Source organism: Candoia aspera, chromosome 4 (genome assembly GCF_035149785.1).
Source record: "Candoia aspera isolate rCanAsp1 chromosome 4, rCanAsp1.hap2, whole genome shotgun sequence".
Classification (NCBI taxonomy): Eukaryota; Metazoa; Chordata; class Lepidosauria; order Squamata; family Boidae; genus Candoia; species Candoia aspera.
Window position 1 is genome coordinate 99,880,993 of NC_086156.1, and position 71,285 is coordinate 99,952,277.

General features: G+C 42.0%; 4 protein-coding genes across 8 annotated transcripts in view; 2 read left to right on the forward strand and 2 right to left on the reverse strand.

Moving 5' to 3' along the window:
- EMP3 (epithelial membrane protein 3 (MAM blood group)) overlaps positions 1-6,070 on the forward strand; it is a 10,325-nt gene extending 4,255 nt beyond the window's left edge. The window contains exons 2-5 of the mRNA XM_063301211.1: positions 1-38; positions 1,703-1,805; positions 2,183-2,323; positions 3,433-6,070. The exon at positions 1-38 is cut by the window's left edge and continues 48 nt beyond it. Of these exons, the coding sequence (XP_063157281.1) occupies positions 1-38; positions 1,703-1,805; positions 2,183-2,323; positions 3,433-3,602 (452 nt within the window). The 3' untranslated portion in view covers positions 3,603-6,070. The remainder of the gene's footprint in view (positions 39-1,702; positions 1,806-2,182; positions 2,324-3,432) is intronic.
- Positions 6,071-10,305: 4,235 nt separating this feature from the next.
- Positions 10,306-32,449, reverse strand: TMEM143 (transmembrane protein 143). Of its 3 annotated transcripts, XM_063301214.1 has the most exons (8): positions 32,334-32,445; positions 31,632-31,827; positions 29,334-29,441; positions 27,865-28,059; positions 25,522-25,658; positions 13,603-13,882; positions 12,263-12,473; positions 10,306-12,143 (listed from the first exon to the last, which is right to left on the reverse strand). In XM_063301214.1, exons 2-8 carry the CDS (start codon positions 31,824-31,826, stop codon positions 11,995-11,997), a joined length of 1,275 nt encoding a protein of 424 aa, XP_063157284.1. In that variant the 5' UTR covers position 31,827; positions 32,334-32,445; the 3' UTR covers positions 10,306-11,994. The 3 variants fall into 3 exon arrangements, with proteins under 3 accessions (XP_063157284.1, XP_063157283.1, XP_063157285.1); XM_063301213.1 differs by having other exon boundaries at positions 31,632-32,445; XM_063301215.1 differs by lacking the exon at positions 27,865-28,059 and having other exon boundaries at positions 31,632-32,449.
- A 2,097-nt stretch (positions 32,450-34,546) lies between these two features.
- SYNGR4 (synaptogyrin 4) lies at positions 34,547-51,562 on the forward strand. The gene is made up of 4 exons (XM_063301216.1): positions 34,547-34,686; positions 36,326-36,563; positions 44,733-44,869; positions 51,315-51,562. Exons 1-4 carry the CDS (start codon positions 34,591-34,593, stop codon positions 51,531-51,533), a joined length of 690 nt encoding a protein of 229 aa, XP_063157286.1. The 5' UTR covers positions 34,547-34,590; the 3' UTR covers positions 51,534-51,562.
- Positions 51,563-53,216: 1,654 nt separating this feature from the next.
- KDELR1 (KDEL endoplasmic reticulum protein retention receptor 1) lies at positions 53,217-60,331 on the reverse strand. 3 transcript variants are annotated; one of them, XM_063301219.1, is made up of 6 exons: positions 60,255-60,331; positions 59,543-59,687; positions 58,357-58,457; positions 57,178-57,336; positions 55,779-56,031; positions 53,217-54,009 (listed from the first exon to the last, which is right to left on the reverse strand). In XM_063301219.1, the coding sequence occupies exons 2-6, from the start codon at positions 59,631-59,633 to the stop codon at positions 53,975-53,977; spliced, it is 639 nt and encodes a 212-aa protein (XP_063157289.1). In that variant the 5' UTR covers positions 59,634-59,687; positions 60,255-60,331; the 3' UTR covers positions 53,217-53,974. The 3 variants fall into 3 exon arrangements, with proteins under 3 accessions (XP_063157289.1, XP_063157288.1, XP_063157287.1); XM_063301218.1 differs by lacking the exon at positions 60,255-60,331 and adding an exon at positions 59,756-59,846; XM_063301217.1 differs by lacking the exon at positions 60,255-60,331 and having other exon boundaries at positions 59,543-59,836.
- Positions 60,332-71,285: the final 10,954 nt, after the last annotated feature.

Here is a 71,285-nt window from a genome sequence, read left to right on the forward strand (position 1 = left end):
TCATCCTCATTTTACTCTTTGTAGCCACATTGGACAAGGTAAGAAAGAACTTAAATTTTCTAGTGTTTGATCTGCAGGTTAAATCCTTTGTTTCAGGGTTGCTCAGCTAGTTCAATGTTCCCTACCCTTGTGTGCCCAGTTCTATAACACTACCCAGAACCCTCCAGCCATCTGGAGTTCACAAGGGTATGCCATGTGATCTAGTAAGCTAGACTCTAGAGCGGTGTTTCTCAACCTTAGCCATTTTAAGATGTGTGGACTTCAACTCCCAGAACTGCTGGCTGGGGAATTCTGGGAGTTGAAGTCTACACATCTTAAAATGACTAAGATTGAGAAACACTGCTCTAGAGACAACTTTCTCTGACTCTTTGATGAGGGACCAAGTTTTAATCAAGGATACTAAATCATTTTGCTCAGCATTTCACTTGGAAGAAAACAATGAAACATGCCACTCTGACCTCCTCATATATTTTATTATGTTGTCATCACCTGTTTATCCAGGGAGTTTATGAAAATTATAGAGTTTTCTATTTGAGATAATTTCTCCTCAGATGTCAAGAGTAGGGCCTAGGAGGAGGCCATAGACACTTCAGAAAATCCCCAATGGCATTAAATTTCTGACTGAAGTTCTCCTTGCTTCTTGCATTTCTAATTGGTGTTTGTTTCTCCCCAAAAGGAGAATATATGTACACATCCACAAGTACACTTATACACACGTTTTATATTTTGGGAGAGCCCACTTAAAAGATAAAGGAAAATGCATTGCTGAGGTTGCTGAGGTTGACAAACACTGCCTTAAAATAGTAGTGTGTATTTGAGACATTTGCTGAGTACATTGCATTGTGTCTACTGTTGCATCACTTGGGGTAAAAGTAATTTGCAGATTTATTTTATCTCCTGCCCCTTCTACCCTGCAACTCTTACCTTTCACTGTTCCCCAACTTGGTTCTTCAGTAGTATATTAGGGCTGCCACCAGTTACAAGTTCAGGAGGCCCAAATACATGACATCTTTAAAAAAATAGATCAGCAGAAGTTCCACTGTCCACTAAGAGAGGAGAATGAAGGAATAGAGAAAGGGCAGGGAGACAGAGTGGCCACACACCAGGATGGAGGAATTGAGGACAGAGGAATTTGGAGAAGTTGCAGGGAGAGAGAGATTCAGGAATGTGTGGCGGTCTCCACAGCTTGACAGCATCACTACCAGACTGCACATAAAACCAGTTAGAGAAGAAAAGCTTGAGGCAGAAAAAGCTGTGGAAAAATATTTTGGAAAGCCAGAATGTTTTTCAAATGCTTCTTGTTCCATTCAGTGAATTTTCCCTCCCTGATTCTCCACGACAGGGGAACAGATTTTACAATTACAGTAGAATGTGCAGTTCAGATCAGTTCAGTGTGTGTGTGTGTGTGTATAAATCACTATTACCAAGCTGCAGTTATTACAGCTGTTGTTGGTTGGTGGCTATTGTTTTCGAAGTCGCACACTCAACCCTCTGCAAAATAAGGACTCATCCGCTGTAAAATTACTGGTGTGCATGGGGGTCTGTGGCTTCAAAGGGAGTGGAGAGAACAGGATTTTATATGGATTCCCCAACCAGTTGGTTGGAGGCAGTTTATTAACCCTCATTCACTCACTTGGAAAGGTGATCTCTTTGGCTTCATCTTTTCTGTCCTAATTTCACGTCTTTGTCTCTCTTGTTCTAGTCATGGTGGGTTCTGCCTGATAAAGAAACAGTGAACATCTGGTATGAATGTTTGATGGACAACCACTACCAGAATTGGACTTGCCACCCAGTGTCTGATAGTAGTGAGTATAGAGGGTACTGTCTGTTTTGTGGAAATGGCCCTTTTGTTCATGGCTGCCCAGGAGCGTCTGCAGGGGAGGGTCAAAATTGGCGAGATGGAGAGAACGTTGCATGCGCTGATGACGCATGCCCGTTGGGAAGGGTCATTCCATCTGCCGTGTGGCTGGTTTTGACCATCCTGCTCCAAGGTGTGGATGCACCTACGGAGCTTTCCCAAGCCAGGTCCTCCTCATATGTGTTTGGACTGCAGCTCCTGGAATGTCCCAGCAAACATGACTGAGACACTTTAGCCATTTGGGCTGCGGGAAGATTGACCGGAGAAGGCATTGATCAGCTCTGCGCTTGATGATCTTTTCTCTTCATTGGTTTCTCTCCCCAGGATGGCTTCACGCAGTCCAGGCTTTCATGGTTTTAAGCCTTCTCTTCTCTAGCATGGCCTTCATTATTTTCATGTGGCAGCTCTACACGATGAAGCGGGGAAGCCTCTTTTATGCCACGGGAATCTTCCAGATATTGACTGGTAAAGGTCCAATTTGATCACCTCCTGGGTGCTATGAAATAGCAGAGAAAGAGAGATGAGGTGGCAATTAGAGGGAAGAAAGATTGGAGCTGAGGCTGAGAAGGAAGGGAGGGGAGGTTTGAATGTGCACGATGTAAAATGGAAGGGGGCATTGCATAGATCTCAACTGTAGCAGCTTGAAGTCCACCTATCTTTAAGTTGCTATGGTTGAAAAATACAGATAGTCCTTGTTTAGCAACTACAACTGGGACCAGCAACTCAGTCGTTAAGCAAAGTGGTCGCTAAGTGAAACCACAACTGTGCTTATGATTTTCTTCTGCTTTCCTTTGCTTTACAGACCTGTGAAGGTCATAAATGTGAGAATCGGTCACAAAGTTACTTTTTCATCTTTGTCGTAACTGCAAACAGTCACTAAATGAGGCAGTTGCTAAATGAGGACTATGTGTACTGGCATAGATGATTGCTTTGGAAGAAAGAAACGTTAGAAGGGAAACACAGGAGGGAGCCATGTAGGTGTAACATAACAGGGACAATTTTCGCGGCATTTAGCCACTTCCCTGGAACCCTGGATGAATCTGGGAAGCGGTTACGTTCCATTTGCCCAAATTGTTTTTTTAATATAAGGACCTTGCAAGCTGCAGTTAAGAAGTGGAGATCAGGGGTGGGAAACCCTGGCCCTTCAAATATCCTCTAGATCAGTGTTTCTCAACCTTGGCAACTTTAGGAAGTATGGACTTCAACTCCCAGAATTCCCCAGCCAGCATGGCTCACTGGGGAATTCTGGGAGTTGAAGTCCATTGCCAAGGTTGGGAAACATTGCTCTAGATGCTCCAGTCAGAATCGCCAATGAGAAGGGTGCTGTAGTCCAGGAACATCCAAAGCACCACGGGTTCCCCACCAAGCTGCCCACTTAGCTAGTGCTACTAATTCTTTGATCCTGGGATGCCTATTGCAGATCTGCATGGGTGGCTGGTGGGATTTTGCACTGCAGGAACTGTCATTACAGGTGGGAAGGATGTAGTTATCTTTCAGACTGCATGCTGAAGAAGATGGGGCAGCAAGATGGAGCTGTGACTTGGTACTAATTTCCTTTGTGGGTTTCTTCCCAGCTGTCTCCGTGTTCACAGCTGCCTTGATCTACACTATCCATGTGGACACGTTCCAGCGTGGCCGAATGCCGGGCGGCTCCTACGGTCACTGTTTCGTGCTAGCCTGGTTTTCCTTTCCCTTGGCTCTTATCAGTGGGATCGTTTATATCCACCTTCGGAAAAAAGAGTGACTGACAATAGGGAAATTTCCCCATTTGCCTTGGAAGGAGACGTGTTCTCTAAATTTAGCTATGCATTCATTCTTTGCAGTTTTTGAAAGCACTCATGGCACAAAATTCTATGCAATGTGTAGCTTGATCCGTAGGGGTTATTGGCCTATGAATGCATGACTTCTGTTTGCATATTTTTGTGTACGTCCCATGATGTGGGAAGTTAAAGATGTGCCATCACACTGGGCATTTGTTTAGTCTCTGAGAGGTTACCATGAATTAAGTACAGGTAGGCTGTGACTTACAACCACAATTGGGACTGGAACTTACATTGCTAAGCAATGTGGTCATTAAGTGAGTTGCATCTGATTTTACGACCTTTTTTTGCCGCGCTCGTTAAGCAAATCACTTGGTTGTTAAGTGAATCATGTGGCTTCCCCCATTGACTACGCTTGTTGAAAGCCCCCTGGGAAGGTCATAAATGGCAACCATGTGACCCCGGGACACTGCAACCGTTGTAAATACATGCTGGTTGCCAAACAGCCAAATTTTGATCATGTGACCATGGGGATGCTGTGATGGTTGTAAGTGTGAGGACCGGTCACAAATAACTTTTTTCAGTGCCATCGTAACTTTGAACGGTTGTTAAACAAATGGTCATAAGTCGAGGACTACCTGTATGTGAATATTTTCCTGGCAAAATGGTATGTCATGATGCCATCATATCAGCCTATTCAGGGTTCACTTCTGGAGAAATGTTTGCTTCTTCTTTTTTTAATTATGTACATGTAGATTATACCCACCTTTTACTTTTCCAAAAGAGGGAACAATATATTCACTCTGTAGTGTTTTTTTAGAAATAAATCATCTCCTTTTTTGATAATCTGCAGTGTGGCAAACAATTCCCCCTCCCTTTTTTTTTATAGAAATCCATTTTTATTTGAAATACATATTTTAATGGAAAAAAACATGCAGATACATTGGTAGTATAGATATAAAATATATTTCTTTTTCACGGTTGGCAAATGGAAGGCAAACTGAAATACAATGTAGAAGTATTTTCATGGGCTTTTTAAAAGACTCATTTTAAAAATGGAGGTTAAATAAGAACCTGATTCTTAACATTTTGGTTTTCTTACAGATATTTCTGTCTTTTCACATTTGCCACTTGGGAGCTAAAGCACTGTGTGGATAAAATTCCTATTAAATTGCAGTTGAAAATCATTGAACCTTTTAAAGTTTTAAGAACAGGCAGTAGAATCTGTTTATTGCTTGTTCAGAAAAGTTTCTACTAATCCTAAAAACCTGCACTGGTTTCTCAACTCTTGAGGGATTGTGCTAGAACAGCTAGACGACGTGAAGAGACTGCAGCTCACATTTGGTTGCTGAAATGATGTATAAAAATCAAATTCATCCCCTGAACTTTTAACCTTATAATGTGAGAGCATGTGCCATTATTCTTCAAAAAGTGCCCTCTTATTATAAGTAGGAACATCTGTGGGGAGGTCAAAAAAGTCAAGATGGTGGCCATAACCATGCTGACCCTGCCTTTTGTATGCAGCACATATACAAAATTAGTGGGCTTCAATTACACAGGTGCTACTGTTCTGCCATTTCCACTTTTTTCCCTCTATTCCCAGAAATTAGTTTCATTCTACCTTTGGCATGTCCCCCCCCCCCCCCCAAAAAAAAATTAGCTTCAGAAACTTCTACTTAGGGACAGTTGGTAGGGAAAAGAGCTACTTATATATATATTTGTGAGTTTGGTTGGTGGGATATTGACTACCCCGTATCTAAGATCTTTGTTGCTGTTTCTTAAAACACCAGATGCCTTTCTAGTACAGATAGTCCTCTTTAGTGACCACAGTTGGGACTGGCAACTTGGTCATTAAATGAAGCAGTCGCTAACTGAAATTGTGACTGTGCTTGCGATCTTACTTCAGCTATCCTTTGCTTTACCGACTTGTGAAGGTCATAAATGCGAGGATTGGTCACAAAATTACTTTTTCATCATGGTCTTAACTTGGTCACTAAATGAGGCAGTCACTAAACAAGGACTACCTGTAACTCTCAGTAACTATTCAGTGAGTTACCACCAGTTGTGACTCCCTTTTCAGCGGATGTACATTTGCAAAAGTATTTATTTGTCCCACTCATACTAAAATATTTCAGGTTGCCTAACTAATCCTAGATCTTGTTTGCCTTCTTTCCAGCTTTTTCCAAATGTATCTCCTTTTATTCCTAACTACCTGGCTGAGAATTACAGGGACTGTAGGCTGCCGAATCAAAAAATCTGCAGTTTAAGGAATGTTCACATAATTATGCCTGTATACCACCTTTCTTCAACTGCCCTGCTCCTCCAGTAATTTCTGCTTGGCAACTTGGTTGCAAGTCCCCAAATTGATGGTTTCTGCAATGTCCCCTTTCATTTTCTTCCAATGGCTTTTATATTCTATACGTATTTTAGGAATTAAAAAGCAATGAAAAGACTTGAGAGAGCTGTATCTTCTTCTTTAGGATGGCAAATGCTTTACACTCCAATTCTCCTAGCATTCACAGGGGAAGCTCATATCTGGAGAAGAGAGCATGAAAGTCTATGTTTCAGGTAGTCCTCATTTAGCAACCACAATTGGGACTGCAACTCTGTCGCTAAGTGTTGTGGTTGCTAAGCAGAAAATCATCTGACTGCAACGGTTTATGACGTCACTTCCCATTTGGTTGTTAAGCGAATCACTGCAGTTGTAAAGTGAGATGTCACATGATCGCAACTTCTGTGTTCTCCGTTAACTCTGCTTGTTGGAAGTTGGTTGTGAAGCACATGAATGGTGATCATGTGACGGGGATGCTGCAGTGGTTGGAAATACGCACCGGTTGCGAAGTGCCCAAATGGTGATCACGTGACCGTAGGATGCTGCATCGATCGTAAATGAGAGGATTGATCACAAAGCTGTTTTTTTTCTACTGTTGTACCTTTGAACGGTCGCTGCATGAGGCAGTCAGTAAGCGAGGACTACCTGTAGCATCCTGCAGCTTAAATATAATCCACACAGCTAACATCAAGGTTACTGCTGTTTTTCATTTACTGCCTTGAATTCTAACTGGACAAACTACTTTTTATTTATTGCGGCATTTGAATATTAAGTTGCTTACAAACTTCACCCCACCCCTCTTATTTTCATAGATAAGAACTGAGTGGTGGTGACTGATTGGTCCTAGGCCACCCTTGTTTATTTTGCACGTGTGGGGTATAAAACTGGGAGGAGTTGCCTGTGGCCTGCCTGGAGACCCATCCCACCGGTCTGCCTCTCTGACAAAGCCTACTCCCATCCATATTAGGCAAAAGTGCAGCTTCAAGTCTACAGAGGATGCTAATTTACCATCTGGCAAAAGCACAGATCTGTGCCTGGGAATGAATAAATATTTGATCTAGTTGAGATCTGAAGAATCTATCCACCACCAAACGCGCAAAAGAGTTGTCTTTTTTATAAGAATACAAGCAACTGTAGGAATAAGAGAGCTCAGACATGCAAAGAGATGGCACTGAACACAGGAGACACTGGACAGGCAGCTTCTGCAGAGAACCACTTGTTGCTGACTTGCGTTCATCTACGGCAGACTATTAGCCCTTTGGAAGGCATGCTTAGAGTCTTCAATGCAATTGCTAAAGTTTTCTGTTTAAACCAGTGTTTTTCAAACTGAGCAAGGTGTGCAGGCTTCGGCTCCTAGAATTCCCAAGCTGGCTGGGGAATTCTGGGAGTTGAAGTCCACACCTTAAAGTTGCTGAGTTTGAGAAACACTGACTTAAACAAGCAGGCAGTAATACAGTGCAGTTAGGGTTTATTCTGTAGGATTCTACATCCTAGCCTTCTGATCCTTGATGTGAAAAGATGTTATCATCATGATTCACAGTTTGGAAAAGATCAGATAAAAAGATTGCCTTACCAATGTGGCCAAGTTGCCTCCATTTTAGTTCTACTGTAAAGAAAGCTGGGATTGGATGTCTGTCATGAGATTAAGTTGCAGCAGTTTCAATTTAGGCTGGGGTAGATCTGGTAGCAGATAGTGCTTGTAGTTCCCCTCACGTTGTATGCTATGGTGACTTTGTAGTTTCTTGGCAACTATATGGCTATCCAGTCTATTCTATAGCACTGGGATCTTCTTGTGGTCTCCCATCCAAATATTAATCAGGAATCACCCTGCTTACAATGAGCAATATATTCATAAACACAAACATGCTATATGTTCAAAGTGCTAAGTTTTCCTGTTCTACTGGCTTGGGAGAGAATAGTTCAATAAAAGGCTAGGTGAAGCTTGATGTGGAAAAGTGGGGGAAGTTATCAGTCATGGGCAGATAGAAGAGCAGAAATTACTTAAGTATTCTACAAGAAACAGTAGGAATTGACAAAGGATTAAAAATATGTTGTGCTTGGGCATATTTTTTGGGATGCTCGCATGTATACTGCAACAGAGGAAGTTGGAGAAAGCCAATCTTGGCTGTGGTGGCATCCAAGCACAATGTAAGGTGCATGTGTCTTAAGAAATCTGGAGGCAGCTCATCTCAATCCATCCCTTTATTAAACTTGTACAAGTTCATTCATCTCCCCTTTAAAAAAATGACATCTATTGAACAAATGTTAAGCAGGGTGTGGAAATAATGTGGCCCTCCAGATGTACTACAGCTGGTTACTGCTGGCTAAGATGAATGGAAGGAAGAGAGCCAGAAGCTTCCCACGCTTGATATTTTAACTGAATGGAAGGTTCAAATATGCTTCAGATTCTCCCTTACTGGATCATGTTCTACGGTGAAACAAGCAAGATGTCCTTGAATTGATCCTTTTGACAACAATTCTCCTGACAATAGTACAAATGTAATTTGCCACTGCCTTCTTCCTGATCCTGATTTCTCCCCTAGGTAGCTTTTGAGACCAGAGGCCAGCCAGATGTTGTCAGCTGCTTAGACTGTAATCCTCTGAGGGGCTTATGTCAGCTACTTACATGTGTGTCGTTTGAGTTGCCAAGAATCCACATCTTCAGTCTCCCCTAATTATTGCCTTGCACATGTGCTGGAGTGCAGGTCCTATCACCTGCTGCCAGCATGGCCAATGGAGGAAGCCAAGTGGCATGTGCCAGCCATTCTATTTGTTGGCCCAGGCAAGAATAAGGATTGTTTAGCAACAAAGCAATGTTTCTACCATTCACCATCACAAAAACAAGCAGGAATCCTGCCTAAGGACTGTACTGCAACTTGTTTGCTGCAGGAAAACAGACCATCTTTTCCTGAGACCTGCTGTTTCCTTGCAGAGCTGCTGTGACCTGGCCTGGGCCAATGCAAAACAAGCTTTTAAAAAAACAACTTGGAGTTACTGGCAGAAATAAAATTCAAGACATGTTATTTCAAGAAAGCTGTGCAGGTGGTTCCTGTTTAACCACAATTGGAACTGGAAACTCAGTTGTTAAGTGAAGCGGTTGCTAAGTGAAACCGCAACTGTGCTTATTATCTTACTTCAGCTTTCCTTTCTTGTACAGACATGTGAAGGTTGTAAACGCAAGGATTGGTTGTAAAGTTACTTTTTCATCACCACAACTGCAAAGAGTTGCTAAATGAGGACTACCAGTAGTGAGGAAAAGGCAGAGTTGTTACTGTTTTGAAAACAATCACTGTTTGCCCAATGTCGAATTCTAGTATAACATCTAATAAATAAGGATTTGGGGGCTGAGTGCCTGCCGACTCACAGAAATCAAAAAGAAGCTGCACCGACTATGACAGTTACAGCATATTGACCCCTAGGAGACACTATGTGATCAGTTTCATCTTTATTGAGACTCTTCAGAGCCAGATGTTATTCTGAGGTTCAAACCCTCTACCAGGAATTGAACTCAGACCGTCACACTTTAGATGACTACATACAATCCATTACCTTTGGAAGCAATCCAGATCCTGGTGCTCAGTGGCAAATAGAAACACTTCAGAATGGTATGTACAGTCCATCTTTCTTTGACACTTCAGAGAAGTATCTCCAAACAAAAGTACATTTGTTTCTCTTCTCTGAGAGCTGAAGGGAAGGTGAACTGCATATGCCATTCACAAGCATACTTACAACAGGTTACTTTAAAAATCCTTTTGCGGGTTGCTGTTTTTCCAGCTATAGGATTACAGGCCCTAGCCCAAATGGTGCCCACGGACGTCTCCCATGAAGTCTGTCAGATTCCCTTTCAGTTAAAACATGGGGACCTGGTATGCTGCAAAGCAAAGGAACAGCCATCATTTCCAGAATGCTTCTGGGCCATAGATGATCCCCAAAACTTGCTTATAAAATGAAAGTGATAGGCAATGGCAGCTGAATGGTTTGTTTCGAAGTATATCCCCTTGGCCAGAAAAAGGGCAAAGCTAAGCAAGGATAATAGCAAGTGTTCTGCAAAAACTGGGGGGGAGGGGGATAAGAAAGAGATGGCACATATTATTGAATTACTGGTTCTGTCCCTCACAGCAACCAAGTGTAGGCAAGCCTTTAACTGACATTACCACAACATGTTCCCAAAATTCCAAGTATTGGGAACTTCTGCAAACAATGCAAAACCGGACACAATGAAGAGAGGAAAATGCAGTGATACAAAAAAAAGTTTATTGCACCCAAGAAAGAGACATTTCTGTATCTCCTTCAAACTATACCATTCCCATTTGGTGGAAGAGGATAATCAGACTCAATGTTCATTCTGCGCATGGTATGCTTAGGCTTAAAGCTAGACCAAAGCCACCTGTTCTGGGGGCTCATCTCCTACCACCATCCAGATAGGTATCAGCATCAAGCCAACTCAGTCAGCATCTTGGAACAGATTAACTGTAGAGAGCAGCACTGGTCTACTTGAAGGATCCAAAATGAACGGTGTAGAAATGTTCTCAACTAAATCATACTACTGTGTGTTTACCTTTGGCTCTCTTAAGACCAGATGAGTGCAGTTAAACAGCACTTGCCTGCCTCAACTTTATGCCAAAAATGTCTATGATTGAGCTTTCAACAGAAACTAGAGAATTCTGGGTTGCTGCTGCTGCTGCTGTCATAATCTCACTGTGTGGACAGAATACAAATCTGACATATGCTTCTCTGCGGCAATTCTGCAAGGAATATAGAGGCTCTCTTGAGACAAAGGGAGGTGGGAAAGGGAAGTGGGAGAGGCCTCATGTCTTACAGCGAGCAGTGAACAATTCTACACCTGTTCCAAGAACATTCTTTAGAACAAAGAATTAATTTCTCCAAGTGTACACATATGTGCACTGAACATACATAAGCTACTGATCCATATAGACAGAAGTCAGTTGTATAAAGAGTCACCATGAGGGCAGAATAAGATCAGGTTCACATGTTCACATGCAGCGAAATCATCCCCATTCTTGCACGCAATAATTCCTTTGATCTGATAATGTGCCACCAAGTTGTTGTCAGCTCTTAGTGACCGTATAGGTAGGATTTTCCCCATGACAATCTCTTCTGACCCAGTCTTCCAGCAGTGCACTCACTGCCCCTGTAACTGAAAATTCCTTAGCCAAATTTGAGGAGCCCCCCACCCGCCAAATAGTGTGCTTTAGTGTACACAGTTACTGGATCGAAGGGAATGGGGACCCATTCTTCCAGTAACTCAAGACTTGCCTGCTGCAGTGTATCTTTCCCTACACACTGCCTGAACTTACTATGTCCTTCAAGACCATACAGTGTAGGAAGTATCAGCCTCTGCAATCTCTGTAAAACCAGCAGGAAAAAAAAAAATTAAAAAGAGGAAGCCTAGCATGCAATATGACTTCCAAGCTTGACATTAAGTGTGTACTATGCAATTCAAAGTGCTACAGAAGTGATTTAATGTATTTTTCAGAAATGCCCCCAGCAGGATAGCACATGATATTAAAAACCCATCTCGCCCTAAATGCAAAAGAGACTCACTGCTTTGCACAGTGCTCATTTCAAATGTAAAGTGCTTCCACTTGTTCCTTGGGGAAAGAAAAATAAACAGCTCAAAAGAAAAAAAAGGCAGCATGTATAATAAAAAGTGCTGGGATATTTTAAGAGCAAGAAACCCCTCTCCGCAGAGAGGAGAATCTGAGGTGCATGATGGCTTTGTATAATGAGGTCTAATGTTGTACCCCAAATAGTATTTTCATGGCATGCACATGTTGATGTCACATTTCCAGCAGGATATCTGGAAGAAGATCTGGTGTCGAAGGAAGCCCATCTCAGTAGCTGAAATCCAATCACTTCCAAGTAATTACACCACAGGGCACTGTTCTCTTCATACTTTGGAAAAATAAGTGTTTCCACCCTCTTGCTTTCAAAACTTGGCATGCTCAAGACCACGGGCTTGACAGTGGGGATACGGCTAATGTAGAGCCCCAAGCACCAACTAAAACAATCCTAGGAAGCTCTTATCCAACGACAGGATGGGCTGCTCCCCTAACTCCCAATTCCTTGAGATGCTTGCAGGCACGTTCGGCACAGAAGTTTATTTCCAGCCCAGAGCGCAGGCGCAGCCAAGCTTCCACCTGTTCCCTCAGATGTTCAATAGGCTTTGGGTCTGCAAACACACAGAGATGAGTCAGAGACCCTGCTGGAGCCGAAACCTATTCTCAGAGAAAGGCCCTTTTTCTTTCTGGCACCCCTATCCCAGTCCAAGGAATCAAAGCTAGACAATACCTGCTTCAACACCTGTTTCCTGTGGCAAGGGGTGCTGGTGCTGGCGATGGCACCGGAGGAGGAAACTGTGTGCCAAGATGACTTCCTTGGCGTGCTCCTCCTGGGCCCGCAGAGTGAGGGCATCCAAAAGCTCTGAGTTGTTGGAGGTGCTGCGGTAGTACAGCATGTGCACCAGCTCAAGAGAGTGGATGTTCCGCCGCTGGCCAAAGACCTATCAAAAGAATGCAGGATATCCGCGTCCTTTGGAGGCCGCATTTTGAGGAGGGGAGGGTCACCCGTGTAAGAGACACAGTACAAGGGAAGCCAAGATCCAGGCCTCCTGGGGGGAGCACCCCAGAGTGCACAGGCACCTCTCTGTAACATAATGGGAATGACACAGCATACTTATGATATCCTAGCAAAATGTTCATCGACGCTCCCAATGCGGGAGTGCAATGCATTCGGGTCGTGATGGGCAATAGGAAATGTCCGGCTCCCTTTTGGTGGCCTCCCTTTACTGCTGAAGTTAGGTGACAAAAATGGAGAAAACCGTTGGCATCGTTTCCTGCCACTGGAGCAGGAACCTCGGAAACAATTACAAACTCTAAAACAGATTCAACTGTTTAAAAGGTCCAGAGAGACCCCAGCCCTCTGCTTCCTGAAAGAAAGTCCTGGGAAAAAAAGGAAAATCCCAGCCCCAGCCAACGCATGGCACTGTCTGTCTACTTTGCATTTAACATCCTTCACACCGCAGCCCCGCTCAACCCCAAAAGTTAAGTGCAGCTTAAGCCCTCAAAAGGTTTCCTAGCCCTGTGTCAAGAGTATTTTGCAGCTATCAGTTTTTGTCCCAAGGAAACATCCCCAAGGTCTGCACTTCCTCCCCCAGATATCTGTTCAAACAAAGCCAAAAGGTCTGTGGGAAGACTTAATCTTCCTTGTTACAGGAAGTTAAAGGCCTTCTACCTCAGTGCTGTCTGTCTCGCGGCAGCTCTCCACACACTGAAAGAAAAAGAGCTCCTTCCAGCCATACCGCATGAGATGCCTTTAAGCAGAAGACATGTGTTCTGCCATAAAGCTCTTGACAGCTGTATGGGATACAGGCCAAGCCTGCTTTCTGCCCTAGAAGAACCTCAATTAAATTAAGCTTGCTCCTACAAGGATAATCATGCCTCTTCGTCTCCCTAGTCCAGAGTCCCCAAGAGCTCCTTCAAGAATTGCCAGTGAATTATAATCATTCATGTTACAGAAAGGGGGAAATCATTAAAACATTATATTACTGCTTTTAATTAATTTTAAGGTCTGATCGGGATATTTGCTGGCTCACAGCTCTGAGTTTCTGGAAATGCTGCTGACTGACCTACCTTCCAGGCCCGGAAGGCCATTAAGGCAGCAAAAAAGAAGAGCAGGGTGGTGGTGCCTATCTTGAGGTCTGAGAGCACCACCATGCCCACGTTGACAAAGAGGGCCAAGCCGCTCACAATCAGCATGGTATTGAGGAGAGCTCTGTAGAAGATGGAGGTGCGGACTTTGATAGATGGCAGCAGCTGCTCCAGACCTTCCAGAGGGATGTCCTTGAAGCATTTCAGCACCAGATGGGCATTCTTAGTTCGGGCAGCCACGATAACTCGTTTGAAGTAATGCCTGGATTGGAAGAAAAAGAACAGAAACTTAAGGAAATTGATGTTAAAAAAGTGCATACAGATTCTTCAGATGAGGGTCAACAAAACATTGTCTGCCACCCTCCCAGACAGTATTGGCAGACTCCCTCAAATAAATAAAAATTCTACTTTTTAAAAAAGGCTGAGATCTGGTGAAAACAGTGAATGGCCCAGGATTTTGAACTTAGGTATGAAAGCTGAAATCTAATGGGATTTCAGTGTCCTTGCACAAGATACTGGGGATAAATGGGATAAAAAATTGTCAGATGTTGGGAGGGTTGTTTTCAGTTTTGTGCAGGAATGCATCTAGGCCATCTGAAAAAGATGCCAACCCCTGCACTGATTAGCAACTTCAAGGTTCCTCTCTCCCACCCCTCTACTTCCATGACTAAAGCTCTAAATTCTGCAACAAGATATTGTAAAAAGAACAGGTTGCCTCCCAACATCTGACCTGTTACTCTATTTTTTTGAGAGGTGATCAATGCATTCACATATTAGGGTGTTCATGTGCTTGTACAATCCAGTTCAGAACATTCCAGAGCTAAGCTGATTTTGGTGTGCCCAGACAATCCCCTCTACCACATGAATATTCTGAAGGGCTCCCATTATTTTACCTCAGTTCCTTGAGGCCAACACAAACAGCCACAGTGGAATGGCTGCCTACACAGGATGGAAAGTGGGTCACATGAATGCACAGATCACAGATCATCACTCAAAGAACCACAGCTACACAATCACAACAGGGAAATTAGCAACCTTTACTTTCAGGTGGTAGGTAAGGCCTGTGAAGACAACTTTACCCATCCAAATGCATCATTTAATCGATAATGCTTTATAAAGATTGCCAATGCAGCCTAAAGAGCTTTACAGATGTCAAAGTATGGCATATCCAGGAGAGCTGCAGTAGATGAGGGAACAGCTAGCATGGCAGCATCCTGCAATGTGTTGACAGAGGAAGATTATACAGTGGACATGATAATTAAATCACTTGCTATACATTCACTGCAACAAAACTGGTAAGCCCTTTTGGGCAGACCAGAATGTGGAGTCTTCTAGGTCAACCTAAAACACCAATGTATGATGAACATCTAGAGTATGCAAAGTTAAGTCTTAGAGATTTTGTGCTGGTTCAGATAAAAGAATGGTATTGTTAATGGCTAAGTACCACTGAGTCAAGAACCTAAAAAGTTCTGAGGGCTTTCCATCTCACTAGAAGCTCCATTACACTGAGGGATCTCCAACTGTTACCATTTGGTACAGTATTTATAACCAGACCATTACAATGAACTCCCCAACTTGGTAAAGACACATCCATTGTGAGTAGCTTGACAGAAGCTCTGAGAGAAAAATCTTGGGTTAAGCTATTGGAATGAAACTAGCATTGGAGGTAAGTTTGAACTGGAGCTGGAACAGGTAATTTGCTTGAGGATATAAAGGAGCTGGAAAGCAATGGAGGAACCACTAATGCAACTGCTGTATCTGTAGAAGAGCATAACCTATTAACATGGTTGTGGCCAACATACATCAGAACAGCTGTTGAATGCTGCACAGAATTTGACATGGCACCATGTGAAACTCATGTACTGACTTCTATATCGTAAACACTTTATCCTGCAAAACGAATGTGCTGAATCAAGGAATATGCCCCAAACTGAAGAGAGTAAGCTCTAAAACTGAGGCTGATGATGACTCCAAATTTACAGAAAGACTGAAAGCAGAAAGACTCTTTAACATAAAAACTATATCGAAGCTTATCTGGCTTCTAGATGGTGCCACAAGAGTGAGCTACTTGTACAAATACTGTATAAAAATGTGCAGGCTTTAGAGATGGAAATAATAGATTACAATGGCCATGTACTTCATAAGGTTTTTGGAGCCATCAACAGATAAAGACCTTGAATTGCAACAGCCAATCTCCTACAGGAAAATAGAGAAATCTCCAATGATCTCGCCAGATATTTATATGGAAGTAGGAATTCCGGAGAACTACTCAGGCAAACCAGTTTTTGTAGGCAAGCAGGGAAAGGAAATAATAATTACATCATCACTGTATGGGATAGACATGGCTAGATAAAATTGCTGAAGTCAAGAGAAAAATTGAGGTCTATCATCTTTTTTCTGGATTGTGAATTACTTGGATGAGGAACCCGTGAATTACTTGGATTCCAAACCAGTGATCTTTTCCAGGCATGAAAGTAACTCAATTACCCACTTTGACAGAAAGTTTCAGATTTCGGTCGCGAGGGGTGCTGATACAAGAGCCCGGAGAAAATGGCAGATGGATATGGGTCACAAAATGCCAGGGTATTGCCAACATAGATGATCTGGAGGACCCAAAAATCTGGAACAAACAACTGAAGAAAAAAAAAACCTGTTTGTACAAAGATGAAGTGATTGTGTCATGAGTGCCGTTGAGCTAAAGTCATCAGCGCAATGGCACACATGACAATGGCAAGGAAATAGGTGAAGGGGTACAAGATAAGTAGCCATCAACCCACAACGACTAACGGCCAACAAACAATAGCTAAACGGATCACGGGGCACACCCAAGCCATCAGCGGCAATACAACGGGGATCGCCCAGCTGAAAGCAATCAGCAGAGGAATGGGAAACCTGATGATGGGCGATCCCGGAAACCCTCACCCACCGGCAGGGCAACGTATTGGACAAAGGGGGGTGACGTGACCGTGAGCGAGGGGGCGCTGACCGGCGCGGGGTATTTAAACCCCGCACCGGCGCGCTCCTGTCACTCTCAGCTTTTTTCTACCAACGCTGTACCTGCCCTGCAAATAAACCAGAGCCTGATCCGCGAACCAGTGTCTGAGTGTTATTCAGAGGTAGGCAGCGCATGACATAAAGCTGAGAGTCATAAACTCAGCCTCGCCGAGCCCCACCGGACGACAACGAGCCGCGGGAGGAGTAGACGGCGAGAAGACCAGCAAGATGAGGCCGGAGCGGCGCGGGCAAGGAGGGCGAGCCGCGCGGCAAGAGACAGAGGAGGACCGACCAAGGCCAGAGGCACCGCGGACTCCCGGAGCCATGGACGCCCGCCCCACCCGACCCGAGCCTCAGCTCCAACCCCAAGGGGAGATGGCGACGGAGGCAACCCGACCGCGGGAGGGAGCAGCACGACTTCCGAAACCAGCGGAGGACCCCGCGCCCCACATCGCACCCCAGCAACGGGCGTGGAGCGACAGCCCCACGGCGGTCAACACGGAGGAGGACGACGGAGACACCCATCAGACGGCGGAGGAAGCGGACCCGCGGCAGAGGGACGATGAACCCCGCCGGCAACCCACCCCCGAGGACGCGCCAACGGAACCGGCCCCAGCGGCGGCGCGGGCTGTGGACGAGGAGGCACGAGCTGAACTCGCGGCCATGCGGGCTCAACTGACGGAACTCCGGACCATGCTCCAGGCGCTTATGCCCCCCGCGCCACCCAACGACGTCCCCGCACAGGCCCACACCCCGAGCGAAGCACCGAACCCACACGGGCCAGCGGAGGGTCAGCAGACGGCACAGGCGGCCGACACCACACCCCGGGAAGCGAGAGGCGGGGCCGCACAAAACGCCCGGGCCCCAAAGGACTTCCCCATCTTCTTCGATGGGACCCCCACAAAACTCTCGTTTTTCGTGACCAACGCTAGGGAGTTCATGGGGAGGCACGGACACTCCTATGACTCCGAGGCCGACAAGATCGCCGCCGTGGCGATCAAACTCCAAGACAGGGCGGCGGACTGGTACGTCCAACTGTACGAGTCCAGCTCCCCCGCCCTCGCCACCTTCCCTGCTTTCATCAATGAGATGAAAAACTACTTCGAAGACCCCCTAGCCAAAGTAAGGGCGAAAAGCGCACTCCAAAGACTTAAACAGGGCACACGCACGGTCCCTGACTACGCCCTGGAGTTCAAAGCCCTCGCGGGGAAGGTCAGCGACTGGTCCGAGACCACCCTGCTGGAAATGTTCAAAAGGGGGCTCAACCGCGACGTTCTCCAATGGGCCCTCTACCGCGACGACCCAGAAACGTTACACGGGTGGATCCACCTCGCGGGGAAAGCCGAACATGCGCACCGCACCTTCCTCATGACAACCACGGAAGACACAAACTATGCCGGGAAAAAGGTACCCGCACCACACGGGGGGATGGCCGGCCCCATATACCCAAAAAAGAAGTTCAACCGGGAGCCCTGCGGGAGGTGTGGCAAATTAGGGCACAAGACGGTGGATTGCTTCGCCAACCGACCGCCGACCAGCGCGCCCAAACCCACTCCGAAAATTAGCCCCAAACCACCCAACCCGGGGCCGCCCCCTCACCGCCGAATGACCGTGGCCACAGCGACACCAGAAGAGGGCTGGGACGCTTACTGGGGGGAAGAGGACAATACAGACCCCGACCAGCCGGCGGGAAATGCTCCCCGCTTGCCCTGAGACGCGTGGCGAGGCAGGCGGTGGGACAGCAACGCGGACCACCTCAACGAAACGACGAAAGCCCTGTAATATTGGCAGCAATTCAACTCTCTGCCGGCAACGGAGCCACCACGGCCGCGGCACTAGTGGACTCGGGGTGCTCAAAAAACCTCATCCACCCCGACCTAGTCGCCAAACTCGACCTCCGCTGCTTCCCCCTCCCCACGCCGCTGGCATTCCACCAGCTGGACGGCTCTACAGCGGGAGGGAAACCAGCCACGCTACAAACCGAGCCGGTCACCCTGCAAATGGGCACTCACACCGAGCGCACATCGTTCGTAGTCACGCACATCGGACGGCCCATTGCAGTCCTGGGGATGCCATGGCTCGCGACAAACAACCCGCGGATCAACTGGGAGACCCGCACCTTCACATTCAGCGACGGCGAGTATCGAGCACCAGTTCCAGCGGGCAGAAGCAACCCCACGGTAGGACGAGCGGAGGCGACCACACAAGACAATGCCGCTACCACAGCAGACCTACCAGAACAATACGCCGACTTCTCCGAGGTCTTCGGAGAGGCAGAAGCTGACCAACTACCCCCCCACCGCAAGACGGATTGCCGGATCGACCTACTGCCCGACGTCCCCTTACCTAGACCAAAGATCTATTCGATGACCCCGAAGGAGATGGCAACCCTCCGGGAGTTCATCGATAAAAACCTAGACAGGGGATTCATAGAGCCAGCATGCTCACCGGTCGGAGCCCCCGTCTTATTCCGGGAGAAGAAAGACGGGACCCTACGGCTCTGCACCGACTACCGGGGCCTAAACGCGGCTTCCCTGTCCAACAAATACCCCTTACCCCTGGTGAAGGACATGCTCGCCCACCTGTCCACGGGCAAAGTCTTTTCCAAATTGGACCTTCGCGAGGCGTACTATCGCATCCGAATCAGGGAGGGGGACGAATGGAAGACGGCGTTTAACTGCCCCCTAGGCGCTTTCCAGTACAAGGTACTGCCCTTCGGACTCGCGGGGGCCCCTGGGGTGTTCATGCAGCTCATCAATGAGGTACTGCATGAACATCTGTTCAAAGGGGTCCTGGTCTACATCGACGACGTCCTTATTTACACAAAAACGCACGAGGAACATGTAACCCTAGTCAGGCAAGTCCTCGACAAGCTCAGAAGGGCGCAGCTCTATGCAAAGCCTACAAAGTGCGAGTTTCACAAAGAGCGCCTAGACTATCTGGGGTACCGAATCTCCGGGGACGGCATCGAAATGGACCCCGCAAAAGTCGAAGCGGTGCTAAACTGGGAGCGGCCCCGCAACAGACGGCAACTACAGAGCTTCCTCGGATTCGCGAATTTCTACAGGTCATTCGCCCGGGGGTTCGCTGAGATAGCCCTCCCCTTAACGGACCTCCTCAAAACCAAAGGGGTGGGGGACACCCGACGCGCCAAGAACCCAGGCACAGTGCTGAATTGGACTCCCGCGTGCCAGACCGCATTCAACAAGCTGAAAGCGCTGTTCACTACGGAGCCAATCCTCGCGCACCCGGACCCAGAACGGCCGTTCGTGGTCCAAGCCGACGCCTCAGACTTCTCCCTGGGAGCCATCCTGCTACAGAAAGACCCCACGGGACTCCTGAAACCATGCGCCTACCTGTCAAGGAAGTTCTCCGAGACAGAGAGGCGATGGCACGTCTGGGAGAAAGAAGCCTTCGCGGTGAAATCGGCACTAGAGACATGGCGACACCTACTCGAGGGAGCCACCCAACCATTCGAGGTCTGGACTGACCACCGGAACCTCGAGGCCCTACGAACGCCTAGACGCCTTAGCCCAAAACAGGTCCGATGGGCCCAATTCTTCAGCCGCTTTGATTTCCAGCTGAAGTTCATGCCGGGCAAGAAGAACTTCCTGGCCGACGCCCTCTCCCGACTGCCCCAAGACGAAGAGCCCGCCCCAGACACCATTGGGACGGTCCTATCCGCCTCGCAACTGGGGATGGCCGTGACCACCCGAAGCGGCGCACGGAGGCAGCTCGACTCTACGGCGCAGCCGACGGCGGGACAACCGGCGACTGAAAGAAGCCAACCGCAACTACCAGGGGGAATGCGCACGGACCTCGCCGCCGCCCTCAAAACCGACCCCTGGTTCCTGGCAAACCCCGACAAGGTAACGATGGCACAAGACCTGGCATGGGGGGAAGGCAGAATCTACGTCCCGGACTCGCAACGCCAGGCGATCTTGCATAGGTCACACGACGCCAAGCAAGCGGGACACTTTGGGTTCCTCAAGACCCTACACCTAACACGGCGTCAATTCTGGTGGCCCGCGCTCAGGCGAGACGTAAAAACCTACGTGGCATCCTGCCCAACGTGCGCTAGGGCCAAACGGGCACCAGGCAAACCCGCGGGGCTATTGCAACGGGTGGCAGAACCCTCCCGCCCATGGGAGGAAATCTCTATGGATTTTATAGTGGACCTCCCACCCAGCCAGAAGAAAACGGCCATTTGGGTGGTGAAGGACTACTTCTCAAAGCAGGCCCACTTCATCCCCTGCACGTCGGTCCCATCCTCACAACAGCTAGCCAAACTCTTCCTCATCCACGTGTACAGGCTACACGGATGTCCCGCACGTGTGGTGACCGACAGGGGCACACAGTTCACCTCCAAATTCTGGCGGGCCTTCCTGAAGCTGACGGGGACCCAACAGGCCCTATCTATGGCTTGGCACCCTCAGACGGACGGAGCCACTGAGGTTCTTAATGCCACCTTAGAGCAATTCATACGATCATATACTAACTACCACCAAGACGACTGGGCTGAACTGCTCCCGTTCGCCGAAGTCGCATACAACAACGCCGTCCACACGAGCACGGGGAAAACTCCGTTCGAAGTAGTCTCGGGGCGCGACTTCGTCCCCATACCGGAGCTACCTCAACCCCCGGAACCCCAGGTGGACGCTAGCGACTGGGGACGGAAGATCGCGGAAGCATGGCCAGTAATCACGGCGGCGCTGAAGGATGCACAGGCAGCCTACAAAGAGCAGGCCGACAAGCACCGGCGCCAACAACCGACGTTCCAGGCGGGGGATATGGCATATCTATCCACCAAGTTCCTAAAGTCAACCCAACCCTCGAAAAAACTGGGGCCTAAGTACATCGGGCCGTTCCGAGTCACGCAAATAGTGAACCCGGTAGCAATACGCTTGGACCTGCCACACAACCTCCGGAGACTCCACCCGGTGTTCCACACCAGCCTCCTGAAACCGGCAACCACCTCCCGATGGCACCCAAGCACGCCACAGCCCGCACCGGTGATGATCGACGGGCAACACCACTTCGAGATAAGGGACATTCTCGACTCCCGCAAGCAACGAGGAACTCTACACTATCTGGTCAGGTGGAAACATTTCCCCCACCCGGAATGGGTGGCGGCGCACAACGTTAACGCGCCTGACCTGACCAGAGCATTTCACCGGGCATACCCCGACAAACCGCAACCAAGGTCAGCAAAACCAAAACCCCCCCCCGCAGGCCCCCCCCCGCCTCCCGTGCCCCAAGGGAAAGGGCCCCCCCAAGCCCGCGACTTGGGTGGACCTCCCCCCCCCCGGGACTCACTCCCCCCGCCCCGGGCCCACGGGGTGGTGACAAACGTTCGCCAGCACCCTCCCCCCGCCCGCGGGGGAGTGGCAAGCAAGTCAACAGGGCAACCTGGGGGCAACGCCCAGGAGACACAACAAAGGCGACGCACTTTAAATAAGAAAAAGAAGGGCCCTACCTGGAGCTGAGAAGCACCCGACCAGCCACGCCTCTCTCCTCGCCGAACTGAGCCAAACAAACAGGGTGTGACTGGAGCATGCGCACGCCAGGTCAGGACCCGAGCATGCGCACCATGGACACACCCTGGGAAGGCACGTGGTAGAGGGAGGAGCAAAGGGAGGGGCGACAACTACTCCGGTGGGAACTTTGAAAAAAAAAAAAAAAAATGTGGCGTTTTGACAGCTCCACGGGGAAAACCCAGAAAACCGGGGGAGAACACTATTCGAAAAGGGGGCAGTATGTCATGAGTGCCGTTGAGCTAAAGTCATCAGCGCAATGGCACACATGACAATGGCAAGGAAATAGGTGAAGGGGTACAAGATAAGTAGCCATCAACCCACAACGACTAACGGCCAACAAACAATAGCTAAACGGATCACGGAGCACACCCAAGCCATCAGCGGCAATACAACGGGGATCGCCCAGCTGAAAGCAATCAGCAGAGGAATGGGAAACCTGATGATGGGCGATCCCGGAAACCCTCACCCACCGGCAGGGCAACGTATTGGACAAAGGGGGGTGACGTGACCGTGAGCGAGGGGGCGCTGACCGGCGCGGGGTATTTAAACCCCGCACCGGCGCGCTCCTGTCACTCTCAGCTTTTTTCTACCAACGCTGTACCTGCCCTGCAAATAAACCAGAGCCTGATCCGCGAACCAGTGTCTGAGTGTTATTCAGAGGTAGGCAGCGCATGACAGATTGTAACCAAATCACCAAATCCCCTTTGAGAGGAAAAACAGCACATACATAAAATTAATAACAAATAACAATAATAATACATTTTATACTTTTCTCCCCAAATATCTTTGCCCCTGAAATTGATGCTTCCTCAGAGCTGACTGGGAAAATGTGGAGAAATGGGAACATTTCTGCGAGACTCCAACTCTTGATAAGATGTAAACTAAAAGTACCCCAACTTGGTTGCTGAAAATTCTCCCACCTCTAAGATGAAGCCTCCCATAGTTGAAAGACTGAGACCTACGTGGCAAGCCTTATTTTTCATTTTCTGAATTCAATCAATTTCATAATTTATTCTACTTCGGAACAGTCCTGCACCATCAAATGCCAGAACGGTCATATATTGCCTGGCATCCTTAATCAGTCTGGACAATCACAGCCAGGCATGTCCAAGCAGGCAAACAAACCTGCCACAATTTGTAAAAGAACCAACAGCATGGTCATTTGCTGTGTCAAGCTATGTTAGTTTTGCTATGTTCATTCATGAAAACCATCAATACGGTATTTTGTTATGCCTGCTAGGTGAGCCACCTCCTCTTGAAAAATCTGGGTTGCATCATATTCAGGAAATATCTCAGCATTAGTGCAATCTTCTCCCATAACAATAGCTGATGAAAAGTAGGAGGGTCCTAGTGGTATATAACTTCCTGTCTATGCCATCAAGTTCCTTGCCATCCTATTGTAATAGGGTAGAATGGACCTTCTAGGACGAACATCTTTATATGGCTTCCGTTTTTATTATTTGTCCCTTCGAGTCAGTTTTTGACTCCTGGCGACTGACTGGACAAGTCCCTGCAGTTTTCTTGGCAAGGTTTTTCAGAAGTGGTTTCCCCTTGCCGCCTTCTTCCTCAGGGTGAGAGAGAGGGACTGGCTCAAGGTCACCCAGCTGGCTTTCGTGCCTAAGGCGGGACTAGAACTCTCATACCACGCCTGATTGGCTCTTGGGCTGAGAGAGGGGGACTGGCCCAAGGTCACCCAGCTGGCTTCGTGCCTAAGGCAGGACTAGAACTCTCATACCACGCCTGATTGGCTCTTGGGCTGAGAGAGAGGGACTGGCCCAAGGTCACCCAGCTGGCTTTCATGCCTAAGGCGGGACTAGAACTCTCATACCACGCCTGATTGGCTCTTGGGCTGAGAGAGAGGGACTGGCCCAAGGTCACCCAGCCGGCTTCGTGCCTAAGGTGGGACTAGAACTCTCATACCACGCCTGATTGGCTCTTGGGCTGAGAGAGAGGGACTGGCCCAAGGTCACCCAGCTGGCTTCGTGCCTAAGGCGGGACTAGAACTCACAGATATGGCTTCCATTACAAGTTAGGAATTGGGTTTTAGACAGCAAATTAAACATGTAAGATTATCACCATCCAACAGAGTTGTTGGGAATGGAGTGGCATATACATTTTTAATAATAATAATAATAATAATAGAAATTGAAAGAATATAGCATAAACCGGCTGTGGTGGTCCCAGTGGTTATTGGCACACTGGATGCCATACCAAAAAACCTTGGACAGCGCTTAGAAAATCTGCACATTGACAAAATTTCCCTCTGTCAATTACAAAAGGCCACACTGCTTGGATCCACACATACTTTGCTGACACATTATGACATCCTAGGTTCTTGGGAAGAACTTGATGCGAATGAAGGCCAACACCAGCTAAAGAACTGGCAGCTGTGGTTTCACGTTGTGTATATAATAATAATTCACAATGAATAGGCAACAGTAAGCAGGGAAGAGAACCTTCAGATGCTTTCACTGTGGTGATCTAAATCAGTGTTTCTGAACCTCAGCAAGTTTAAGATGTGTGGATGTCAACACGTCTTAGTTGCTGAGGTTCAGAAACACTGATCTAAGGAACAGGGGTACAGTAATCAAACACTTTCAGAGCAAGTATGCTGAAGGAGAGTTTAATCTGGGCAACCAAAATGCAGCTCAGATCTAGAATGTTAAAAATAAGCCTTTGCAGGTACATCCTAATGTCCGATGCACAGAGACTCTGATGAAGACATATAACTTCTAAGAAAGAACATTCATTTTTGTCTCTGAGAATTTTTCAGTTTTCTATCAACAAACATTCCAAGAAAAAAAATCAGTAAGCTTACTTTATGAACAATTCACTTAGTATTCATAAAGCATTTCCCCCCCCAAGTTTTAAAGCATTCCATCTATGATATCTCATTTACAACAGTACATAAAGCCAGGTGGAGGGACCACAGCTCAGTAGCAGAGCATGTGTTTTACAAGCAAAGAGCCTCAGGTTCATGAGGCAGGAAAAGAACCACAAAAATTCATCAAACCATTCAATTTATTTCCATCAAACCATGTGACTGGGCCATCTTGACAAGTGTGAGGAAAATGGCTATTAGACTACCTCCAGAATCAGAGATAACATGCCTCTGAATTCAGGGGCTGAGGAATAGTTTGAGGGCAAGGCTGCCCTCAATAGTTGGGGGTGGAATCCTTTCAAGCCCTTAAGCAGACTACCAGAATGCCAGTCTATGGTCTGTTCCATCATTGCTCTTCTTAAGATAAAGTAGGTAACACCAAGCTAGATGGACAGAAATCTGACCTGTTAGAAGGCAGAGTCTTGGGAATACTCCCCCAAAAGGATCTCCAGGTGGCAACAGATACTAAGGAGACCATTTTTTTCTTGCCTGTCTGCAGGAATCCAAGCAGTGCCGAAGAAGCCCCTCCTCTGGGCTCGAGTGGCAGTCATCACTCGCAGAGGTCCTATCCGTTGGCCAAGAGCCCAGAATGTTATGTATTCATACTGATCCAAATTCACTGTCACCTGAAGAAAGGAAGTCAGAACTGACATGAAAATACAATTATTAGGGACTCTCCCTTTCTGAGCATTACAAGGTGATGGGAAGCAAGCCATCTATCACTGCACTACAGGTGAAACCAGCTGTCAATCTTTGTCACCTGCTCAAGCCTGCTTATCTGTGGGCTTCCCCAGGTATGTTTTGAAAGAGCACTGCTGCCATGTGAGTCAAGCTGCATGTCAAAATCCAGTATCTTCCCAAGCCTGCTGATCAGTGCCTGGTAAAATGAGAGAGTCCGCTTTTGAAGGAGGCAGATTCTTCCACTGTAGCCTGCTCCTTCTCATCACAGCACCTGTCAAGCAGCCTCTGGGAAGTGGTGAGTACAGTGGCTTTCAAATTTACCACCTCCATGAATCAGTTGTCTGGCAACTCGTAGCTGATCTGTAAACTCCAGAAGGGGATGCTACAATAGGCAAATCTGGTTTGAAAGGGATGGATTTTCTCTCTCTCCAAAATACTATGGTATTATGGCCCTGGTGAAGGGATCTGAGAGGAAGGACCAGGCATAGCCTCAGCCTGAAGTGACCAATAGATTTGGGTTGTTCCCAATCTCAGTGGGTCACCTGACTGCCTCCAGGGCAATGGGGAGCAAAGCATAACAAATTTTATATACCTCACAGCTGCTGCTGGATACTGCTGGCTTAAAGCTGCAAACACCACTTTAATACTGGAACATCTAAGGATAAGTTAAGGCTTGGATGCTACTGGGGCAAGACCCTATATCTGTAATGGGAATTCCATGCCTAATGTAAATATTATGGCTTTTTGTTTGCTCTTTAATTTTTAATAAAACTTCATTTTTTCCCCTAACAAATACCAAACAAATGCAAAAATAAATAAATACCAAAGATATAGGCAAATTGTGAACTGAATGCGATCCCCAAAGGCTTTTTTTGTGGCCTTCAGAAGTTATACTATCAAACTTTGGAAGCAAGCTATCAAGATATATGATCTACTGCTTTTTTTCAGCAGAAAACAACTTCTTAAAGAAAAGTTTAAGTCTTCCTTTAGGTTTAATACTATTCAGCTCCTACCTGTCTGGTGGTGTTACTGCCGTGGCTGCCTCACAAAATAAAGAAAACTATGCTTCCTAGCAGCCAGCAGATAGCTTGCCACTAATCTGAAAGAACCACAGTAAATAATGTTGTATGCATAAACATTCAAAACATTTTCTTAGTTAAAGCTACTGTTCTGGGTTTTGTGCTCTATATTGATTGTATTTCATTTCTTAATGGATATTAGCAATGTTTTACCATGTCTACCTGTAAGACATCCAGAGCTGTTAAGATAATGGGCAGCATATAATTTTCTAAATGATAAAGGAGCTACATGTTAATTACGAATAAGGCACATCATAGGGAGCACTTCAGATAGTGCTATATGCTAAAAGACCAGTCTGTGGAGGATAAGGCTAAACTTTATCATATGCTCCCTCCAGTATCAGACGTGATACGCCTTTTAATATGATTATTGATAAATATGAAGACTGTTGAGGAACACAAGTAAGTTGTCATATTCATGTCCTGCTGATGGCTTTTTCATTGGCACCAGGACAGCTATGGTGGAAAGAGTGTGTGGCTTACTTGCCTTCAAAAGGTATCCTGCTGGATCAAAGCAAAAGGAGAGTAATACTGAGAAGTTCTGAAAATTTTATTTGTGGGCTTGGAGAGATCCAAGGCCTCACAAAGAAATTCTCAGATTTTGTTCCACCCATATATTTTGCTTTTGTGTGTACTCTCATCTCTTCAGCCTAAGAAAATCCCAGTTCACCAAACTTTAAAAGAGGGGCAAAAGGGGTAGGATTTGCATTTTACCTGTAAGAGTCTCAAAAGACAAAAGTGCTGAAAACTGGTGGGCTTGGCTTGAGAGAATGAGGCTGTAAGCAAAAACTTCCCCTTTTCAGATTGCAGGCAGAGAAATCACACACAAAGATGATCCTTATAAACAGAAAGCCATCAGGGAAAACATGAGGGTAGCAAGAGAACCTGACTAACTGGGATTTACAAGGGGGGTGTCAGGGAAAATCCAGAAGGGATATCTGTATCTAAAAAGTTAGTCTCTTCTACCATTTCAGGACTGCTTAATTCTATCCCCTTCTCTTTCATATATAACCCAGATAGGACACCTGGAGGAAGAAGGTGGGGTGGGGATGATCTTTATTGTAGGCCACACCTGGACTTCATCGTGAGGGTGATTGACCATTAGTGCATAAGCCAATGCTTCTTCTGACAACTTGTTGAAGTTGGCCTGACCCAACAGTGGTTCCATTTTGGCCAAAACTTCCTGTTCTTTTGTTAACCGTTCAGCATCTGTCAAACAGAACTCCTGCAGTGTGTCCCGGTCAGGATTAATAGGTGTATAGAGTGTCTAGAAGGGGAAGGAATAAGTGGGAGTATGAATGCAATTAGTATTAATACAGCATCTTTGTTCTATCCCTGGTCACCATGGGAAATTTCTTATTTACATCACCAACAACAAGAAATTCCATGCAAGTGGGCAAATAAGCAGGAGTAGAAGGAATGAATTATTCCATCTTTTCTCCACCAGTTATTTAGTTTCCATGCGAAACTGGCAGAAAGTGCAGATTTTTCTTCCTCAACAAGAATAGGAATGTAACATTTCACTGACACTCATCCAGTAAATATTGAAGAACCATTTTAGTCTGTAGTGGTAAAAAATCAGGAGGAGTTTGGCAGCACCTTTTCCGACTAACACATTTTATTAAAAGGCATAAACTTTAATTAAATGTGTTAGTTGGAAAAGGTGCTACCACACTCCTCCTGATTTTTCATTCAGTAAGTGTGTACTAGAGGGCAGAGCACATTATGTTGGCCACAGTTTATCATTCCATCTTCTTTGGGGTCAGTATCTTAGCAACTTTTGCTCAAGCAAGCAAGCAAGCAAATAAACAAATGTCAATCTTGATTCCTGGTTAAGACTGAAATCATAACATGCAGGATGCAAGAGAGCTAATTCTCCTCAGCCCTTTTATTTTCAAAGCAAACTCCCCACAGAGGATGAAAGCTAAGGGGAGATGTTGCTATAGGAGCAGCTACAGACACTCCTGCACCCATATCATTTTCCTGGATGACCAATGGCTACATAACGCATCAGCTAGCTATTGGTCCTGGTTCAGACAACATACTGGATTTTTTTTAAAATATACTAACTTACTACAAGTCATGGTTACAGTTTATGCCTGAGGAATGCCTTTACTACAATCTGACCCACACTCAAGGTTGAGATAAGTTGCCATGACATCATATGCATAATGGGAAGATAGAGAGGGGAGGATGGATCACTCAATTTCTCCATCTCTTTGCATTTCCATATTAATTATAAGGAAAAGGAAGCCTCTACCTGTTATTAGCAGGGAAGTCAAGCAACCCAACCAAAGAGGGACATAGTGACCTGCATTTCCTCTGCCACTCCACTTGATAAGAGCTATTTTTATTTAAGAACATGCTAAGAGGCTAGGTTTTTTTTTTTAAGATACAAGCAAATACTTGGGGGGGCCTCAGTGATGGTAAATGCTCTTACTAACAGTCATTATTGTAATAGTTATCTCCCTCACCATCTTCTACATAGACAGGAATAATTGTTATAAATACAAGGCATGCAAAGAGAAAGTTTGCAATTACCTTTAACTGCTCCAGGACAGAGTAGTAATGGTGTACAAGGGACGAGTCCACTTGAGACACAAACTGCAAAAATGAGATGCGTTCTTCGTGATTAGAAGAGTGGAACTCCTGAGAAAGGAGAAAAAGGCGACCTAGTTCAGCCCTAAAATGGCCACAAGCAAGCAGTCTGTTTAATGAGACATTCCTTGGGCAGTACCAAAATAAATACAACTGTTTACTCAGTTCTGGGGCACTATCATCTCTGTGGCAGCGAATTAATGGCCTAGCCTCTTCCTGCAGCACTATCATCCTTAAGTTTTTCCATTTATTTCAAGCAACTTCTCTTTAATACAGCTTCAAATTGGTTTGATATAAATTATTCTTTTTACACAAACACATGATCTGCAATAATACCAAGAGTATGAATTTTGCAGTCATAGCTACTGGGAAATTCCTCTTTCCCTAATTCAAGACTAGTCTACAATGGTAAGTAGCCTAAACTCTTCAGCTGGCATGTCTGAATTGTCACTGAAGTATCAGCATCTGTTTAGATTTCAGCCTCTGCAGATGAATTTTTGGATAACAGATCAGCCAGCCAACTTTTCTAGTAATCAGTGTATCCTGGAATATTTGTGTACAGAACCAGATTGTGAGTTTCTGTCTATTAGAGAAGGGAGCATTGTTCAGTAACAGAACACTGTACATGCTTTGCATTTGGAAGTCCCAGTTTTGAAATCTGGTTCTAACTAATTAATAGGAGTACAAAATGAATATTAAATAGATTTCTGTTTGGTATTCCTGAAACTACAGAAGATTAGGATATATGATCAGACTTGACACAAGGCAACTTTCTAAAGCCATGTATTTTAGCAGATTTAATAGCAACATGCATCTCAAACATCTTTATAGCAATAATGAAATTTAAAATCTTCTATGATATGCTTTGTGTCTCCACCAATGAGGGAAAAAAAAGAATCCTTTATAGATTTCAGATTTCCAGTCCTTACTTTTAAGTTTTTCCACCTTTCTACTCTTGACTATAGCGGGGGTGGCCAATTCAGCAACAGAGAAATCCTGGACAGGAAAACAAAAAAAAAATCTGTTTTCTAGAAGTTTCATATATTATTACTAAAGGTGGATAAATATATATGGCAGGATCATTATCCTTAATTTTAACTTTTGTTCCCTATGGGAACATAAGCATTATAATTTAGCACTAATACAGGTCCAAACTGCAAAGCGTAATCCCTATCTGCCTGGTTGTAAAGTTACTTCAGGAGAATTTACTTCATATCCTCCAAATCAGTGATGTCCAGTGTTCTCCAGACCTTAGAGGACAACTTTCATAATATGTGGTCAGTATCTGGACTCCCTTCTGTTTGGTAAACGCCATTCCACCTTTCTAGAGTGATTCTTTTAAATGCGAGCCTTCCCATGTTAAATGACCAAAGTGTGTTTTCAGACGTAGTGATAAACGACTCTGTACCCAAATGATCAAAGCAGACGTAAAGTGCTTCCAGGATAACATTAGGACATTGCAGTTCCTCAACCATCAAGGAATTTAGACAGCTAGCAATTGTAACTAGAATTCCTCTTTCATCCCCTTTTCCATCTCCTTCTCCCTCCTACAAAAGCTTGTAATTTGTCACCCCTTTCATCTTTTTCATGTCATGCCACTCATCATACATAGGATAGTGGCCTTCCCCTCCTCTCCATATGCTATGCTTTTCCTCCATTTCTTTGCTTTTCATTTGCTTAGCAAAATTTAAACCACTGTTTCCTCTACTTTTCAGCTTTTAGAAGATCAGCACTTTGTTTCAAAGAGTGGTTTCAACCCATGTAGCTCATCCCATCTGGACAAGATTTTAAGATCAGCTTAATTCATGCTCCATATGTTTGTGAGACAGACCCTGCTTAACAGGAAAGGGCCTGCCTCCAGAGCTCTGGGATGAAGAAAGATAAGGTTTGGTAGTCAAGATTGCAGACAATTTACCAAAACACTTGGTACACTAAAGCAAGCACTGACTGGGCCAAGAGGAACTAAGTTTTGCAATCTGAGAAAATCATGCACATCAAGTAAACTGGCGTAAAATATATTATAAGATTTCTCACTATTGCTGCTTGTGTTGTTTATGAGAAGGGGCAAGGCATTTTGCTTGCTTCTAAGATTTCACCAAGCACTATCCTCACACGCTAAAATTTGTTTTTGCCAGTTTGAGGTGCTGAAAAATTGTGAAAGCTGAGAGGGATAATTCAGAATTTTGCTTTTGTGCAATGCATTCAAGGGATGGCAGAACTGACACAGAAGCCTACTATTACCTTTACTAGGGCATCAACCAGTTGGTTCTTGGAAAATGGGATGTATTTCTCCTGATAATCCACTGCCCAGTTCTGCGGTTCTGTTGGTTTCCACATCCTCCGATATTTCCCCATTGTGGCAGCAAGGGAGGCCTTGCCGCGCAAAGACAACTCTATAACCCTGGTCCCCAGGGCTAACCGGGTCATACTCAGCATTCTGGGAGAGTCCAAAGCTTAACAGTTAAGAAATGGCAACACAGGCATATCCATCTTCCTTTGCTCAGCTTCCTTGAACTGACCTTGTTTTGCAAACTGGAAGACACCACGCTGCTTGAAAAGCTGTTTACAGGCACCCTTTGAAGCAGCAAATTTAGGAGGCTTTGAGAAATCAAGGAGAGCAAATTGACCTCTTTTATAAGCTGCAGGTAAAGAATGCTCAACTAAACACGGAGGTACCATGCACAAATGACAAGATACCTTCCCCACCCCACCCCCAATTGCATGTGAAATCAAGCTCACAACCAGGACAAAACAGCACGTGTCAAAAGTCACTGATAAAAAAAAATCATCAAGCTATCCGAACTGTTGAAATTAAATGCCCCCACTAACTTACAAACTAAGCAGGTTATTTTTTTTTCCTCTTCACACACACAGAAAAGAGCTTTCAACTTCAAACCCAATTCAGACCAAAAAAAGTGCACTATTGGAGCAACAAGCTCTGACCTTTAAAAAGAAGAAGCCTGACATTGAGCTTGACGACGCATGCGCACAATGTTTCTTTCTCTCTTCCGCCCTCATTCTAATCCTCTTTGCTGTCCCCAGGAGCTTCACATTGCGTCGTGCGCTTGCGCAGTGGCTTATGTCGATCGTCGCAAGTTCAGACGAGCCTATAAACTAGAGATAGAAAATTCAGAAAAGCCAGCTGCAGAGTGCAAATCTTAAATGCAAATACCCATCAATTCTGTTCTCATTCAGCCTCCACAAAATACTCTCAAGGCTAAGAATGGCACAACTCTGATTCATTAGCGTTTTTTACTCGATGGGAACAATTGAAAACGTTACTTGTTTCTATTTAAGAGAAGCTGTGTTTGTTGTTCCATCCGTTTTTCCTTTCTTGTTTCTATGGCCAAACCACTGGGCGCGTGCAACAATCAAAAGAATTCCACAGCATCGGAAAGTCTCTCCATTCCGTTCGGTTTTTGCAAGCTGCGCATGCGCACAATTTCCAAATGCCTCATTTTCGGACTGGCGTTCGAAGTGAGACTGCGGTTCCTCCTCTGTACACGCGGGGTTCTGCAGAATCCTCGCGGGCATCATTCTAACTCCCACCCCGAACAGTCATTTCCAACTGCCCTGTTGAACACTCCAGCGTTCGAAAAGAGGGACTGGCAGCTGTCCCAACCATTCAGGCTTCGAGTTCTCTCACACACTCTTACCTCTTTTCCCCTCCCTCCGCGCAGGGGAAGGGCACATGACAAGAGATCGAAAAGGCGGGAAAAAATACCCCACTCCCTCACTTTCCCCGAGGGGTAAGTGAGGAAGGAGGTGGTTTCCAAAGTGTCCCAAAAGGATAAGGAAAACGTAGAGCGCTCAGTCCTCCATTTTTGAGTAGGCTTTACCATGAAGTCCTTCACAATGTTTATATTTGTGCTTAGCTTTCTCCAAGCCACTTTCCAGATGTGTTGGACTTCGACTTCCACATTTATAATGTATAGACAGTGAAATAGGGATTATGAGAATTGAAGCCAACTCCAGGCTGAGGAAAGGAGACTAAGTTAAAAATAAGGGACATAGGTTGGGTTCTTTGTTACAATATTTTCCACAAGGCAAAGAATATTTGTAGCCATAGTTGAATATTGAGGAACACAAAGCAGGAGTATAATTACCATGAGGGAGCAACTTACTTTAATATATTTAATTACAATGGAGATAGATCATTCTCAAATAAGGGGATACATACATGTCCTGTTCCCTCATTTTATTCTAACAACAGCTCAGAAACTGCCCAGTTCAAAACTGCTCAGGAAGTCTGGCTGAGCAGAGTTTTCAGTGCAGATCCTCTTGCTTTTAAACTTAAACACAGTAGGCATTGTTCTTCAATGGTTCTCAGGTAGGAAAAGGGATCAAAGGAACATGTTAGGGCTGCATTTACCCATGGACTTTAAAATACAGATCAATTTCTTATTTCCTGTAGAGAAGTAAATATGTACAATCAAACATAAATTTATTCCTTTGAAAGGAATAACCCAGCAAATTTGAATACTAAAACTTCTTTGCACATAATTTTTTTTCAGCTAAAGAAAATTAGATTTGCAACATTTATCATAAAATTAGATTCTGAGAACAAAAGGAAAAGGCATACTAAATAACATTTTGAGCAGTGTTTGAATTTCCATGCTTCCTGGTAGTTGGAAGTGCTAGCTAATAAGTTAGCCCTCTTTCCCCTTAAGAAACTACATATGAACTGGGAAATGATACTCAAAATTATGCACTCAAAGAATGCATGAACACACGTAGTCGAGACTCTGGAGCATATCTTGGAGTGATGGTAACAAAGGTATATTGCCTAAACAGAATTATATTCTAAAAGTCACATACCAGAATTATGGCTGCCCCTCACTAAACGCTGCTAGTTCATTTTTTGTGCAACTAAAGGAACATTTCTTAACTAAAAGCCACATCATTATCTTAAAGGATAATGGAAAATTCTAAACATTGCTTCTAATATTTCATAATCACAGTTTTGTTGGCTTCCTTTCACGTGCTGGGTAGGTGGATTAGAGGCTGGCAGACTGTGTGCTAAGGCAGGAACAGAGATCTAAAAAAACTCTGTATACTTTCTTAAATATTCAGTGTTGGTAGATAGGATCTTAGCAATATTTGTATTACCTTCTTCAAAACCACATAACGTTTTCCAACTTCAATTTACAGCAACCTTCAAGATCCAGCTTTGTTCTAATGACAAAAAGGCAACTGCAGGATGAGAAAAACCGTTTCAGTCTTGCAGGAGTTTTCAGACCATGACATGGTGCATTTCTTCACACAACCTCAGATTGTTGCTAGAACACTAGCAGGGGTGAGATAAGATACCAGTACTAAATAATGGGTCCTTGACTTCTATATGCAGGATCACATATAGTCTCTGATGCAGTTTCAACTTCAGAATTCTTTCTCAATGTTTAAAATATTACATAGGAATCAAATGTCAAAGAGATGCTATCACAACACATGTTATTAGGATAGGTTGTGCTATATCAGCAATAACCACAATATTTTTATTCTCAAATATGATCCAATCCTGGACTTTATAAACAATAGTCTTTATAAAGCTGACATGCCTGAAGTCATAAAATTCTAGTTTTCCTAGAATTTGTGCCCACACCCTTCATTTCCTTGTTTATAGACCAAATCCTATTATCTGAATCAGAATTACATATATCTGACTAAATTTGCTGTACCATTTTGTTGTGAGCTCCCGCACTCGCCCCAGCTCTTGCCAACCTAGCAGTTTGAAAGCATGCAAATGTGAGTACATAAACAGCTACTGCTTCGGTGGGAAGGTAACAGCGTTCCCTGACTGTCATGCTGGCCACATGACCGCAGAAGTGTCTTCGGCCAATGCTGGCTCTTTGGCCATGAAACGGAGATGAGCGCCGCCCCCTAGTGTCAGACACAACTAAATGGGAAGCTTTACCTTACTTAGTGTAATCCTTTTGTATATAAACTTGACTATCACTTCCATGCTACTTGTAAAAATAAGGTTTGTTATTTTCTTTTTTAACTAGGATCCTGTCATGAGTACTGATGGTGAGCAGGAGGGGGCCCCTATCCAGGGGGGAAAACGCATGCGTAGTACTGAGGAGTTAAGCAGCCATTCAAAGAGACACAGATCAGATCCGCCTTGACTTTTGGGGTTTATCTGTCTGGGTTTTTCCCACACTTCTTCAGTTTGTTAGGATTTTCTGTCTAATGTAGCAGTAATAAAACACTAGAGACCTATTCCTTGTCTCAGCGTGGTTCCTGACTGTTAGGACAGATCCAGCTATTAAGTTCAAAGCCACATACTATGATTTGGATAACATTAATGACTGCTGAAATCTTAAATATAGCAAACATGTAAAGAGCAGAATGTTAATAAAATTCCTGATCAAATCTGTGGAGACCTTTAGGCCTCAGCCTCAGAATATATGCCAAAGGCATGTGAGCTACATACAGTCAGTCTGTCCTTGGGGGACATGAATATGGCTTAGCATGGGCTCAAGTCCCCAAATTTCATGAGTTATCCACACAGCTTTTTGTTGAGCTGGTTGGAGTGGATTGTCTTGGGGAGGAGATGGGATAATTCTTGTCATGTGCCTCCCTTTCCTTAGAGGTCAGCACAGTGAATGGCATCTTAGTGGACTGCCTGGAAAATTATTCTCCACCATTGTTTTTCTTTCTTGTTTCAGTTGTGCTATAGACAGTATCTGTGCTTCGAGTTTGGGGCAAAAGTAAAGTTCTGACCCTTGGAGATAAAAAAAAAAATCCTGCTCCTAATGTTGGCTGTAGAAGAGGAGAATGATCAACCTGATTTTTCTCTTTGTCTCAGTGCAGATTTGAAAGACTTTGATTCTTGGATCAGTTACAAGAGTTGATTACAAAAAATGTCTTTCATGGAATATACATAGTCTCCAACCATTTGTATTTAACATGTCTATTTCTTTCTCTTGCCTCAGGTTTTCTCTCTGGTTATATTTGCCTCCTTGGTGACTGAAGGATATCAAAACTTGACAACCTCTTCCCAGCTATATTGTATTTTGAATGATAATGGGGCAGCCTGCTGCTATGGCATCACAGTTGGTGTACTTTCTTTTCTCCAGTCTCTCCTCTTTTTGGGCTTTGATGTCTATGATACTTACATTACTAATCACAAGATCAAGTATGCCATCCTTGTACTGGATGTTACTTTCTCTAGTGAGTAACTTTTTTGTTATTTTTACAAAATCATAGGGTTACATTTCAATATAATTAACAGATAGCTGATGCCTGAGAACCCCAGTATTTTAAATATTTTACTTTATAGAACTAGCAAAACTGTCCTCATACTTTCTCACTCCTATGCTGTCCCCCAAAATTGTAAGCCATTGCAGTCTTGGTGTCTCCCAAATACCTTTCCCCATTAAAATCACAAGTTCCATCAAATTGAAAATGTCAACCTTATTTTACAATCCAACTGCTGGCAGATGTGATCTACAAACTTGCCCATCTTGTAATTCCATAATAGCTGATCTTCCATATGAATCTACCCAGTTATTAAGGTTTGTTTCAGAGGCCCTTCTTTGGGTTCGTTATTTGTATCTACAATAAACAGTGGTGGAAATAGGCACTTTTCTACGGTGGCACCAAGGCTTCGTAATTTGTTCCCAGGGAAAACAAGTTCTCCCCTTCCATGCAGATCTTCTATTAGAAAATTTACTTCAGAAAATTTGGGATCATCTGTAGTTATTTTATTGCTGCTTGTTCCTTTTATTTATTGTTTTTAATATGCCTGATAATTTTCTATAAGTTTCTTTGAGAAGCTGTTTTAATTCAAAAGGCAATATTCTGTTTTCTTAATGAAGAAACAATACAAATTCAGCAATTGTGGGATGACATTGTGGAAGGGAGGGATAGAAACTCTCTGTTCTGCCCTGCCCACTTTGCAGTTTGAGGGCACTTTATTTTTCTATCTTGTTTTCTGGTCTTTTAGCTATTTCAAATTGCTTTCTTTTTTCTTCAGAAATGTATGACCTGAAGATAGTTTATCCCTTAAATGTATTGATCTGACTGATGGTGTCCACTTTAACTTATCTGTATTTACAAAAGATTGATTAACTATATAGATAATAAGACCTAGCTCTCTAGAGAAGGCTCTAACACTGGGAAAGGTGGAAGGAAAGAGAAGAAGAGGATGACCAGCAGCAAGGTGGATAGACTCAATTCCAGTGGTGATGGGTGCACTGTTGGAAGATCTGAAAGACCATGTTAGGGACAGATCGTTATGGAGAAAATATACTAATATGGTTGCTAAGAGTTGACAATGACTTGATGGCACATCATCATTATAATCACTTTTCAAATTTTTATACAATATATTTTTCCCTACACTAAGGAGATGTTCTGGGGCTGGAAAATGAAGAGCAGTACACTTTGGCCTTATCAAAAAGCTACAGGGAGATTGTACCATGTGCTTTTCAGGCAAGGGCAAGATCAGTTGTCCCATTAATGGCCAGAGAATTAGCAGCTATGGGCAACTCACTCTTCCCCTCTCTGTTAGACAAAGTAATTGTCTTCTATTGATAGTTGCCCTGGGACTGAAAGGCTGTAAAGCAGCATTCTTTGGCTCCATTAATTGCTCATGGCACTTCCAGCCTCATCAATTAGTGAAAGGAAAAAGGCTTAATTTTAAAGCCCTCTGTTTCCCCAGGAAAAATTTCTTTTTTAGTAACTTTGGCTATTTGAATTAGGTCAGTTAATTGTTACTACATTTTTATTCTTTCTTTGATATGGTACCAACCTGAGAACCTACTATAGTCTGTTTCCTTTTATCATTGCCCAAAGTCACCTAGTTGGTTATGTGACTAAGCAGAGATTTAAATCTGGTTCTTTCTGGTTTAAATTGAACAATGTAATTGCAACAACAAAATAATACTGTCCTAGTCTTGTTTAGTCTCTTTTTAATACATTAGCCCAATAAATTAATTCAATTCTACCTTTCCTTCTACTCCAGAGTAGAACTCCTAACACATTTTTTAAATCTCATATTTAAAGAAATTTTACTGTAACAAAAATATAGCATACTGTAGTATGACAGAATGTCTAGTAAACCCTGGGAACATGGAGGAAAGAGGAGAACAATTACAGAAACAATTGCTTAGTCCAGGGGAGGGGGAAAGCATGAAAAAGAGATATGAGTAAGTCAGCTTTAATTATGCTAGATATAAATTGATCTGGAAAATTGCTGTGGTAGGCTTTCCAGATTCTGTTATATTACCCTATTAGCAATAAAGATCAATCCAGAACAAGTGGTTCTCATTTCCTAAGTTTGCCTGACTTGGGCTTGACACATCAAAAATCAAATCAAAAGAATTAAGTGTATCATGTGAAATATATAATCTAGGGAGAAGTTGAAGTGAAATATATAGCTAGTTATCTTGGCAGTAAGATGGCGTTACAAATTTTTGAGAATGGACAAGTATTCTGTTTAAAGCAAAATCATTTAACAATTACAGATTAACAGATGGCAAATTATCTCAAACTGTTTATCATAGAATTGTTACTACACACTAGAACATAAGCCAAATTACTCTAATATTGGCTTTCTTATTTATGCTGAAGATTTAGTGAAACTTACTTTAATTGCATGTCAAAAGAGGTTCAATTGTACTTAAAACTATTACAAGCTCCGAACAGAAGCAGCCCATTTAGACTATTCTTTTGGAACTTTTTTAGCAAGTTAGCTTCAAATGTCACAGCAGGTAACAGCACCTAACCAACCTTACTGATCTTGAAAAAGCTAAGCAGGGTTGGACCTGGTTATATTTAGATATGAGACCATCAGGAAATCTGAAGACTAAATATACTATAAGAAGATACTAGCACAGTACTTCAATACTGTTGTCAAGAAACCAACATGAATGTACCCATCACCAGAAGATGAAGTTATGTTGAATGTTTGTTCCAATAGAACAGAACATGAAATCCTTCAATTATTCCACCATAGGAAGCAATGGGAACTCAAAGCAAGCCCCATGCTCCCTCTGATTTTTAGGCCCACAAAGTAAGTGTGTGGTAGTCTATACTGAATTAACCAAGGAAATGCTATCCATACCCAGTTAATCAAGGGAATGATATTTAAGACTTTTTAAAAATATTTTAAAATTCCCATAGCAAACAGTGGGAGCAATGACTTTGTTTCCTGCAAAAACAGCCACAGAAATTAGGACCATAAAGAAGTATGAACAGTGCATGCTTGACATTGACAATATACCTCAAAGCTCAACAAGAAGTTTTAATTGATAACCTGAAAGCTCAGTAGTAAGCCATTCTGCCTGTAATGCCCATAGAGAGTGCAAGTTTGCATCTGGCAATCTACCTAAAAAAGCTGAAGTTACAGATACAATGGTACTATATTACAACTCATGAATCCCAAATAATTAAAAACAGCACAAATCTTACCAAGCAAGCAGTAGTACCATATTATCTGAAAATATAACCTCACCCCATTAAAGAAAGGCAAGGCAGAAAAAACGTTTAGTAGCTTTCAATTCCATATTTTCAGTGAGTCTAGGATGACCTCGGTTCAATTAAATTCCTTAGGGAAGCAGTTTTCTTACAATTAAGGAGGGTATCCATTAGGTTACTCCCTTTTTTGTGTGAAAGACAGAAAATTGTACTAAGTATAGTTGATGGAAGAAGATCATTCAATTCCATTGCTGTTTAGATCTGCTAGTAAGTCATAGAGAGGAACTTGGCCATTTTTTAAAATCTGGCTGAAGGCCTCATGGCGAAATGGTTTGGGCTATTTTTGTCAGATGCCAGAGGATGTGTCTGATGGATGGGATCAGGCTTTATCCTCCTGACCAACTACACTTCCAAGGGGAACATTTGCCTTTATGGGTAGTTCTCCCCTACTTTTCACATTTATTGCCTGTGGTGTCCATGACTTCCACTAGTCCCAGAGGATCCCTAGATCTTTAGGGATCCTATCTGGAGGGTTAAATCATTCTTTCAGGGAATCAGCTGGACTTGGCAGTTAAGGAGATGAAGCCCAGCATTGGTAGGTACCTAATCCTATTTTCAGTCTTGGTTGATAGATCTTCTTTTTATCCAACATGGGTCAGACTGGTATTTCTGTTAAACTCCCTCATGGCCTTGTTGATTTGTGCAGCAGACAGAATACTTCTTGAGATCCTCACTTGTTGCAATGTATTCTGGACCAATCTATGGGCAAAGTAGTTGTTAAAATCTTAGAATCTATATTTATCAAGGAAATAGGTCTATAATTAGTAGAATCCTTGCTTGGTTTTGGAATAACTTAATATTTGCCTCAGCAAAACTAAAGGAAAGATATTTATTTGAAAAACTTTCACTATGTACCTCTAGTAAAATAGACAAACCCAGTATACTTTTTCTATCAGTCCACTGGAAAACCATAAAAGCAAGGATCTTTCCCAATCTCATAGGCTTAATTGTTGATTAATGGATTTGGAATCTGTAAATACATCCCCATTTGTATTTTGAATAAATGGTACAATATTGCTTAATTTAAGTCTGAATGCCAACAATTTACTAGACTTCTCTCCCTTTTCCAATGTTGTTGCCTGGTGCAATGTAATAAAAATTCTGTTTTGAAAGTTTAAGGCTACTTAAATTTATATTTAGCAGAGATGAAAGATCTGTATTGGTCAATAAATGAACAGGATGTATAAAGAAATCATAATTAGTCAATTATTGCTCTTTTTATGTGAAGTATATGTGATAATTTGATCTGGAATAAATGCTTTAGCAACATCTCATACCAGTGATGTGACCAAGTCCCTGCTAATACAAACCCCCCCCCCCTCTGTTATTTTCTGCTCCATCTGCTTACTAACATTCTAATCATTCAGCAAAAACACATCCTTTCATCCTTCTTGTCAAAAGATTTATGCTGGAGCCGTATAAACCAAGACAAGTGACAGCCGATTGGTGACTTCATCTCTTCCTTACTACTTAGTATCTTTTCACTATCAAAATCTTATCCTATAAAGGCTGTGATCTCTCCATGACTTCAACTGAACTGTCCTATATTGATTGTAAAATGCAGGGTATATCATTAAGTGTCTGAGGAGGGAGATGTGCTCTATCAATATTGCACATTGCTTTTTCTAAACCTTAACCATAGTGCAAGAACTGCAATGCTGTTCTCATAGCTTTTGTGAACTATTTACATTACCTATTTTTATCTTTTTGGGGGAAAAAATCGACTTATTTAAACCTTGTATATTCTATCTAAATCAACTATCTTGTCAGAACTTCCCTTGTGAGATATGCCCCAAATCTGCTGCTTGATTCTTCATTTTTTGAAATGGAACCCCCATCTTTCCAGTTTCTGGGGCCTATAAAGCATCTTAATTTTCTATTATTGAAGCAAAGGTTTCAATTTTTCTTTTCCATAGCATTAATATTTTATCTAGAATTTCTAATGGAGGAGTTTGAAATAAAAAAAAAATGTTGAAAGAGATATTATTTGAACTGCTGCAATTTGCACTATTTAAGTATTTTTTATTCCAAATTTTCATTTTTTAATTCTTATTAAATAATCTTTTTGTAATATTTTCAGAACAATTCTTAATAATAAGAGGTTCTAAGCAAAGAAGCCCATTATCCCCTTCATTATTTAACTTTGTTATAGAAACACTAGCGGTTAGCACTTCAAGATAACAAGGAAATTAAAGGGATAAGAAAAGTTCCGTTGATACATGGAAAGTGCGTTTTTTTTTTTTGGTTATCATTGACTTGGAGAGTACTGGATTTGCCGGCCCATTGTTACAGAAAGGAATTTTTTTTCTTTAGATTCCATAGTACTGAGGGCATTCTCCCCTTTTCCTTAAGATGACTATCTTTCCACAGAATTCAGGAATTTAATTTGCTGTCCTATTGCCCTATCTCCAATATTTCTTTGTAATACGATAGACAAGAATTAGAGGTTTATGAAGCACTGAACATTTATTTGGCCACAATAATAGAGGAATTTTGGATTTCTAACTTTTTGTTTCATTTTACAAACTACTCTGTGGCTTTTACTGTGTTTGGATAATTATGAGGGTGTTTTTGAGTCTAGGTCAGGGGTATTTCCTGAGGCATCGTAACTCAATCAGGGGTTGTTCCTGGGGTGTTGCATCTCACTCTACTAGAAGTCTGTAGTGTTTTCCACTTACACCAATTTGCACAATACCTGAATCTTATGTATGTGGTGTTATATAGGGTCAATGTCTTTCTCGTGGTGAAACCACTTTGGCAGGAGAGTTCTTCAGCGTGTTGTTCTTTTTCCTCTAATCTCTTACAGCAAATATTCCCACCATCAAGGACCTATTTGGTATGTTGGAGTGAAGGATACCCTCCTAACACTAGGTGAAAATAGTACATTTTTTTAAAACTGAAGATCCATTTTTCAGGGGGGATGGAACATGTGATTGCTCTTTTAGTATCCAATGAATTTCTCGTCATGATAAAGAAATTAAAGCCATTCAGGGGTGGGGATTGGCACCCTGGAATGAAGCATTTTATTTTGTGAACTTGGAATGAGATGTTTTGTTCTGAGCTTGGAACATTACACATAGCCCCATAAGGTAGTCTTTATTGTTGCTGATAATACTAGATGATATGTGAATGGTCCACTTGGATCTCTTTTTAATTAAAAGCAGTCCTATAACACTGCTGTGGAGTGAGAATTTAGCATGCACTATTTGACTTGAATTATCTTCCAGTATCTATTAGAAAATGCGCACATAAAGAATGAGAATGAGGAAAAGGTATGGAGAAGGTTGTCTCTATTCCCACTTGCCTTTATCTTTAAAAATAAACACTAGGAAATATTTAGATCATGGCTGTCCCAAATCTTGATTAGATAAAAAATACTGTATGTTATGGGAGCAGGAAAATGCAGGATAATAGATGAGATAAAGTTTTCTACCTGCCTTTCTCAGGCTTGAAACAATTTGAGTTTAAACATGTATATTTCTGAATTTTGTTTCTGAAAACGATAGGAAACTACAATACATTTTGCTGAGATAATGTATAAAATAGCCTGTGTTAATATGAGCAGTATTCACTCAGCATTTTTGAGGGTGAAGATTTTTATATCCACTATTTCTTAAGTTTCACTCTGCGGCTATTTTTTTCCAATAACAGTATGGAGAGAGAGGAGCAAATGACTGTTAAAGTACTTCCACACAAGCTCTTTCAACCCAAATAGATGCCTGCATTTCAACTCCCCAGCAAGCACCATAGTGAGAATGCTGGCTTGTCAGTTTTGCAGCACTTTCTTAATAGCAGAGTAAGCAGAGTGAAACTGACATGCCTCCCTCTTCTCTTTGGCAAGGGACCAATCCTATGCAAAAAGCCAAGTTGCCTTGGCTTTTTAATTTCTTTTTGTTACTGTCTTTTTTTGTGTGAAGTGGAGTGAAGAGGGTGATGGGATTTTTGTTGCAGCAGGGCTTATAGAAGCTTGGGGATAGGGGCAGTAGTTTTGTTCTTTGTTCTGAGTCAGCACAAATAAAGACAACCATGGTTATTAAACTACTTTTAAGATTGGGGGTGGAAATAATGGCAGTCTGTAAGTTTTTAAAAGTTTTTAAATTGTTTTTTAATAACGAAATACAACTACAGTAATAACAAAAGATATATATATATATAGTATCTATACACAGAGAGAAAAGAACATTACAGTAATTACAACAAACTAAACAAAAATTTGAAAAATGTAATTAAAGAAGGAAAAAAGATCCGTAACATGTACATTTAGTACAGTATTGATATAAAATTCATTCTTTAAACTTATTAAATCTAGACCATGTAGTGACATATTATTTTATCTTTTCATTTTTAGAAAACTTTTCAAAAATAGCTTATAGATTCATATCCTGATTCAATTCCTTAATATTAGGAGGATGAGTTTATTCCCATGTACATAATATATCCTCTTTACCAGTAGAGCCAAAGCTTTTCAGGAAATAATTCCATGTTTTAGGAATATAGTTCAGCTTCTATCAATCAAATCATATTTAAATCTGTAGTTATTACATTTATTTCCAAAATTATATTAATATATGCTATGGTTTGAAACCAAAACAAAGCTATAGTTGGACAAGACCAAATCATAAGAGTTAAAGACCCCTCAAATTTCTTACAGTGCCAGGACAAAAAAAAATATCCAATCCTTTTTAAGCAATGGTGGTCTAGAAGTATCCTTATACAGGGTATGGCAAAGGAATAAAAAATAATGAGAAGTGAATACTATCTTTTTCAAATACAGCAATGGGTCTCAGAGGTCTTATGCTAACATGTAACACATTTTTTTCCCTTGTTTGTATTACATTCTAAGTTGTCTTCTTTCCTCAGTCACGTGGACATGCCTGTGGTTTGTTGGATTCTGTTTCCTAGCCAATCAGTGGAACCGGTCAACTCACTCCTACCTGCTGGGAACTAGTGCTGCACGGGCTAGCATTGCCTTTGCCTTCCTTTCTGTTCCATGCTGGGTAAGTCAAGTACATCCATTATTATTTCAGAATGAGAACACTTACTGAGTCTGCCATGGAAGCAGAGTACATTCCTGCAGAGTATCATTAGCTACAAAGACAATTTCATCTTATCAAGGCCAAATGGACTGCCTTATCATTTACTTTACTCATTAAATCAGATGAGGATAATCCCATAATGGATAGTGTTTACTTTTCAGTGAAATTGTTTTAATTGTACAAGCAGTTTGGTTCAGCATGTGTAAGTAATATTTGTATTTGATCATTTCTTAAATGTACTGCTAAAATGTAGGCATTTCAGAAGGATGTATCAGACTGAGCTAAATCAATCTAGCACTCCTATATAATAGTTAGATTTGGAGTGGTTGCCAAATAGACAGTCATTTTATAAGCCTAATGATCTTATGATTCTTCAGATGAACTACAATTTTCTAGCAGCCCCTACTAAAATGGCTAATTTCTAATAGAGAAGGATGATGGGAGTTGTAGTTAAGTGACATTTAGAATACTAGAGATTCCCTACCTCTGTGCTACTGTCAGATACTGTCAGAAGCTTAGACCAGATAACTCATGTTTGTCTATTGAAAGAACAGACATTTTCTGTTACTGTTTGCTTTTTGCTGTTTCGGTGTCTTCCATTTTTTGCTGGCTTTCCTTGTAATTTTCTGCGCTATCATTCCAAATCACAGGTCACCCATTTCCTGCAAAGATTGCTTCCTGGGCATAGATCATTTTGCATTACCATGAAATGGGCCCCTAATTCCTTTAGGCTGATAACTAAAGTTGATGGTTCGTATTGAAAACATCAAACCAACCCACAGTATAAGCTTATTTTCTAGGATGTTAATATTTTAAGTACAGAAATAGAACAGAGGGGAAAATATGCCTACTCTCTTCTCAAATTTTAAAGTTACAATCTATTTCCTTTAATTTCTAGGGTTGAGAAAACTGCCTCAGGAATTAGTTCTGAAGCAGGTTTATTCCTTCATATATTATGGAACAGGGTGACTCACATTTCCCATCATAAATATAGAATTAATCAGGAGAAGCCTTCACATACAAGGAATTGCGGTAGGCATTTATTTACAAACTTGGCACAGAACAAACTCAAGCAATTCAGAACTCAGTTTAGTCCATGAATGATGTTCATTAAAGCAGGAAGGCTGAACAGTTAACATACATTTTAGATCCAGCAGGGACCACATTGGTAACAACTTACTTGACCTTCTGTCAAACTCAGGGTATTTTAATTCCTATTGCTTACTGTGGCATATTACTAAGTACATTTTGCACAAAGTAAACCTTTGACCAAAGTCTTAATTTATAACTGCAGTGAGAAGCTGCAGATTTCTTGTTAGTTTCCTTTTATGAAGAGAGATGATCACAGTTAACAGGAAATTAATGAATCCCGACTGAACTTTGTAGAAGTTGTGTGGATCCTTGTTTTGCAAGTTGTGTTTTTCAGAATGCTTTATAATTTTATCACCAATTTAACCAGATGGAATGTTATGCTTTCACAGTTTCCTGGATTCCTTAGGGCCCTTTTAAAAGCTGGGCAGCAATAAACTGCTTTCCCAGAGTTGAGTATAGAAGCAGTTAACAGGGTCAAGAGAGTCAAAAATATTCCCCAGTGTCTAAAAAATTTACCCAAAAGAAGATGACCCTGAGTTGTAAGACACCCTTGCCTCTAAGGAAGAGTCGACAGAAAAAATAAGCACAGACAAAAATCCTACCATAAGTCACATTCAGAAAAAGGTCAGGATCCACACAAAAGAGAATTAATACAAATCTAATTAATGGTTGATTTAAAATTAATTGCCTGTAAAATAAGATACCCCATTTATAAAAATATAATTGATCCCTCACCTGTATCTATCAAATATTTTCACTCTTACATACATAAACACGCAAGTATACTGTTCGTATTCCACTCCCTCCTAGCAGAAATGGTAAAAAAAGAAGGGGTAAGGCATTCTAAGGTTTAAAAAAATCTCTTAGAATGAAGGTGGGGTAAGACCAAGGGGTAGCTGTATGAGGAATGGAAGGAAAGAGAAAGAGGGAAACAAAACTGGATGGAGATGAGGGAGAGAGAGAACTAGAAAAGAAAGGGAAGAGAAAGCTCAAGGTTTAAGCATTACTAAAAGTAGGCAAGCAATCTCTCCTAAATTTAATATTAATTCCTAATAATAAAGTCACCAGTGCCTTTCAGCAGCAATGGTCTGAGTCCTTTGCAGCTCCTGCTCATTTTACATCAGTATAGGAGAACTCCTTCCTTTCCACTTTACAGATAATTATTTGGAGGAAAGTATACTTTTATTGGATAACTACAATTAATTCCTTTCCCCAGTACTAGTGTCTTGTCCAGAGATCCCTTAAATTTGTTTGTTTGATTTTATGCATGAATAAGATCACTTTTCTTAGCAAACCACCTTGGAGTCCCTAGAGTTTAGCATTTTTCCTAGCAAATTAAATTTTGCTTCCAAGACCCTACAATTACATTCTCTTACCTTCCCATGAACTCTTAAGCATTATCTTCCAGCCTATTAGGACAAAGAACGACATAAGAGTCTTCCCTCTACTATGTATCCTACACATGGATTATTAAAAGCCTCTTTCCTTGATAACTCACTGCTAGGTCTACAATTCAGCACAAGATAATATTATTTTAACTGTAAGGAAATACTTGCCTTTTGCCTTTTAAGAATACTTGGGAACTCAGCTTTTATTATTGCATACGTATGAATACCTGCCAAATATACTAGACAAAAGTTTAATCAGGCATAAATAACCTTTTTAACCAATACTGTAGAGCAGTTAATGGAAAAGTATCCTTTCATATCTATGCTTTAGCCAGTCTGGCTACTGGAAGAGAGTTCTGAGTTTATAAAGTAAGATTCTTCAACAGAAACACAGCATCTATCTCAAGGAAGAGAAAAACATAAGGACAGGCATGGCACCAGTTGCCTATGCTTTAGATGGGGACAGCAATGCACAATAGTTCAGTGGATGTTTTTTACATCATATAGGGTTATGTTTTGTATTGTAACTGTCTCCTGTGCAGTGCTTTAATCTTTTGTCCAGGGTCTTAAAGGCGCAAAAAGTATCTTCATTCTACAGATCATACAATATCTCCTGGATTTAGGGGGAATCCAAAAAGTTTAATCATCTTAAAGATTCATAGACTCTTATACCACAGTCTTCATTGTTTCCAAGAATAATGCCAATGAAATAATGGTATTTGACTTTAAAAGGTTTAAACTTTCATGAGTTGTAGCTCACTTCATCAGGTGCAATAGTGGCTAGACTGATGTAGAATTTGAATTTTTTAGGGGGGAAGAGGTAAAGATAGGTTGGTTATGCAGATGCAGGTTACATGTGAGTCTGATTACAAATACCATATCAATTAACAATTGTGTTTAAAAAACCATTGTTTGTTGAGATCTGAGATTGTCTGAAATCATTCAACAATTTCTTGCTTGATGGTGCTGTTAATTCCCACTTATCTGAAAGAGTCACTTTGAGGTCTGTGATGGAGTGTTCTGTAATTGCTGGGAAAATAAGAGGCAGGAGTATATGTTCACTGCCTTGTGTTGACCAAACATTAAAAAAAGGTGGGATAAAAATAGTATCATCATCATCTACTTGTAATCTGTCTCACATGTAATGTAAAGGAAGTTAAGGATGGAAATTCTTATATCCTCAACAATCATGGAGCAGGTTTTTCCTAGTTTATGGAAGCTTATTTCCACTTCATTCATCATCAATTTTAATGTATGATGTATGAGATGAACAATGCCAGATGAAAGTAATTCTTTTTCAGCTTTCCTTCATGTTAAGATGTTAGTGGCATTGGTGATTTTTCTCACAGGATTCACATTTACTCTTATCTAGAAAAGCAGTCCTACTCAGTTGATCTCCTTTATTTCAGTGAGGGATACAAGATATTCAGAAAATATTGTACTGCGTATAGAATGTATGGATTCCTGACAGATGTGGAAGGAAATCATTTGTTTCAAGAGATACAGCTCCTGGGGGTAATGTGAAACATACGAACAGTTATTGTCACTCAGAGAAAATAAGATTTAACATACGGTAGATCAAGCATCCCAAGATCCATATTTGGGTATGGTGCTGCTTGTCCATTGTATGCTCTGAAAGACAAACTGAATAGATTGTGTGCCATTGGCCAGAAAGTATTCAGACCACTTCAGTGGTTCACTCTACCTTCTCAGACAGACATAACAGCTCAGAGAGACAGAATCATTGCCCAGGAAAGTTAAGTCATCATTCAGCTGGTGCATTTCTGCAGCTCTCTTAAAGGGAAAACCTTTCCAAGAGCTTTCTTCATCAGATCCTGGTCTGTAGAGCTAAGGAGGCACACTGAGATTTTTTTCCCCAGGGGCGCTAATCTCAGGACAAGAATCTCAGTATACATTGGTTGGAACTGAAAATAGTATATTAATACATATTTTTCAACATTTTAATTCAGGGCAAAGTCTGTCTTGGCCCATACATACCATCAAGTCCACTTAAGATAGTAAGAGGAAACTTATTCCCAGTCCGTAATGCACTAAGTCACCTTTTGGTTGGACAGGGCAGGGGCCCGTTTTGAGTATCAGCAAAGCATGCAAGATTTAAGAACCAGACCAGAATGGTGTACTGTATGTTCTATCTATATGATAAAGAGGAATGGAATATCCACTAATAATGTTCATTCGGGAGTTGAGAGATTTGTCATAGTAGCTGTTAACTTTAATGTCTCTCTAGCAAACAACAAAGCTAACAGGCCTTATCCTATCTCTGTATCCAAAGCAAAGAAAATTAAATGTTTTATTCACTCCGTGGCCTCAGGAATATACGTCTTCCCTTGAGGACTCCAATTAGTATCACTGCTCTGCAAGATACAATTGTAAAGAGCACTTGTAATTTTAGTGACTCCAAATCATTAGTGACCGAGAAACATTTGATCTTAGATCTATCTATAAACAAGACTGTGGTCCCTCTATCTATTACAAAGGACTTTCTTAGGCTTTAGTTTTCCCCCCAAATCCAGCCTGGCTATGACTGTATAGGTGGCTGTAACAGGTCTAAGCAGTCATTGATACTATTTTGATATGTAAGAGACTCCACAAACAGAGTACACGAATCAGAGACTTTTATCACATAATGTAGGGAAAAAAAATTGGATTCCACCCAGGCTAAAATCAAAGAAATTCTTGCCTTCCTCAAAGGATCAGGGCCTCCAACCTAGGTGCATGCTATTGCATTTGTATTTTCCTCTAATCCTCTACTAGCCTAGCTGCCTGTGCTTATAGCTAGTATTTTAGCAGAGCTACTACCCTGCTAAAAATCCCAATTGTTGATGGGTATTTCTCCTGGAATTTGCACAAGATATTCCATTAATATTTTGATACAGGTAGTCCTTGACTTATGACCACATTAGGAACCGGAAAATTGTTATGTGGTGCAGTTGTTAAGTGAGGCTGACCTTTTTGCCATGGCCGTTAAGTGAATCATGCAGTTACCCATTGACTTTGCTTGTCGGAAGCCGAATGGGAAGGTTGCAAATAGCGATCGTGACCCCAGGACACTGCGAGCATTGTAAATACATGCTGGTGGCCAAGCGCCTGAATTTTGATCATGTGACTGCAGGGATGCTGTGATGACCGTAAGTGCGAATACCAGTCGCAAGTCACTTTTTTCAGTTCTGTCATAACTTCGGTCACTAAACAAATGGTTGTAAGTCAAGGACTACCTGTACTATTTTAAATTCAATGTCTTTACTTTTCTCACATTTTCTCTGAATATATACTAAAAACTATTTTAGTTCTGGAAGTACATATATTTAGTAGGGGGAAGTGATTGCCTATATTTGATGTTTGTGGCATCTTTTTAAAACTACAAGCAGGTTGCTTCATCATTAGGGAGGAGATTTCCTGCATTGGAACAAGTGGGAGGAATAGTTCATTCATGGATATCCTCTGTTTACAGCAGAAAACATATACATCACATTAAAGACCCAATATTTCTTTTCTCAGTTTTTTTCCTAAAAATCCTATTCTGGAAAAGTATTCTCTTTTTCAACTAGTCATTTGAAAATGATTAAATAAAGCATACTCATTTCTATCAGAAACAAAGTGGTTGTTCTAAAACAAATAGCTGAAATAATGTATTACTTATCAAGCTAAATACTTCAGTTTCAGAAATATTCTTCACAAACATTATTTCAAAAAGGCAAATATTTTATCCATTATTACAGTATTTTGTAATGTTATCCCAAATCTCCCAGGACAAGATCAAGTTTTCTTATCATAAGCTCACACACTTTCTCTAGTTAATACATGCTGTTCCCTTGGGTTTTGCTATCGATTTATAGCAGCATAGGAACCAGCCAGTTCTGCAGTTGAATACAGGTACCTGATTTGCCACCTCTTCTCTTCCATAGGTATACCTAGCCTATCTGGCTGTGAAAAACCTGTGGGCTGAGCCACCTGTGCCATATAAGCGGACACTGGATGAAGGATCTGTTGCCCTGACCACCCTTTCTACACCCACCACCACCTCTCTTCCCAATAATATGGGATTCCCTGAAAATGTGGGTGCAGCTTCCTACCCATCCACTCCTGTACCCCACCGACTAACCTTAATGAATACCGATGACTAGACAATTATTTGTTCCTATATTAAATAAAAAGAGACTTTACAAAAAAAAATCAAAATGTATTTGTCTGAAGTTGAAGCAAAGCAAAAATAAAGATGATAGACAAGGAATATGTAAGTACAATATAACAAGTGGCCATGGTACATAACAACAATACACAGAAGCTTCATAAAGTCTGGATGTTTGTCCAGATCCTTCTTTCCTTGTTGGGACTGCATACATACTGACTGCTTGTCCCTATCCCTTAAAGCCTAATTAAGGCCCACACATTGGGGACCTGTCTTAAAATGCTAAAAACCATCATGCAAGAGGAAAAAAATAATGCATATGGAACTGCCAGGGTACTGCGCTGTATTTTCAGAAGTGAATATAGCACTGTGCAGGTATTCTAGTTAAAAGCCCATTTTAAGACATAAAAACAAGCATGTGGGAAAAGGCTAATATTTCTTATTCTCCATTGGGTTGCTTATTTATAGGCAACTGGTACTTTCTCCAATCAAGAAGAGGCAAATTGTAAAGATGGTATGAAGAATTCTATATATTATGCCTTTAACCTATCAGACTGATTCAGATATGCTGCTTGCTTAGGTTATGTGAATCCTACTGTGTGGACAAAAATTCAGTATGGACGCAGCTGAGGCTGTACACATGGATACATCCCAGAATGGTCTATTGTAACTGCCATAACCATTGTGCAATTTTCTAGCTCATGTGATTATAGAAGTGGCTACTAGCTATTGCAGGCAGAATCTTTGTGTAGCACAAGCTACAAATTTTTCCAATGTATTCGATGAAAAATGTAAGTGATAAAATCAAAGTGAGCTACCCTATCTTAATTCATCTAATAAGGATACTGAGTTACATTTTAAGTAATCAGTTTTCTACAGGAAGCAACTATAGAACCATGGTAATTCATGATGACCCAAACCAGATAACTTACCAACTGCTGATGAATCATAATTATTAAATAAGCTCAGAATCTTAGCCTAGATATTCATTTTCCAATGGCTAATCACAATTAGAAACAAATTGCAAACATTTTGCTTTATAAATTAAAAGAAAACTAGCTGAGGAACTGTAGTAGAGAATTACTTCAACAGATAGTAATTTAGTATGGCTATTTAGAAATGGCCCCCTCCCATACACACACTGAATTCAATGGCACTTACTTCTAAGTAACTATAAAATTGCGTGTTGAGTGCAATCTTCATAGTCTTCAAAGCAACCATACTAAAGATTTTGTTTTCACATATGATATTGAAATTTTATGTTTAAAGGTCTAATCGTATGCACTCATCCAAAGGGAGCTCTGGCTATTAATTTCTGAGTCACATGCACATACTTATACTTTAAATCAGGCTATAATACAAATTGAAAGCCTAAATTGGCTGAAACAGGGCTTCAATTTATGTTTCTACCAATTGTTGAGGTTCACAGCAGCAGCACAACAGAGATTAAAAATATACTTGTCATATGAAAACATACAAATTTGTTATCGATTCAGGGATGATGATGTATCAAGGAGCAGCAGATATGTGGCATTTATAGAAAGCATTTTCTAACCCAAGCATTTAATGTAGAATAGGCCCCAGGAGAATCAGTCACTGCTTTAAGAGAGTTCAGAAAAAGCATTATAAAAAAAGGTTAATATTGGACAATGAAGACATGAAAAGTGAAGCACAAAGATTACAAACAGGAAAAAAAGCAGAATTTATTTTTATTTAAATTCCCATCCTTCCCACAAAGGCACTAATTAATAAGGGGAAGAGTTTTTTCCATTTTATTTAAAGTGGATGAAGGTTTAACCATCAAATAATACAAAAATGAAGAGTTAAGTGACAAATATTTAAAGGAGAGGGTATTTTCTTGCCACTAATGTTTCAAAAACTGAGATCCAAAGAAAAACCCATACTTAAAAGAAACACAATTTGCAAGCACTCCTGTCTATCTGGATAGCTTTGCAGCACCAGGCCTTCATGAACAGAAAAGCTTACATCTTATTAGCATTTATCAACATAGCACCCAAAATAATGAGTGCAAACTAAGAGGATAGAGATAACAGAGGTTTTTTTAATTATATTTCCTACGTGTGCTGATTCATCAAAAAATAATACTTGAGCATTTTAGACACTGAGAATGATCAAAATGGGTTTAAAAAAAACCCCCAAATCTACAATCTACATATTAACCAGGAGTAGTCATTATTAGCTTGGGATTCAAGCTGCATTTTGCCTCACCCCCGTCTATAGCAGTCTGTTGAGTAGAATAACCATCCATTGTTTTGTCTCAAACCACACTTAGATAAAAGTTCAGGGTGGAAGTTGAGATCAATAGGTCACTAACTTTTTTAAAAAAAGAAATCTGAATCTGCATGTCTAATTTTCTGTGAAGCATTCCCTTCATTCTCCTCGGCCAAAGTATTTTGTTGCTGTCTTGATCTTAACTTATGCAGGCAAACTCAACTTCTTGCCTTTTAGAACTGCAAGAGGAAATAGAAATAAAAAGATGTAAGAACTTAGAGAGGTATACTTCATTAAATTTTAGGCAACATATCAAATGATATGGTGCCACTGCCTCTAGAAAGAGAAAAAAATATTTTTAACAATATTTTAATTAAGAAAGCATTACCCAAGAATAGTCAATACAGATAAGTTATCCAGTATGACACCATAGAATTTGTGTTCATATCCTCATTTCATCTGCTGATAGCAATGTTAGTTATCCTATTAAAATATCACGATGAGCACACAATGTAAGTGTAGCAGCGATACTGCCCAAAACAGCCTTTTGACGACTGAGTGTTTTTATTGGGCATGGAATACTAACTTACTGTTATGGGAATAAAGAAATGAAAAAGGAGGTAGGGGAAGAAGTCATGGCTGAACAGAAATGCTACACACTGCAGGTTCCACTATATATATTTCAGTAGTAATCTCAACTTTCTGCCTAGCCATATGAAGCAAAAACAATACTGACTATATGTAACTGCCAGTGGAAAATGCAAGTTGCAGAAACACAAAACATTTTTTAAACCAAGTAATGAAAACTGATTTACTTAGCAGCTATAGAATGCCAAGTATCTGCTGAAGAAGAGGGACAAAAAAAGGGTGGGGAGCAGAGCTGAAATGTGAGTTTGGAGGAAGACATCACGAGCTGTCTGGCATACTAAAAGTTTTCTTGTGGTTGGCTTTTAAGTCTCTGTATATCTTTGTAATTACAGGTAGTCCTCGCTTAACAGTTGCTAAGTGAAGCAGTCATTAAGTGAATTCAACCTAGTTTTATGACCTTTTTTGCAGCCGTTGTTATGCGAATCACTGCAGGCATTAAGCGAACCACATGGTCATTAAGCGAATCACGCAGTTCCCCATTCATTTAGCTTACTAGAAGCCGGCCAGGAAGGTCGAAAATGGCGATCACATGACCATGGGACAATGCGGCAGTCATAAATGTGAACCGGTTGCCAAGCACCCAAACCGTGATCATGTGACCACAGGGACACTGCGATGGTCACAGGTGTGAGGACCGCTCTTAAGTCAGTTTTTTCAGCACCGTTGTAAGTCTGAACTGTAAGTAAATGAATGGTTGTTAAGTGAGGACTACCTGTATACTTTAGTGGTGAATGTATGCCTATTTGCATGCACATAGATCAAATATAATAATCTTGCACTTCTCTTTAAAACACACACACACACTTTGTTAGGGATTTCAATACTTAACAGACAGTTCAAATAATTTTGATGCTAGAAGTAAAAATAGTAAAAAAGCAATACATATTGGTCAGTCAGTCACCCTTTAATAGAATACCTAATCTAATCTCTGGTAGACAAGCCCAACAGATTTCATTTTATTCAGTCCTACAGAAATAGCTTTTTAGTGCTCACAGTTTTGGATATGTGAACTATTTTTTTTTGCAACTTCTTTTTGATCCTATGGAAAAAAGGTGATGAAATTGCTAATTAATTTGTCAACTTACAATTAGTAAAGAGCTATTGGTTAATATGCTTCCTAGCATCAAAGAGATTGAGGATTGAGTTTAGTTGAAGAGGGCCCTCTAGTGAGCTTCCAGCTACGCAGTAACGTTTATTCAACACACGTTTAGACAGGTTGAGATGTACTGATTCCCAAATAATTTTAACATCCCAAGCGCCTTGCTAAAAGCCTCACATCTCAGAACACTACCTCTCTTTCTCAAACTAATGGGGTTTCAGCCAACAAATCTAGTTTCCATTAACTCTTGTTGCAAAATACCTTTTGTAATGTAGAGGTAGAAGAAATCGCAGTATAGGATAGTTTGCACCAAGCCAGCCACAATGGCAATGAGGTCGAAGAAGCCCTCAAACTGATAACGCCAAATCCAGTTGAACAGGTAGAGGGCGCGGTAGACTCCCAAAGCGAAGAGATAATGACTGGTGATTGTCTCTGCCTCACCTGTTTTACTGACCATGAAGAGTTGTGGCAAAATAGCCACTGACTCCAGGTAGATGGAGAAGGTCCAGAGAATCTGGAGGAATCCAGGAGAAAAATAGTTTTGTTGGAATATATATTTTCTGATTATGAAACAGGACAGCTCATTATATTTGCAAAGTTGTGTTGCCCTGACAGCAGTTATTCAGAACTGAACATTTGCGTGGTCCACTGTTGCACTGCAAGATTCAGGACAGATTTGTGTGATAGATTTAGGATACATCTGCTCCAACTCACTTTTAGACAATTTGTCTTGGAAACACTGCAAATGCTGATGCGACATGTATCTCTTTGCAAACTGTCTCCAATAAGCCCTTCTACTGGGTGTTTTGTGAACTCCAAGTATCTCATCCTTTAATTGGTTATTGTCTTGAGAGAATTGCCCACATATAGGGCACTACCAAGCCAAATCTTGTCTGATCTCAAAAAAAAAACCAAACCATTGCAGACCTGGTTAGTTCTTGGATGCGAAGCTCCTGGAAATTTCAGGGCTATAGGCCAGATTAGGAAGTTAAAATCACCACCACCTGAATAATCACACTTCTGTATTCTTGTCAAGAAAATTACATGAATAAGATTGCCAGAAATCAACTCTGCCCCGAAGTCTTAACCTTTAACTTATCTACCCATAGGGCTGGATCCACGCTAAACCAGTCATGCCTGAGCGGCACTGAATTCAGTGAGTCAGTCGTGACTTGACAAATCACAACTAAGCTATGTCTGGATTCAAAGTGCTGTCTTGACACCTCCACTGCTCCAATCCATTGTTGGATATTTTTTTAAATAAAAATTGAGGTTGTAAACTCATAGATCACTCATAGCTTAATAACGTCTTCTGATAATTTCTTTCTTCTTCTTGAAAGAACAGTTTCTGATTTAAACAAGTGCAAGTATAAAGCAATTCTATTTCAATGCCATCTATCCCCATGCACTTCACGTTTAGTTAGCACATGAGCACATAGGAATAGTTGAATAAATGTAGTGCTGCCTTAGAAAACAGAATTAGCTCAAGCTTATAACCATAAGAGAAACTAGACGTACAGTAGCAGAACAAGCAGGGACTATAATACTAAATGTGGCCATTTGCCAATCAAATGAACAATTTTAGCAATAGAACCAGAACACATCATATAGCTGCATGTTAGAAGTTTGGGCTTGTTTACACTAGCATACATTTAATTACCTCTAGGGGTGTGAAATCATGATTCACTAGGAAAGCTAACACTGCTGTAGGAATAACCAGGAACTCCACTCTGAAGGTGTCATGGTTGCCATCATAGGTGGCTTTGAATTTGCTATAGATCATCCATACAGTAGCATAGGAACAGGCAACATACACCACCTGCAGAAGATAACATAGATCAAGAAGGGTCACTGAGATTAAGTATTATTTATCTCTCAAATTCTGAGTGTAATCAATGCTCAAACCCTGGACCCTTCAATAGAGAGTCTGTCTTTCCCTTGGGGATCTTTCTGAAAGATTAGGATTCCTTCTTATAAACTAGACTGCCTCACTGATATCTCCTCATTTATATGACGTATGGGGAACCCAAAGCCTTCTAGATGTTGCTGAACTACAATTCCCAGGCAGCATCCCAATAATGATAGAAGCCAAAAATTTTAAGTTCAGCAGTATTTGGAAGGCCACCAGTTCCCCACAACTGTTCTAATTTCAACTATAACCAACTTCCCCCAATAGTATTAATGCACAGCTGTTTCTCTCTGCTATCTCTAATTGAGGCACACTGAGAATTGGGACACCAGTCTCATGAATCAGGTTAGCATATTCTGCAACTGCTTTTCAAGGTCAGAGCTGCCAACCAACATATTGGTTTTAACCTTTAACTGGTATAATAATACACCACATGCTTACTTTTAGCTTATCCAGGACTACTCACAGCGCAAAAAGTTTTGGTAAAACTAAAAAACTAACATTGCTAACAGTTTTGTAACTCTTATTCTCTGCCAACACAGCAACTGATATCCACATCAAATTCTTCTCCATCAACTTAATTTTTGTATGAACTCTGTTACTTAAACATGACAAGCAATTAGATAAAACAAATTAAGACTTCATACTTACCTAACAGGAGTTTCACTGATTCAGGAAGATGTACTTTTGGATTCCTGTGTTTAGGCCAGCACTGTAAAAGACTGATCACCTTACCCTATCCCCTTTTATAGCTGATAGTGGTGCCACATTATTGAAGCAGAATGTGCATACAGAAAGAAGCAGGAGAAGACAATAGAAACTTAGGACCAACTATTTTATTCTCTGTGTCAGATGCACCCATCACCCAAGCCTATCAGCCTTCTAACCAGCCACAATAACAAACTATGGAGTCCAACCTCACTCCTGTACCTTCATGGAGGTGTTGTACAACGAGATGTAGTTGGTAAACAGATCTAGGTACCGAGTAGTGAAAACAATGGCAAAGAGAGCTTGACTCTTCCCAGAGATCCCTGGAAGACAAGCACAGGGCAGTGTAACTCACAGTCACATGAGAAAATAACATTTAAAAAAAAATTAAAACAGCAGAAAGTCATCCTGTTGATCATTAGGAAAAGCAAAGAGAAGGTCCTTCAAACCTCTTCAGGATTTGTCATCCAACATCACAGCTCCTTAAACCAAAGGAAGTTTTGGTAGTTGAAGCATTAAAAAATTCAGAAGAGCCCTGGAGCTGGGAAAGTAAGATGTTGCCCACAGATCAGAAGGCATCACTAACGGGGCTTAATCAATGGTCCTTCCCAGATCTGCTCATGCTTTTTCTTCAAGCTTAAAAAAATCTACACCCAGTCTGGGTGGGGGCGGTATTGTCAGGAGGAAGAGATCAGCCAGTTTTATCCAATCCTATCTCAGTTTCCACATCATTATTCACTGTCTTTAACAAATTACAGAGTTTTAACAAATCAAGAAAGAATGACATCAACTTTGCTGCATTAAGGCTTCCTTTCTCCCAGCCCTTTTTCCAAATGAGGATGGCCATACATTTTTTCAAAGCAGTTCTTTCTCTAAAAGCAATAAATAGATGTTGTAGTTACAGAACATTGGTTTCAAATACTAACCCACAAATACATGGCTCTCTAAAAATGTGTCATGGAAATGCAACAGATACATATAATAAAGGCCACATCAACCCAGTTGAGTTCCCGAAATACAAATCTAGAGAAATAAAAGGTTAGATGTAGATGTAGATGTAGATGTAGATGTAGATATGTGTGTGGATACAGTAGATAGACAGATAAAACCAACTTGTGACCTCAGAAGGTTTACGTGGAAGTAGCCCCCAGCATGGAGCTTAACCCTCACAGTATAGACAAAATTGCAGCTTTAAAGAAGACAGAGAGGATTAGAGGAATTTAGTAAAATGCACGTGTAAATTAGTCAGTTCCCAAGTTGGTTCAGGCTCAAATCCATACATGCACTACTTTCACGCAATCACTTTCAGGCCAGGAATAAAGTCATCCTCGATTGCTGTAGAGGGAGAGACACAGTGGGGCGGCGAAGGGATCCGTTCGTCTCCCCTGCCCGCCCCCGTTTTCCTTACCAGCACATGATCGGGTCTTCCAGATCTTCAATAGCAGGATGATGATAGCCAACAGATGAGAAATGTCTCCCAGGAAGCGGAATAGATTCATCGTGTTCCGGGTGGGTTGCTGTGGAAAGCTTTGCTTACTTTCTCAATGGGAAATCTGCATAAAGAGCAGGGGACGAGAGCAGAGTGGGTTGATGAAGAAGAAATCGTTTTATTTTCTCGAACCTTTGGATCTAAAACCGCAAGCCGGATTACAAGGGCGTGCATAAGGATGGCTGGGAACGAAGGCCACAAAAGGGGAGGGGAGAAAGTTTTGCCACACCCACAGGTGGGCCGGATTAATCCAGCGGGTGGGCGGGGGCAGGATTGAAGAATTCAGTCGGGTTCGCTCGCGAGCAGAGCCCTTCGCGTGGGAGGGCAAAGGTGGGTCTTTGCGGAGAGTTCGTCTTGCAGGGAATCCTCTTTAAAGGGGAATTTATGTTTCTGCAGAAAAGCCTTCCGCCAGCCCGTGGGAAAATAGGACGGCGGGGACACGCGTTGCCGTGTAATCCCTGCCCCTTCACACCCACGAGAAAAGGCGCCAATGCGTTTTCCGGGATGCGCCCACATGTTACGTGTTTTAGTCCCGGGGAAGGAGGGGAGCGAAGGGTAGGAGGTCCTTGCTCAGGCAGGGGCGGGCGAGCTGCATTGCACCGTAACAGTTAAAATACGACCGAGATATTACCTATCTTTAAAGTCTTCTTGGAGACAAGCTCGACTCTGCCTTCATGGGCACCTTGCAGGAAGCGAGAAAAAGGTTTCCGATTTCGGTTTCAGCTGCTTTGCAGAGACGGTGCCCGGGACCTGGCCGGGGGCGCTGCTGTTAACTGGGATTTTTCCAGAGGCGCGTCCCCACGAGCCTTTCCGCTCAGCTGGGGCCACGTCTGCACTAGAAAAGGAAACTGGTTGAACGCACCATATGGCACGCACAACATTCGGATATACACACACACCTTCGACACAAATCTATCAGATCCTGGCTTGCATCCCTTCCTATCCCAATAGCTATTTTTATTATATATTTTAACTTTATTGTATACTGCTGCTTTGAGGGCCCTTGGCCGGAAAGCAGCATAAGAATAACAGTACTATAATTTGCGTCTGTAGTGTGAACTTGTAATTCTAGTGTATGGGGTTATTGTTATTCCTGAGTGATTAAGCGTGCCTGTTGTATTTTTTTGACTAATCAGACACTTGCCAGGAGTAGGTTTTGGAATTTACTGAAACATCTAAAAGAACCAACTCCAGGGAGTTTCAAGAATTGCAACAAATATAGGCAGCCCAGGGTAACTGAGCAACAATGCAAGATCAGCAGCATGTTTAATCAATCAATAATAATCCAAACACTATGCCCTTTCTGCAGAGATAACAGCCCTTATTATATTTACAAATCTAATACTGTGGCGCTTTTTGTGTGCTGATTGGATAATGTCTGTTACCACAATCTGTTGGTACTGGTGATAGTGGAGCGACTGTCAGTGTCTACCCCGAGGGCAAGTGCTTTTGTTGGTAACTCAGGAATTACAATTGAGTATATCCAACCAAATTGGTTATAACCTTTTCTTTCTGTATTTCTGTTCCCCACCCCCCAGCTGGTCCCATTTTAGTGAGAGATGACTGCTCAGCTTGTTTTGGCTGTTTGTTCTGAACATTTCTCTGAGGAGGTTTTAGAAGGTCCATCCTTGAATGTAAGAACAGCATCATTGGTGTTTGATTTCTTGCTGCATATACTGCATTGCAATATACAAGCAGAAATTTTGTAAACTTCCGATTTAGCGTGATATTTTCTCCAGATGTCACAAAGCAACCTAGAAACTTTCAGCCAATTCATTTGTAATTGGATAATATGAGTATGTCTTTTTAGGAACGTCTGAAGGTGTGCAGCTACAGATTGTGCCCCGTTGTCAGTCACCAGTTGTTCTTGTTCTGAAACATCTATTATTACAGTCATATACCTGGAGTATGCAAGGCTATTGTTAAAACCCTTGAAAACAAAACGTGTGGTGCCCATCAATGGTCTTGCAAAGTTTGTGTGTTTATTGCCATGGCAAGGCAGGCCATTCCCAAAGGTGGTGTGTTTTGGGCATTTCTTGGACACATGTTGCAAGCTGTTCAGTTTGTTTGCCTATTCCCAGCCACCACACAATACTAGGAACCTTTACCTTTTTAATTGCAAGATGTCCAGTTATTAGTTCCTCCAATACTTGAACACTCAGCTTGGATGGTATGACATGGAACCTTACATAATACGGTGGCTGTCCAGTATAAGTTCATCACGATGCCCATAAGATTCCATAAAGCGATACTTTTGCTGGGTAGACTTGAGACAGTGTTGTGCCCCTCTCAGTATCTCTATGAATAATCTCAGGTGTGATAGGAAGACTCTATCTCTGTAACAGAAAAAAGTCAAAGAAATTCCCATTTAATGTAGGTTTTTTAGATGGCTTACTGTGTAGAACTAAATGAGACAGTCCATCAACGTTTGCATGATCGTGTACCCCTTTAGTTCGATTTTGCACCTGTATTTTCCAAAGAGCAAAGCCCAACATTTTTGAACAGCTGCTACTGTGTAAGCAGAATCCCTTCTTGTGGACTGAAGATTGCCAGCAGTGATTGATGGTCAGGGATAAGAGTACGTTACCTTCCATAGAAAATATGGGTTGAAACTTTTAACTCCCCAAACCAAGCTCAGTACTTCCCTGCCTATTTGTGCCTAATTTTGCTCTGCAGATGTGAGTGAGCATGATGCCAAAGCTACTAGTCATTCACGGCAGGTCATTGTTTCTGATGTGCTACGACTACATTGAAGCCATATTGCGAGGCATCACAAGCCAATTTCACTGCTAAGTGCAAGATATGATGTGTGAGCACTATGTCTAATGTGCTGCTGATGATTTGCTCCTGCGAGAGCTTGTTTCCACTGTTTTGGCCAGGGCCATTCCTTCCCCACTTACAGTAAAGTGTTCAAGGGATAAAGCGCAGTGGCTAAATTTGGCAGTATACAGGTAGTCCTTGCTTAACAACCACAATGGGGACTGGAATTTCAGTTGCTAAGCGAAGCAGTCATTAAGTGAATCCAACCCGATTTTACCACCTTTTTGCAGTGGTGGTGAAGCAAATTACTTTGGTTGTTAAGTGAACCTGATGGTTGTTAAGGGAATCATGTGGTTCCCCATTGATTTTGCTTGCCAGAGCCGGTGGGGAAGGTCGAAAATGGTGATCATGTGACTGTGGGACGCTGCAACGGTTGTAAATGCAAACCGGTTGCCAAGCACCCAAATCGTGATCACGTGACTGTGGGGACGCTGCAACAGTCATAAGTGCAAGGACCAGCTGTAAGCTGATTTTTCCAGGACCATCGTTAAGTCTGAACCGTTGCTAAATGAATGGTTGTTAAGTAAGGACTACCTGTAACTGACAGTACAACTGACAAATCCTAGAAAAGAGTCATAGCTGTTTGTGGTCTTGGGGCACTCACCACTGTTTGTTCTCTGCACACTTGTGTAGGTTTTATGTGTCAACAGCTGGACTGCAGTATGAAATACTTGGTATAAAGAAGTCAGATTTGTTGCATTGTGCTCAAAGGCTACAGTCCCCCTATCTCTGCCACAGTGCTTGAGATTTTATAGATAGATTTCATCCTTTTCTCCAATGACAATGACGTCTTCTAAATAGGTCAGGATGCCTGGATTGTCTTGTAACCTTTGGTCCATGGCTTCCTGCCAAAGCCCTCATGCAGGTGCTATCCAGAACCAAGTTTGGTATAATGATATAACCATTTGTGTGAGTGTATGATGAGAAACACCTTGGAACCTACTGCTAGTTCCATCTGTAGCTAACGTTCTGCTAGGCCTGTTTGTTGAAATGTTCCCCCCACCTACCCTGTGCTCCGAGATTAGTAAATTCTAGCCAATTGTTGTTGCTCAAACTATAATAGTAGATTATGGTAACTTGAAAATCACCACAGATCCTGACAGTTCCATTCTTTTTAGTAGCTGGGTCAAGACTCCCATCAGCTTCCCCTCTGATCCAAGTCACTTTCTACGTTTTGTGTTATGGAATCAGATATGCTTACAGTATTTGAAACAGTGCTTTATGCACTTGAGTATGCCAATGCCATCTTTGAAAACATGTGCAGCATCATTCAATATCTTTTTCAGCTTACTGTTTGCAGTCTTCATTTTAAGAAGCACAGAGTGCAGGGTGCTGATGGAATTCCAAGCAGCTTCTGTAGCCATACTAACCCAGAGTGTTGGTCCACCTGTTCTCACAACATGTACGTCTAACATACCTTGCCAGTTCTGTATTTTAAAGTTACATGTTTCACTCCAATGGAAATGATCTTATCTCCAGTATAAGAATTAAATCATATCTCTAGCTTTAGTTTAGGATAGGCGAAATGCTACTCAAATTTATGTTGTGATAGAACTGATAAAGCAAAACCAGTGTCCAATTGCATTGATATGCTTTTGCCATTCACTTCTAATGTGAGCCATAAATTCACATAAAGGATTATATCATTATAACAGACTTGGTTTTGGAGGAGCCTCAACACCAGTTCTTCGGCAGAGAGCCATAGATCAAATGCTACCCAGCTGTTGAGACACCCAGTGCTTTTTAGATGACATCATTGCCACTAGAGAAAATGAATCCTGTTCTTAGACTCTATCTTGTGTTCAAGGTTCGATTGTCTCAAACCTAATTTGAGAAGAAGTGTTCAGGATAAACAGCTGAGACAAGCTGAGCAACCTTCTCACATTGGAGCAAGACACACCAACTACCTCTCCTGAAGAAACAGAAGGAACAACAACAACAAAAAAGGAGCAAAAAGAAGTTGCAGCTGATGTGGTTGGAGACTCAAACAGTAATCCCTGAGTTTACTGAGTTTAATCTCTGGAAGGACCTCCCCCCAAAGTAGACCCACAACTGGTGTGGCCCCACTGTCCCCGAAGAGTTCCTGTTTGTGGTGACAGCATTATTCACACAGAAAAACCACTACAATACCTCAATTTATAAATATAATAAGGTCTATATCTTGGTCGGAAGGGCATAATATATTAGGTTACTGTTATTATGCATCAGTTAAGCATGCCTGTGATCTGCTTGCTCAGTTACTTTGAGTACCTTGTATGTTGTTGTTGTTGTAAGTTTATTATGGCCACCCATTCCAGAAGACTCAGTGGTTTTCAGTATCCAAATATACAATTAAAAACTGTTAAAAAACATGAAAACAAGACATGGCAGTCCGAACTAAAACCAACCATGACAATATAAACAGAACAGGGGCTCTACAGACACACTAACCCCAAACCTGGGAACAAAGCCAGGTTTCAAGGGCCTTCTGGAGCCCCAGGAGAATGGGGGCCATGCATATCTCTTGGGGAGATGCTGTTCCAGAGGGCAGAGGCAGTGACAGAAGGCACGCCTCCTCAGTCCCACAAAGGGACAACGTTTAATTGAGGGGACCCACTCTGCCCAAGCTTACTGTTGCAGACTCACTGGAGTTAGTTCTTCTAGAAGTTTTAGTAAGGCAAGCAGCAGAAAAACCTACCTTTACCGCTAACTCTAGGGTCTGTTATTGATCAGTAGAAAAGACACCACAGTGATGAATCTGGAAGGCCTTTGCATGTATTAGTCCCTGTCCTTACCTGCCCCCAAGGAAGCCTGTGAATCTTGAACCTCAGTTCATGTTCTCCAAGCTGCAGATCACATCAGTTTTGAGGAGAAAAGAAAAGGTTATTTTTGCTAGCCTCTACCAACTGCACCTAGGGGTTTAAAGCTTTTGCAGGTCTTCTCACTGCTATATTATATTTATATCTTTATTGTATTTTGTAATTGTAATGGTTTTATATTTTAATCTTGTTTTATTGTAAGCCGCCCAGAGTCCCCCCATTGGGGAGAGATGGGCGGTGAATAAGTTTATAAAATAAATAAATGTGAATATTCCTTGATGTGGGAGTTCCACCCTCTACATTTCTCGTGATAGCTCTGTAGACCAAAGGCAACTCACTAAGGCGGTGTAGACGTTCTCAAGGGCAGAAACTTACCTGGACAGTGTTTTGACAATTACCTGTACTTGTACTTACCTGGTTGTTTCTCTTATCCAGAAATATTTAAATGGGAGAGTTTCTTCTTCATCTAGGAAAGAGAATTAACGTAAAGAGCTACGGTGCTACCACTCCAATCAGATCCCCCTTGTTACGATGCAAACAGTCTCACTGCTCTGCGTGCCAGGACTGGTGCTTGCTTATGCTTAAATCTGAACAAGGGCCAGTCACTTCTCTTAGAGAAAAGCTTGAACATAGCCTCTCAGCTGTGAGAGCTCCTTCTGCCTCAACGGCTCAGAAAATTCCGTGGTTAAGACAGAGTTGAAAAGAAGGGCTGATGGGAGGGGGAAAAGGAGGGTGGTGATAAGGGAGCATTCTGTTTAAGAAACTATTCCAAAAAATGTGTTTGCTTGAATCAGCTAGAAGTATTTAGAATGGGAACCAGGAGGATAAGGTGTAAGTGCTTTTGAAGGCCATTTCTCCCTGAAGAAGATTTTATAAGGAAGGCACTTCTATATGGAAATTGTCCTGATTCATTCACTCATTTTTGCACACTGTCATATATGATGATCCTTTGTTGTTCTTCAGTCATTTCTGACTCTTTATGGCCTTATGGATGATATTTGCCAGGATTCTCTCTCAATGATAGGTCCTTAGTTCTTACAAGATCTTGCTTGAGTCATTGGTGATGGGAGTCAAGCCACCTTCTTGTCTCTTGGCCTCTTTTTTTATTGCTTTTGATTTTTCCAAACATCAGGGTCTTCTCCAGTAACTCCTGCCTTTGTATTATGTGCGCAAAATATTTAAGCTGTAGCTTAATTATTGGTGTTTCCGAAGAGCGATCTGGTTGTTCCTTCATCTAATATTAAATGACATGTTCTTGCAGTCCAAAGTATTATCAGTCCAAGATATTAACTTCTAATTCTCCAGCATCACAGTGCAAAGGCATCCGTTTTCCTTTGTTCAGCTTTTGAGATGGTCCAACTTTTGCAGCCGTATGTTACAACAACAGGTTTCACAGTATATACTTCGTTCTCAGTGTGATGGTTCTGAACTATAATATTTCGTTTAGATCTGTTACAAATTTTCTTCCCAATATCAGATATCTGTTTTATTTCATGGCTACACAGCCCCATCCTTGTGAATTTTTGAGCCTAGGAAGGTATACATCTGTTACAATTCAGCTTCTTCTCCACCTGTGGGTATTGTATTGGTATTGCCTTTTCATACAATCCCATGTTTCTTTAATTTTAGCAGTAGACCCATTTTTGCACTTTCTTCTTCACCTTCAAAAGAGATTCCTTGTATTCCTTGCTTCCAGCCATCAAACTGGTATAAGCAGGATATCTCATGCTGTGAATGGTTCCCCCAGCAATTGTAATAATTTCAGTTTCTAATTCTTTTAGTCCAGCGTCTCTATATACATTATGCATATAAGTTAAGTAAATAAGATGACAGTATACAATCTTAGTGCACTTGTTTCCCATTTAATTGTTCCATGTTCCATTCTAACTGTTGTTTCCTGATCATCGTACAAATTCTTTAATAGGTAGATGAGGTACCCTGGGACACCCATGTTTTTCAAAGCTATCCACAGCTTATTGTGGTCTATACAGTCAAACGACATTGTGTAATCCGTGGAGCAGAAACAGGTAACTTCTTTTCCCTGTTCTATTATCCATCAGGTATTAACAGTGTGATCTGAGATGCCCCTGCCTCTCTTGAATCCAATTTACAGACTCCTAATTCCATGTATTCTTGAAGTCTAGATTGTAAAATTTTCAGCATTATCATATGTGAAATAAATGCAATTGTTCAGTAGCTTGAGCACTGAACAGTGCTCAATACTGCCTTTTTTTGGTACTGGAATATAAATTGATCTTTTTCAGTCCCTTGGCCTTTATCTGTTTACAAACTGCATGTAGCACATTATCTGCATCATCTTGTAAGATTGTGTTGATTATCAGCTTGGCTGTTAACAGCATTTTCTAGGGGCTGTTTAACTTCCCAGAATCTTTGTACATAGATGATGACCCAGATGCATGCAATGCTCTGTATACAAAATTGCAAATATCCAGGCTTTTCCCCACATACCTGTATAAACATATAGCAAACAGCATATATTTATGATCATCGTATATGACAAACTACATGTACACTTCAAAGAAATTATTACCTAGCATTGAATGTGAAGCAACTCTTGCTTAGCAGATAATCTTGATGCACTTCAGCAAAGAACTAAATTTGCTTCTCTGTCTCCAATAATTAAGTGATTATTTTTCTTGCATTTGCAGTCTCTTCTGTGGGCAACAGAGGGCAGCGCAACCTCAAAATTGGTGTCTAGTTTCTTCCAGTAGTTCCATTGCAAACCTGTGTGTGAATGTACTTAGAGTCCTTCAGCTGCAGGCAGGGGGACATATCTCCCATATCAGTTAAGGAGTTGATAGGAAGATGTTTAAAAGCTTTGTAGGTAACCTCAAGCTGAAAACGTATTAGAAAAGCAAGACAATTTCTGCACATTTCTGTGATTATTAGCTCTCTGGCAACTGGAGAGAGGATGTTCTCTAAATTCAGTCCGTGCTTTGTGCCTTCCTAGTTTCCATGTCAGGTTTGTAGCTTGTCTGAACTTGACAAGAGCCTGTTTTGCCTTGACGCACTTCCCTTACCCATATGTGCTCCATATTTTCGGGAGTTATCAAATCATACTATTACCCCATGTACTTATTACAAGACTGGTAGAGACTCTGTAGGATAGCCAATCTGGTATTCTCCATGCTTTTGACCACAAATCTCATCATCATGCTGACTGGTGCTTATAGGAGCTTTAGTCCAAGGCATGTAGAAGGTACCAGATTGTTTTTCACAGCCCTCTTGAGACCTTGAAGTCTTCTGCATGTCAAACATGGGCTTTGAGCAGCAGCTCTCTTCCCTTGGTGGGTTCCTTGGCTAGCACTCGGTGGTGATGCTCATATCTGACATTTCAGCCTGGAATCCCATCTTTAAAGCCTGAGTCAGGATGAGTCAGGGCAACTAGGCCTATGGCTATCCTATGTAAGTCCTCCCTCTCTTCAGCGAGATAGCTTATTAGAACCTGGTCAGTGTCACCTTTCGTGTTAGAGCTGTTAGTAAGCATTCAGTTAGAACAAATGTTCGAAAGGAAGATAACCCCTCCTCCTTTGTGAATCAGTCAATAAGATACGTTATTCCCCTCCCCTCCACTGCAGAAGCCCATTTGTTTCCTGCCCCAGAAGATCCAGGGTCTGGCCACCCTCTTTTTCTATTAGACTGCAGGATCCACCGTAGCCACGTGGATTCTTCTCCTGTGAAACCCACTGGGTTCTTCTCATTACTCTTCCAGAGAATCCAAAGATCCCTGAGTACAATAGTTATTTTGGTCTCATTCATGTGGAGCAGACCATATCCAGAGAAACAATTAACAAAGGTTTTAAAAAGCAGAGAAACATTAATTTTACCAGGCAGCCATGGCCAATGGCAATGGCAACATCATTAAGGGTGGCTGGGAGGAATAAATGAATCATTTTCTTCCATGTTCAGTATCACAGAGACTTCAAGGCCAAATGGCACCACATGCTGCTCATTGAGGGGCAATAAAAGGGGGTGCCAATGGCCACATACAATATCTCCTAGGAAATATTAGTGCACACTGGCAGCATGAGGAATAATACTTTTAAAAAAAGGAGTAAAGTAGCCCTCTAAATGAGAACCAGATCAGGACTCTGGTGAGTTTTCTGCAGTTAAAGGAAGAGGCTGAGAACCAAAACAGTAAGATTTCTAAAAAGGAGTCAGTTTGATGGAACCAAGCCAAGCCGAGATGCCAGGCCTTCTCTGAGTCTGCTTCGAGGTATTCCTGCTTCCTTACAGGAAGATGGACTAACAGAGAAAAGTGCCTCTAAATATCTGTTTTTACCCTTGAGCACCAAGCTGACCCAATGAAGACATACAATTTTCAGGACCGAAAAAGTGACGTTGAATCACTGAAGCTCCCAGGGGTTCTTGGGATATTCCAGAGAATTGGCCTGTAGTTTGGTTGGTTTGCAAGACCCTAGGATTCTGTAAGAACAGAAGAAAGCAAAATGTGCACCAGAAACAAGAATGATCCTGGTAAGTTTGCGTACCGTTCAAATAATTTCCACTTGTCAATTTGAAATATGCTGTTTGTTTGGATTATTGGCCATTGTGCCTTTGCCAGTTGGTTTTCTCTGGGTGTAGACATTTTAATTGTGTTAGAGTGATAATGGAGGGAGGAACCAAATTAGAATATTGCACATCTTTTGCAACAAAATGTTCCCTCAGCAACGAAGAACACATTGTCCCTACAATTTCATTTACTGGGGCTAGAGAGATGGAAAAAGGGGGAGATGGTGGGGAGAGGTTTTAAAATGGTGCACACAGAAGTCCTTAGATTAAATCCTTGTGTTTTGATGGTGTCTAGCAATTATGTTTGAAAGTATGTGCATATTAGAATCATTTTCAGGGATGCTAATATTTAATTTTGTATGTATGTATGTATGTAGTACAAACATTTCCTGCTTCTTAGATGTACCTTGACATTAAGTCCAGTCGTGTCCGACTCTAAGGGGCGGTGCTCATCTCCGTTTCAAAGCCAAAGAGCCGGCGTTTGTCCGTAGACACTTCCGTGGTCATGTGGCCGGCATGACTAAACAGAACGCCGTTACCTGCCCGCCAAAGCGGTACCTATTAATCTACTCACATTTGCATGTTTTTGAACTGCTAGGTTGGCAGGAGCTGGGACTAGCAACAGGAGCTCACCCCATCATGTGGATTCGAACCTCCGACCTTCCGATCGGCAAGCTCAGCAGCTCAGCGGTTTAACCCGCAGCACCACCGCGTCCCTTTAGATGTACCTAGGAACCTAGAAATAAGCTTGTATATTTCTTGTAATGTTCATATGACAAACCGGTGAATGGATCTGGTAAATGCTGTTTGTATAAGACAGGCTTACATCTGCATGGAACATTTGTGCATGACAAGGAAATAGTTTTTAGCAGTAGATCTTTGATCTAGCAGCAAGCTGATCCTTTGAATTTAAGGATGTTTTAATGAAGACAGGAACAACAAAAAGCATGACTTGAAGAGGGCATAGGGAGGCATGACAGAGATTTATAAACCCCATCCAGGGAAACGAGGAGGACATTACTCTCAATCTTTCTCGAAAACTGGAACTCAAGATCACCCCAAACTCATTGGCAGTTAGTTTGAGAAGGGACAGATCTCCACAAAACTCTTATTTTACTTCTAAATAATTCAGTAGCACGTGGGGTACCTTAGATATCTCTTTTAAAATTAAAACCAAATTAACAGTATTTAGCTCTAGTGGTTGCGATGAGTCATGAGAACTAGATGAAACGTTCATAGAGAGAATCATCACACTTCAGAAGAAAGATGGTGGTGACCAACCAGACAGGGGGGTGCTTCCATTGGCATTTGGCTTGGTCTGGCTATCCTCGGAAATAGGAGCACTAGACTTAGCGGAGGTTGGTCCAGCTGGGCATGTTCAGTCATGAATGCATGCATCTGGAAATGTCTAAGGGCTGTATCAATATCTACTTCTCAGAGGACTGTTTGCATGAGTGGATTTATTTTATCGCCTCTGTGTCAGTAGACATTTATCACAAAAAGCAAATGTT

Coding starts and splice junctions, on each gene's coding strand:
- TMEM143 (XM_063301214.1), bottom strand. CDS start 31,826: ATGCTGAGTATGACCCGGTTAGCCCTGGGGACCAGGGTTATAGAGTTG. Junction 29,442..31,631: donor TGGTTGATGCCCTAGTAAAG/GTAATAGTAGGC, acceptor CTCCTTTCTCAG/GAGTTCCACTCTTCTAATCA. Junction 13,883..25,521: donor GCTTGGATTCCTGCAGACAG/GCAAGAAAAAAA, acceptor CTTCCAATCCAG/GCATTACTTCAAACGAGTTA.
- SYNGR4 (XM_063301216.1), top strand. CDS start 34,591: ATGAGAAAAACCGTTTCAGTCTTGCAGGAGTTTTCAGACCATGACATG. Junction 34,687..36,325: donor TTGCTAGAACACTAGCAGGG/GTGAGATAAGAT, acceptor CTCTTGCCTCAG/GTTTTCTCTCTGGTTATATT. Junction 44,870..51,314: donor TCCTTTCTGTTCCATGCTGG/GTAAGTCAAGTA, acceptor TCTCTTCCATAG/GTATACCTAGCCTATCTGGC.
- KDELR1 (XM_063301219.1), bottom strand. CDS start 59,633: ATGAATCTATTCCGCTTCCTGGGAGACATTTCTCATCTGTTGGCTATC. Junction 58,458..59,542: donor GAAGACCCGATCATGTGCTG/GTAAGGAAAACG, acceptor CTTGTCTTCCAG/GGATCTCTGGGAAGAGTCAA. Junction 54,010..55,778: donor CTACCTCTACATTACAAAAG/GTATTTTGCAAC, acceptor TTCCTCTTGCAG/TTCTAAAAGGCAAGAAGTTG.